Source organism: Ochotona curzoniae, unplaced genomic scaffold (assembly GCF_017591425.1).
Source record: "Ochotona curzoniae isolate NIBS_2020 unplaced genomic scaffold, NIBS_Ocur_1.0 scaffold_3835, whole genome shotgun sequence".
Lineage (NCBI taxonomy): Eukaryota > Metazoa > Chordata > Mammalia > Lagomorpha > Ochotonidae > Ochotona > Ochotona curzoniae.
Genome location: NW_024467114.1, coordinates 14330031 through 14401724, shown reverse-complemented (window position 1 = coordinate 14401724; position 71694 = coordinate 14330031). Strand labels below are relative to the sequence as shown.

At 39.8% G+C, this 71694-nt stretch overlaps 1 protein-coding gene across 1 annotated transcript; it reads left to right on the top strand.

The window, feature by feature from the left end:
- Nucleotides 1–11354: 11354 nt before the first annotated feature.
- NDUFA4 (NDUFA4 mitochondrial complex associated) lies at nt 11355–16543 on the top strand. The gene is made up of 4 exons (XM_040964946.1): nt 11355–11528; nt 12389–12477; nt 13120–13180; nt 16327–16543. The coding sequence occupies exons 1-4, from the start codon at nt 11487–11489 to the stop codon at nt 16381–16383; spliced, it is 249 nt and encodes an 82-aa protein (XP_040820880.1). The 5' UTR covers nt 11355–11486; the 3' UTR covers nt 16384–16543.
- The last annotated feature ends 55151 nt before the right edge of the window (nt 16544–71694 follow it).

The following is a 71694-nucleotide window of genomic DNA, read 5'->3' as shown; positions in this document are numbered from 1 at the left end:
CCTCCAAAATGACAAGCAGCGTGGTGGGTGTGTACAACGGCCAGACCTTCAGCCAGGTGGAGGTCAACCCCAAGATGATCCGTCACTACCCTGGCGCGCTCTTCCATCACCCACAGCCCACCCGGCATCGGCGCCGCCCACCCGTTCTTGCCACTTCATCCCCCTCTAGTAGCTGCCAGCAGTAAAGGAACACTGCTGCTGCCACCATCACAAGCATACATTGTAATTAGGCCACTTGATAGGAGGAACCTTTTTTATTCCAGAGAACGGTGGATATGGGTATTATAACATCATAGGTAATCCATACAAAGTTACCAACTTAAAAATTAGACTGGTAGTACCGGGCCCGGCACAATAACATAGTGGTTAAAGTCCTCACCGTGCACACACCGGGCGCCAGTTCTAATCCCAGTTGCCTTCTTCCCATCCAGCTCCCTGCTTGTGGCCTGGGGAAGCAGTAGAGGATGGCCCAAAGCCTTGGGATCCTGCACCTGTTTGGGAGACCCAGATGTCTCCTGGCTTTGGATTGGCTCAGCTCCAATCATTACGGTCACTTGGGGAGTGACTCATCTGACGGAAGATCTTCCTCTCTGTCTCTCCTCCTTTTTGTATATCCACCTTTCCAGTAAAAATAAAAATAAAAATCTAAAAAAAAAAAAAAATAGACTGGTAGCACTGGGTAAATCAGGAATCTCATGTCAGTGTTGGTTCATATCCTGGCTGCTCTACTTGCCTTTTGCTCCCTGATGATAGCCTGGAAAAAGCAGCAGAAGATAGTCCAAGTGTTTGGGTCCCTGCCCGCAAGGGAGATCTGGAAGAGCCTCCTGGCTCCTGGCTTTGGCCGCCACCCCCCCCAGCCTGGTTCTTGTGCCCCCCACTCCCCGAGGGCGTGAATCAGCAATGGAAGATCTCTCTCCACCCTCTTTCCTGTGACTCTCTCCCATATAATTAAGCCTTACAAATAGATAGGCAAAAATGTTTAAGATTAGTCTGCTGTAGATTTGTTGAATATTGACTTATTGAGTCCCACCAATGGATGCTGAGTCAGGGCCAGACCAAATGATTTCACCAGTGTTCCCCCACCCCTGGAAGAGAGAGCAGGTACTCTGGGAAGGCACCGTGGGAAAGCTGTATTTAGGTCCCAACATAAAGTTTCTGGATCAGGAATAGCCAGAAAGGAGCAGAACTGCTTAGATTTTTTAAAGAACAAATTGGCCCTGGTGTGAGAACACAGCAAGTTAAGTCACCAGTTAACAAGGCTGCCATCCTGTATCGAGATGGTGCTTTGAGTACCTGCCTCTCTCTTTCTAATCCAGCATTTCCGTTCTTGTGCCTGCAATAGGCAGCAGAGGGGCTTCCAAGTACTTAGGCCCCTGTCCTGTGGGCCATTAGATCTGCCTGAGGTTATTTGGAGAATAAAGCAGCAGAGAGAAGAGCTATCTCCACCTCTCTTTTCAAATAAGTAAATAGGTATGTTTTTTCAAGTACTTATAAATAAAGACATAGATTGTGCCACAAAATTCAAAAATTCAAGATAAAAATATAATAAAAACAAAACAAAGAATCTTCCTTTTCAATAGAATCTTTATTTAAAAAAGAAGAAGATATATACAAAGGGCCAGGGCTCAGAGATCATGACTAGACTGAGACTCTGATTGAAGATGTTCAAAATATAAAGAAATAAAAGCTTAAAACTGGGAATTTGAAATTCATTATAAGACTTGATTTGAATCTAAAGGAGACATAACCTCATGACTTCATTATCAGTAGAGTGAACTACAGAATTTTGTTTAAGTAGATGTCTACTTTGACATTATAGTTTTAAAACCTTCCATTAAATGACAGCTGAATAATATTGACTACATTTCTTAAATTGATCACAATTAACTCCATAGTACCTCTACATGATACAAAGTCTTATCAGTACCAAAAGAATTCAATTTTCATCCTAAGTGTGTGCCACAGCCAAGAAATCCTCTCTGTAGATACAAGAAGATTAAGGCTTTTTGTTTGTTTTTTTAAGAATTTTAACTAAGGGCTGAGTGTTCATAGCAGCTTTATTGAAAATTCACCTAACACAAAAGTTAACATTTAATGGTACATAATTCAATGAATTTTAGGATATTCAAAGAGCCATACAGCTTTCATGGTGAGCATCAAATTACAAATTATTTACATCAACCCCAAGAGAAACTCTTTCCCGTTAAGTGGTTACTTCTCATTTCGCTTATACCTACAGCCTGCTCGTCACTAATCTGCGTTCTGTCTCCATGGATTTGCCAAGTCTACATGTGGCATATAAATGGTAAAAGAAAAAAATTGGTTTGTCATATCTGGTTTTTCACACATAGCACAATTTTCCATGATTCACCCATACTATAGCTTGATTTTAAGCTAAAACGATATTATAAAATGTCATCAGTATTGTTCTCCATGCAGAAAAGAAAAAAACAAAAAGTGAGTACTCCAGTATTTCCTATAATAGCTGTTTATTAGGCAGATTCCTTCGACAAGCTGAGGTATTTCATCATGTTTCAGTGCGTTTGAAAGGCAGGCTTGAGAGCTGCTTTTCACAAGGGGCAAGTCCCAAGAAACTTAAACAGATGGGCAAGACAGCATCGATAGAAACACATCATAAAGTGTACGATGTGAATGCCAAGCAGATACATGAGGTTAAGACAAGAGATTTCATGTCACTAATTCAACACATGGAAAACTGCTCAAACCAACAAAAATGTATAAACAATACCTTCTGTCCTTTTTAATCTATCTTATCTCCAGGTGCTGAGTCATGAGCAGAATATCTAACAGAGTAAGTGTATATAGCAACTTTCAAAATGTAATTGGGAAATATAACAAGATAAAGTGAAAAACAAATACATGTGTAGATCAAAGGATTATAATGAAGCAAGTACCATGATAAACAGCACGCATGTCCACACCAAAGAAGGTTGTCTTGAGACCCTTCAGTTAATCTCCAGCCTGCCAACTTAAATCTAGACTTACTGAATGGTTCAATGTGCATTCACATTGCTGCGTCTAGCTGTCAGTTAAGTTGCAACACTGGAGCACGTGTTCTGACACACTCCATAATTTACTTATTCATTTAACACTTTATAAATAGTTTTACCTTTTATGATTTGGGGTATTATAGGTCATGATTCACATTTTTTTATTAGTGTCTCCATGAAGATATGCACACAATTCTGCTGGGTTACTTCAAAGTAAAATCAATGCATCATAGGATATTCAAATATTCAACCTTAGTAGAAAAATCCAGTTTGTTTTAATAAGATTTATTTATTTTTTTATTGGAAAGAAAGATTTGCAGAGAGAAGGTGAGACAAAGAAACATCAGAAAGTTGTTTTCTGTTGGCTAAAACACACCTTAGCATTTTTCCTTCAGGTCTTGTCCAGCCCTGCTGCAGGGCCCTTAATCAATGTATTCATCCCGCAAGAGAGCATGCATGATAGCTCATTGGTAGCATTAACTGGACCTACACACTCCACTAAAAAAAATATGTAGGATGTAGTTTAAATAATAAATGTAATTTAAAAACTCAAGTTTCTGCCAGCTCATTGGAGTTTGTGGCTCTGCAATAATTGCACATGTTAAGATATTCCTCTCATGGTGAAGGAAAAAATACTGCTGGGCCCGACACCATGGCTCAATGTCTAAATCCTTACCTTACAAGCTCCAGGATTTCGTATAGGCATTGGTTTGTGTCCTGGCTGCTTCACTTCCCATCCAGCTTCCTGCTTGTGGCCTGGGAAAGCAGCAAAGGATGGCTCAAAGCTTTGGGACCCTGCACCCGCTTGGGAGACTCAGAGAAAGTTCCTGGTTCCTGGTTGCAGTTCAGCTCAGCTCTAGCTGTTGCTATCTCTCCTCTCTGTAAATCTGATCTGCGTTTCCAAGAAAAATAAATAAATCCTTTAAAAATTAAAAAGAAAAGCTGCTAGTTTTGAGTGCAATCCAGAACAAATACGTTCTGCAGGAAGTTTGGGCAGCCCTTCAAATCACTCTTCAACCAACTTACATAATCCAGCATATTTGTTGGTGCTCCAGGCAGGTTACTGTGTTATCTGAGTCATCCAGTATGAACTGAGTCTTCTCTGCCAAAAATGTTGTGAGATTGTATGTGGACAGCAGCATTCCACAACCAAGTGGAAACAGCCAAAAAAGAAAAAAAAAAAAAAAAAAAGGTGAGGGAGGTCTGTGCAAGTCCTGAAGCTGTAATTTGCATGCCCAAGGATGGAAGTTCACAGATGGAAGTTCAGTCCTATAATACCTTCTTTCCTTTCAGCCAGAACATGCGGCTCCATACAGTGCCCTATTGCCAATTAATTGAGGAAAATATGAAATGTATATATTTAATGAATGAGTAAATGCCTGAATAGTTTCATGGATCACAGAAAAGATAAAATTCAGAGAGAGTAACGATAGGAGGACCAGAACATAGGTTATCTAAAATGGCTATAATTTAAAGACAAAGCCTTTGGTATAGTAGTCTGAAAATGACTAAGGCACAAGCATCCTACTTCGTTGTTTAACCAGGATATTTCAGTGAAAACAACTGTCACCACTTAAAAGTAGCCGGGCTTTCTCTGCTTTTTAGTATTCATTGAATTTTGTTCATAAAGCATTCCAGGTAGTTAAATTAAATTGATAACAGTATCGGAAGTTTTGAGATTTATAACAGTTTAAATAAACTTTTACAAACCAGAAAATGTTTTTAATATAATTTCATAATTAAATATAGTTTATGCTAATCAGTAGTGAAAGAACGTATTTGTTTTTAGATTAAGGATAGCTGCAGAATCTTTATTAACACATAAAGGACTAATTGTATTACTGTTATCAGAAAGACATCTTTAGTTGTCAGTTTATCTACTAGAAAATTAATTAAATGCTTAAATGGAAACAACCAAAAAAAAAAAAAAGGTTGTGCTTTCAATTTGCATTAATGGAATTGTGTTCCATGGCTCACTTACCAAATTATTTCTCTCTAGAAAAGTCATTTCTTTACTGGCATGCAATAATAACAACACATAACCACTATATCTTTCAGAAATTTCTAGACTTGCATCTTCAAAAAAAACTATGCAAAGGAAATACTTCACCCTGAATACCAATGAGACACAGCATGGATTTTTAAAGAGTCGTTTGTTGTACAACTTATTATATTAAGTTTCTTACGAGGGCAAAGAGGATGAGAGAGAAATATCTTCTCTCCACCAATAAACTCCCCCTATGCCAGCAGGACCAGGAGCCAGCACTCCACCTGGGCCTCACACAAGTGTGGCAAGGGGCCTAAGCTCTTGAGTCATCATGTGCTGCCTCCATGGTGCTCACTAGCAGGAAGCTGACTGCAGCAGCTTGGTGGAACTGCCTCTTGGGCACACTGCTATGGGATGCAGGCATCCCCATCAGAGGATCAGCTTAACTTACTACAACACTCACCTCGCAACTTGCATTTAATTTGGGCAACTCATATTGTATTTCAAATTATTATTCGAAATAATGATTTGTAGTTGTTTTATTCCTCATTGAAACAGAAGTAATTTTATGTCTTTATTGTTTAAAAAAGAAAGTCCCAAATGTAAAATTCTTAAAAATGTGGAGGCTGGCATTGTGGCATCCCACGTAAACACTGTTTTCAGTCCCAGCTGCTCTAATTCTGGATCCGTTTCTCTGCTTGTTCACCTGGGAAAGCAGCCGAAGATGGCTGCCTGGACCTGTGCGGGAGACTGGGATGCAGTGTCCAGCTCTCGCTCAGGCCGAGCTGTTGCAGGCAGCTGAGGGCTAAATCAGCAGATGGAAGATAGAACTCACACTCTTGTTCTCTCTCTCTGTTCTTCTCCCTCTCTCAGTCTGCTCTTCAAGTAAACAAATAAATGCTTTTACAAATTCTAAAAAACAATCTGGGTTAATATCTTCATTTTTGCTTTTTACTTCACCACCACAACATAATTAAGCCTGCACTACACCAAAAGTTACACCTGGGCTGTCCATTTCCTCTTCCTTGTTCACACAGTTTCATCCATCTGGAGTGCAAGTCTCTTTTTAGACAGAAAATTCTTATCAGATCAACACACTGTTAGTAATCCTAAATTCTTCGGCGTCCCCACAGTCTTAGTTCTTTGTGTCATATCAGCATTTTTACTTTTTTGTATCTTTCAAGTCCCAGATCAAATCACCTAAGTTTGTTATTAACAAGCAGCCAAAGCATCAGCTTTATGCAATAAAGGCATCCAATATTTCTGCACAAAAAAGACAATCCATCACAGTCTACCCTTTGGATTACACGCATTCACATCTCTCTCATCCTCTTTGAAAATATACTCACCCCGGAAAGTGACCTAATAATTATACGGACCATTATTTCCGACTCAAAATCTTTGAATGATGCTGTCCCCTCTAAGTTCTGGGTTGAGATCAAGGAAGTAACAAAGGTAAGTTACTTGTACACCAGGAGCAGGGATTGGAGAATAACAATGAATGATGCTATTGCAAAAAAGAAAAAAAGAGGGCCCAGTGGCATAGCCTAGTGGCTAAAGTCCTCCCCTTGTACGCGCTGGGATCCCATATGGGTGCCGGTTCTAATCCCAGCAGCTCCACTTCCCATCCAGCTCCCTGCTTGAGGCCTGGGAAAGCAGTCGAGGACCCTTGGGACCCTGCCTTGGGACCCTGCACTCATGTGGGAGACCCGGAAGAAGTTCCTGGATCCTGGCTTCGGATCGGCATAGCATCAGCAGTTGCGCTCACTTGGGGAGTGAATCATTGGATGGAAGATCTTCCTCTCTGTCTCTCCTCCTCTCTGTATATCTGACTTTGCAACAAAAATAAATATATTTTTTTTTAAAAGAAAGAATAGGATGCATACACTGGTCCTGAATTCTGCTGGAGAGAAGTCATTGCTGGCTGCAGACAGAGGACAGTCCTCAGTTCTGCTCTGTTTTTTTCACCTTGGGTTTAGCCACGTTCTCTGTGTCTCACCCTCTGGAAGGCTTTGCCTTAACATCATCGATTAAACGGGCACTTTAAGAGAAGATGGCTGTCCTGGTAAGATAGGCAAATGTCTCTACCTTTATTTTATCATCAGCAACCTGGGATGCCCAAATATCACTTGAGCCACCTAAACCAATCTTTTTAATACAAGGTGATAGTTCTTTTAACAGTTCTTTCAGCAGTATGAAATCCATTGATCTTCTATTTGATTCTATTCAGTTCCATACACCAATGGTCATATCCACAACCCTTTTTTTGGAAACACCTCACTCTAGCGTGGATGGCAGTCACACGGAGAAGCACAGGCTTCTGTGGGAGGATTATCCTGCTAACCACACTATCCACAAAGGGTCTTTAGGGCATTCATAGAAAAAGTGCATTACAGGGCCTGGTGTGGTGGCCTCGTGGCTAAAGTCCTCGCATTGAATGTGCTGGGATCCCATATGGACACCAGTTCTAATCCCGGCAGCTCCACTTCCCATCCAGCTCCCTGCCTGTGACCTGGGAAAGCAGTCCAGGACAGCCCAAAGCCTTGGGACCCTGCACCCATGTGAGAGACCTGGAGGAAGTTCCTGGCTCCTGGCTTCTGATTGGCAGAGCACCGGCTGTTGCGGTCACTTGGGGAGTGAATCATTGGATGAAGATCTTTCTGTCTCTCCTCCTCTCTGTATATTTGACTTTGCAATAAAAATAAAATAAATCTTAAAAAAAAGAAAAAACAAATCATGCAAGAATTTCAAAACTGCAGAATAAATCTATCTCTGAATTCCATTTCCATGAAATTTTTGAACTCCCCTTGTAAGCAGCAACTCAAACAGTGGCCCTGAAGACTGATAGCCCCCTGCCACCTTAAACACCTGCTTTCCCTAGATCTGATCTTAAGGCCCGACATGTGCAAGCTGCGCGCCCTTTAGATTTACATTGCATTCTCCGCCAATCCGTTGTATTTCATGACGCTGTACCAGGGCTGTATTCATCACCCCAGCACGGCTCTTATCCTGGGTCCAGTTACAGCCGCATCTGCCAACCCTGCCGTTCATCCCAGTACCCACCTCCATACTGTAAAGTTACCTTCCCTTCGTCTGTCTGCACGCGCTCTCTGTTCTCCCATCTCCCTTGTCCTTTCTCTCTCTTCCCCTTTCGTGCACTCTGTGCCTCGGCTTTCTCTCTGCTCATGGCTGCTCCTCTCACCAGAAGAAAGACTTATCCTGTGGCTCGCTCCTTGTGCCTAGCATCTTGGTTTTGTGGCCAAAATAGCTAATACCCATCAATTAGTACAGGAGTGCAATCCACTCGGTTGAAAGGATTTACTGAAGTTACATGATTTTTTGGTGATTGTTTCTTTTTCATTTATTCACATTTCAGTAAACCTGGGGCCCGTGTGATGGTTCTGTTAGTTAATCCTTCCTTTGCAAGTGTCAGGATCCCATATGCATGCTGCTTCGGGTTCGCTGCTCCACTTCTAACCCAGCTCCCTACTTGTGGTCTGCGAAAGCAGCACAAGATGGCTCAGAGCCTTGAGCCTGTGCACCCATGTTAAAGACTCAGAGGAGGCACCTGGTGTTATTCCCAGATTTTGAGATCCCCAGAAATCATCAGGAGTCTGAAGTCAATGCAATGTACAAAGACGGTTTATTCAAACTCGGCATGTCCGAGCTTGGGTTCTTGGTTGAGCGCAGGCAGCTGGCAGACCGGCCAGACTGGACCAACACCGATTACCAGAGTGCAGCCCCGAATAGCACATTCACAGGGTTTTTATAGGGGCAGACCACAAGCTTGATAAGAGGCAATTCACAATAGCCTGCAAGGAGAGGGGGAAATACCACACATACCCTACCTATCTCAGCTGGATAGCCCATGCTTGACTCTTCTCAGGTCCAGCAATTAAGGTAAAGACCCACTTAATGACTTAGAGCCACCTGTGAGATAACCAGACAGAGGCTCCTTGATTCATGAGCATTGGAGCCCACTGTTGCTAAAGGTCACGTAGGCCATTGGCCTGCAAGCTCACACAGTTTCTTAGCAGCAATGAGCCATGAACAAACGGATGGGATTTTGATCCTAAGGTTCCCCACTGGCTGCTGGTTTCAGATTGGCTCAGCTCTGGCCATTGTGGCCAGTGAGGGAGTGAACCAGCAAATGGGAGGTCACACCTTCTCCCTGCAAACCTGCCTGTTCAATAAAAACAAATAAACAAACAAATAAGTAAATAAAAATTTTTCCATACTCAGAGACTAGAATATACCTCATTCTGTTGAAATGGCTATAACTAAGGTGTGATGGTCACATTCATGATTGAGTCACTACCATATTTTAATTGACCATTGGTGGTGATAATGGGTCATTACAGGTCCCTCAATGTTGGAGTAGTTTCTTTCCTGTAATTACCACGTCATGTCTTTATTGTACAATGGTGTCAACTGTAGATAATTATTGACATGTTGTAATTTTCTTTACTGTTACTTCATTCAGAACTCTGATTTCATCAGGGACATTGTCTTCCACTAAGATACATGACCAAATATTCTAGCACTGCATTATATACATTGAAACATGTGGGATCTCAAGCAATGGTTATCTTGTGACTTACTGAATGGACCTGAATCTGCACATGTTTTAGGATTGTTCTTACATGTCACTACATGTTCAGTGCCAGATTTATTAGAGAAGGCTGGGCTATGTTGTATAATTACAAATGACTGCTCTAAAACTTACTTTCTGGCAACCACGAGGGTGTATTTCTCACTGCCAGTACTAGCCCATGCACTGCAAGTCAGCGCTGGTTTTGCACTGAGTTCTCAACCTGTCTCCGAAGATAATACACAGCCCCTATCTAGAACATTACAGCCTTTGAGGCTGAAGGAAATGTGTTGGCTCTCAACGCTCGCGCTTACACGTGACCCATGTTGTGGCTCACATGTCATTTGCTAATAAACCAAACTTTCTTATCAAGCTTCACCTTTTTTAAAAAAAAGATTTATTTATTTATTTTGGAAAGACAGATACACAGAGAAGAGGAGAAACAGAGAGAAAGATCTTCCATTCGATGGTTCACTCCCCCAAGCGACCACAATGGCTGGAGCTGAGCCAATCAGAAGCCAGGAGCCAGGAGCTCTTCCAGGTCTCACACATGGGTGCAGGGTCCCAAAGCTTTGGGCCATCCTGGACTGCTTTCCCAGGTCACAAGCAGGGAGCTGGATGGGAAGTAGGTCTGCGGGGATTAGAAGCGGTGTCCATATGGGATCGTGGTGTGTTCAAGGCGAGGGCTTTAGCTGCTAGGTTTTGATCCTCCATGCTCACTCTCCCAGTAGTCATAATATCCAGAGCTGGGAGCCAGGCATAGCAATGTGAATGTGGGATGCGGTCCTATTAAGTACTAAGTGAAATGTTCGCTCCCAACTTAAGTCTTTCTTTCTAGATGGGGATGTAGTTTTATTGGAAAGGCCAATCAGATTTTACAGAGATCATCCATCTGCAGGTTTACTCCCATTCTAAGCTGGAAGCTTCCTCGGGGTTTCCCACAGGGATGCGGGGGTCCCAAGGACCTGGGCCAACTTCTGCTGCTTTCCCAGACTATAAGTAGGGAGCGGGATCATATGTGGGACTTAATGACATAGATAGGCGTCGACCTCTTTTTCCAGGGAGAGGCGGTAATACAACATAATCTAACGCCAAGTACCAATCCTACTTAGCAAAGTCTTCACTAGGGCAGCGGAAAATACTACGGGCAGGAACAGGATCATCTAAAATTTACTCTAACAGCGAAATTAGGGGACTGCGGAGAGGGCGCAGAACCTGCCACCAGGCGACAAGACCTGCGGGGTTTGCAGGACATTGTGACAGGATTGCTGTCGTCCCCAAGTCTCAGTGACTAGCTTTTAACTTGTGATCCTGTGAGCGACCGTCTCGGACAGGAAGCAGCTGCAGTCTTCCCAAACCGCAGCCGCTGACCTTGGTGTCCAGAGACCCGACCTGCCCTCCCGGCGCGCGGCGCCCTGCAGCGGCCGGCCAGGCGCCTGGGCTCCCTGAGCGGCCGCCCGGGCCAGGCGACGCGCGCCCCCAGCGCCTCCGCGCGCGCCCTCGGCCCTCAGGCGCCGGGCGTGGGGTCCGCCCTGCCGTCCGCGCCCCCACACTTGGCCTCTCGCGAAAGTGCCTGTCTGGTCGGCGCAAGGGTCCTAGGGCCAACGCCTAAAATGATGCGTGCACTCTCTACGGAGAGCAGACCTAAAGGGTATTTCGCTGTGGAGGGGAAGGATGTTGGTCTGGCCAGGTTAGAAGGGACCTGCGGGTTGCTGTGTGCAAGCAGGCACTGGCGCGGACAGCCGCATCCGGGGCCTTGCCGCCGCAGGCTGCCCCTCAGCGCCAGGGGTCCTTCAGGTAGGAGGTGCTGAGTGACTTTGGACGTCCGTGTTATCTCCCCGTGGAGACTACGAAGTCCCGGGCCTTTCCGCTCTGACCCGAGGCTCCTGCTGTCAAGATGCTGCGCCAGATTCTCGGCCAGGCCAAGAAGCACCCCAGCGTAAGTTCGCGACCTTTCCCCAGCGTGTTGGGTGTGTGACGCGGGGTGGGCGCCTCAGTGCCCTGGGAGGGTCGTCGGTCCTGCGGTCCACCTCAGGGCCGGACCCTGCCTCACTTGAGGTGCCGTCCTGGCCTGTGGGCTGTGACCTACGTCCTGCCTTGTGGGTGCGGGCGTCCGGGCCGACGGTGAAGGACCCCGGTCAGGAAGTGCAGCGTGTGGCTCAGTGTGGGAACAGTCTGGAAGCCTCTGTCTTTGAAGGGGTCGGCGTGCGCTGTGTGGACTAGCTAAGGTCAAGTTCCCTGTCAGGTCGCCTTTTGAAGAGGTTGTCCTCGCTGCGTTGCACCTGCGGGGCTGTGGCAGCTAGGAGGAAGCCACGATGTGGGCATCTCCCCCGTGTCTGGATACCTTGACGTTTTGGGGACTGGGTGGCACGGCATTTAATGCTACCTTTCCCAGCAGCCCCCTGAGAATCTGTAGTTAAATCATGCAGCCTTTAATGTTAGGCCCAGTTCCCTACATACTCAGAATTGGTAGCAGTACAGTTTCATAGATTATGTTTAGGGCTGAGATTAGTTGTAGACCCACCTGTGTTTATGCAGACTCCTTATTTCACAGAGATGCTGCTTTCCCTCCATGTGTTCTGAGGCACGCTGTAAGATTTGCATTAGAAAGACCTGCTTTTGCAAGCCTCAAAATCAAGGGCACACGGAATTGAACGAGAATGACTTGTGCATAATGCAGAGGTGGTGAAAATTTGACCGACCTTTGGAGGCGTGAAGACCACAGGCCCCTCTTGGCAGTCAGTGCCCAGGCTTGTGAAGCTGGCTGTTCATTGTTGTGTGTGCTGTGCTTGGTTTCAGTTGATCCCGCTCTTCGTATTTATTGGAGCAGGAGGGACTGGAGCTGCGCTGTATGTCATGCGTCTGGCTTTGTTCAATCCAGATGTCAGGTAAGTAAAAATGGTCAAGACTGATGGCTTATCACGCTGGTGTGGGAGCCACAGTCTCTCTAGGCAGGCAGTAATAGAGTCCAAGTTCTGTATCCATGTAAGTTCATATCCCTGTTCTGTTGTCATTTACATTTCCTGGTTTATGCCCTTACTTAATTCTAGCTTCATGTTCCTGTTGGTAAAGTAGAATTATAAATAGTACATCTAAAAATGTCTTGAGGATCGATATAATGGTATATTATATAATGTGTTTTTGTTGGGTAGTGCTTCTTTTGGTAATTGGAAGTAGATGAAGGTTGGTTCAACTTTTCAATGTACTACTTCAATGATGAAATATATATCTTTAAGTTGTAGAGTTTGCTTTGCTAAGAATGTGGACAAGGACACCTGTCCGCATGAGACTGTTTTACCATTTTTTAGTTGACTGCATGGGGTTGCCTATTACAGAACTCTGGTGATTGTGATGAAAATAGCAATACACTCTTTTTAGTAGAAAATAAGAATGATCTGTTAGTAGAAAATTAGAATGGTCTATTAGAAAGCTAATATTCAAAGCTAATAAGAATATTAGCTTTCTAAGCACAAAACTGTATTTTAAATAGAATCATCACTGTAACAATTATAATGTTTCATTGCTTCCAGTTGGGACAGAAAGAACAACCCAGAACCCTGGAACAAACTGGGTCCCAATGATCAGTACAAGGTAAGCTGTTGTTGCAGGATTGCTGGAAATACCTTGTAAAATTCTGTTCATGGGTATTTTCTCTTGAATTGAATATATAAGTAAAATTCCATTGTAATTAACTTTGAAGATTTGCTAGATTGTTGTGTGAAATTAAAATGTTTTCTTGTTTTTATAAAAAAGTTTTTCCTAGGGATTTCATTTCCAGTCCTTAGAATTTGGATATGAAAGTAGGGTAATGTGTCAAACTATTTTGGCTAAGATTGAAATGAAAAATATAGTAGATATGATTTAGCATTTCCTTAGTTTCCAAATGGGCCAGTGCGGATTTTATTGTTTACAAAGCTATTTGTGCTTGATCTTAGCCAGAAGACCAAGAAATGATTCTATAAAGCTTTTCGAAAGGCAGATTGTTTAGTTCTTTCTTCTCAGTCAGTTGATCTCTTGTGGAACCTGCAGATTGGCAGTTCTAACGAGGTGCCACAATAGGCTGGTACTCTGTGAACTTCAGTTACAAGTAGATGCATTGATTTGGTATGATTGACTTATTTTAGGTGAAGATTAGTAAGGAAAAATGAAAATTAGTTGAAACTTAAATTGTACCATGAGTCCCTAAATAGCCTATAACCATCTCTACCCGAGTGTTCTATGGAAGTATTCATTAAGTTTGTTTACTGAGTCCCCAAACAAATTTTTCCTTATGTGTTAACATTTGCATGCAAATCCTCACAGTCACAGTTTTCACTCTATTTAAGTTTAATTCTTATATCATTTCCCCTGTCTAAAGTGTGTAATTTGCTACTTCCTGGTACATTTGCAACCACATCCAACTCTTCCATTAAAGCAGAGTAACTGGCAGTTTACTTTAGCACTCTTGATAAATGTCCTGACGAGTTTGTGTCCCCAACCCCTTAACAGATACATGAAGTGAATGATCTCGTTTCTGTTCACAGTGCATTTTTAGATCACCTTTTAAGTCCAAGATTTCTACTTGAGCAGATTATAATGGTAATCCCTAAACACAACACCCTGTAAGAAGCAAATACAATGGCACTGGTGAAGCTTAAATAAGCCATTCGATCCCTCTTGACGTTTTACCTCCAAAAGTGATAAACAGGCACCTTGATCTATTTTATGGAGATGTTTAAATTAAACCTGTTCCAGAAAACGTAATTGATTCTACATCCAAGAAAACATTGAAACTGAAAAAGAAAACTTTTGTCTTGCTGGATATGTGCAGGTCAGAACGTTTATGAAGCAGTTCAGGTAATGAAGCAGTAGATAGTATCCAGAAATATGCTGCACAAGTCAGTGTTAGGTCATGCCAATTGGAGATGTTTTGTTATTGCTCTAATTAAAACCTCATGTGTGTGCTAGCTGTGAGACTTAGGGTGACAGTCCTGCCATCTAGTATCAGGCAAGGAATCCAGCCTATGGAGGACTCAGCTAATTCTGTTGCAGGGATCCTCTCCTGGTCAGTCTTCACAGGTGGAGAGGGGATGGAAGCTGTCTCAGGCTTCCTGTCATAAAGACACTGATCCAATCATGTGCATTCCACCTCATTTCTGACCTCATTTCTTCTCAGGGCCCACTTTCCAAATACCTTCATCACATTTGGAATTAGGATTTCAACATAAAATTTCAGGAAGACGTAATCATTCAATCCATAGCAGGGGTTATTTGCTGGTATGCTTTATTTTTACAAAGGCTAGCTACAGACGTAAAGAGAGCTAAACTTGCCTTTTAACATTTAAGCCCAGCAACAATTTACTGAATTATGTGCTGTAAAGCCAAGATCAGAATGTGTTACAGTTTTTCTTCTTGTTCTCATTCCCAAGATCCTCACAGTTAAATTGAGAAAAAGAATAGTGATACAAGTTAAAAATAAAAGCAGATTTGGAAATTATTTCATGAGGGAATTTTGGATCTGGAAAAGTGGCAAACAAATACACTATATAACCTAGAATATGTATTTATTAAAATCCAAATCATGTTTATTTTCTTAATTTATTTTTGTAGATTGTGTAGTAAAACTCTGATGTTTTATTAGCAGGTTAGAGAGTAGCACAATTGGTTTCTTTTTTAGTTTTTAGTCTCATTTGTTTAGGTTAATTGCTTCCTCAGAAAACACCATCAGAAACAACAGAGTAGTACTTTATGGTTTATTAATAATTTTTTGTCCTTAAAATATGTGTATGCACACCTCAAGGTTTACCTGCTGTTGACAGCCTGGAAATTTTTCTCTTCAATGAAATAAGTTACTTTTTTTTTTTCAACTAAAAATAAGTTAGTTTATGTTTAAGGAAATAGAAAGAAGAAAGAGTGGATTAGTGGATATTTTTTGCTTAAAACTGCCACAAATGTTCATGTAGGTTATATTGGAGAGAACATTTTGGAATGTTGCAGCAGAGCTTTGGCCTGAGCATGAATAACTCAAGATTATAACCTTTTTTGGGTTTGTGTATAAAGCATCATCTTCTCAGTAGAAACTCTGGATCTGGACCAGTTTCAAATTATTTTTAAAATAAGTTTTTTGAGTTAGAGGCAGAGTTGTTTTTTTTTTTTTTTTTCCTGACCTCTCACAGTAATATTTGTTTCTAAAATTAATTGACAGAGGAAATTTGATGGAATTTTAAAACTTCAGAAGTGCAGAAAAATAGAAAAGCCATTGCATTAAGCCAGTTGGTGTCTGTAGTTATGTAATACAAACCAAAACATTACCCATGTAGTAGTGTTGCTGGAGTCTCTTTAAGATCTCTCCCTCAGAATTACAGCACTTTACTAACCAAGGAAGAGTGGTCTTTCTCCATATTCTATTCTGTTGGAGATTCTGCAAGGTACTTAGTGGAGATGAAGTAAAAACTTACTGAAATTGCATATTCAGTAGAAAATCTTAGTTCACTTTCAATTGGAAGAATTTTAAATAGGTTTTAACTAATGAAGTATGCTAATAATATTCTTCTGTGCTGGGTTGAATATTTTTATGTTATCAAAACTGTCATCAAAAGACTAGCATTGTGGGTTTATCTGCCTGTAAATGATTTTTACATTGTTAAATATTTTCATATTGTCTGTAACTGTTTCTATAGGTAACTGAATAAAAAGAATTTAAAAACTTCTTGTCTGTACTTGTTAGAGTACCTAAAATATCTTATTCCTTTTCCAAGTTCTTCTCAGTGAATACGGATTACAGCAAACTGAAGAAAGAAGGTCCAGACTTCTAAGTGAAATGTGTCACTGTAAAGCTGCTTAGAGTGAAGGTCTTCCAGAAGCCAATCCGCACAATTTTCCACTTAACCAGGAAATATTACTCCTCTAAATGCATGCAATCATGTTGATTTATTGGAGCTTATTACACTGAATAATAAATATGTGAAACTTGAAGTGTGTCTTTATTTAATGCTGAAAATATGCTTCCCACTCTACCTGGAGGATAGGAAACAGAATTTTTAAAATTTCTATGTTTTTGTTTAATTTGAAAATATACAACTGCAAGCTGCCTAAAGAAAGCTTTAATTCTGTTTATAGGCCACTGGTAATTGAGCTACAACATACTATGCAAGTGGAAGTAAAAACTATACAAAGGTTGAGTAGAATGTTCAAGCCTCACACTGACAAAATGGAAACCATTAGATTTCTGTTACTGGTAGATGCCAAAGTGTGCAGTTGTTGGAAATATTTTTCACTTAAACATTCTCTTTTCTAAAGTTTCATGGTATACTAATTGCTTTAGTACTTGGATTATGATTGGAATCTAAGTCCATCACTGATGAATGTAGTACTAGAGGTCAAAAAAATTGAGATTTTCTGCCTCTTGAGTCTCGGCAGATTTTTAGAGATAGGAAGTACATTGGGTGCTGTTTTAAGATAGAGAAAATGTGGGGCAGTAAACTTAGTGGGTAATGGAATTGAAATTAGACTAGATATTGCCTATTTGAATCCGGCACAATAGCCTAGTGGCTAAATGTTCTTGCAACTGCCAGTGTCTTGCCTGGAAATCCAGCTCTGCTTGTGGCCTGGAAAGCAGTTGAGGACAGCCTAAAGCCATGGGACCCTGCACCTTCTTGGGAGACCTGGAAGAAGCTCTTGGCTTCTGATCAGCTCAGCTCTGACCACTATGGCCACTTGAGGAGTGAACCAATGGACAGAAAATCTTTGTCTCCATTTCTGTAAATCTGCTTTTCCAGTAAATAAATCTTTGATACTGCTTGTGCCGTAACTCATACCTTTTGGCCAAGTCACGTGACTCAACAGAGCATTTCTGTTGTGGCCATGCAAGATTTATATACTAAGTCATCGAAATTTGGGAACCTGGGTGGGACAGTTGTAGGTTATACTGTTGAGGAAATCAACTTGGATTGAATTACTTAAAATCATCTACCAGTCAAATGATAGTTCTTGGACTCAAAACTCTTGAATGTAGATCCAGTTACTTGATTATACTGGTAGATGTTTTTAGTTTCACAGGACACTAACATATCCTATATAGCTTCATTTGGGAGCAGGACTTCTCCACTGAGTATGTTGTAATAGGCATTTTTATCACCACATCCTGAACATTGCAATTTTGAACATCCCCATTTTTCTTAGAATCTCTAATCATAACTGTTAGTGAAAATATTTTTTCTAGTAGTGGTTCAGGCCAAAAACCTCAATCTTCATTAACTTTTTTTCCTCACCCCACACGCAGTATTTCAGTGTTACCTACTTTGTCCTTGGTCTGTTTTGTGATGTTGTAAGGATTCTGTTGACTGGGTCATTGACAGTGAACAGAGGTACATTTATTTTAAGATTTTTTTTTTAATTGGATAGGCAGATTTACAGAAGGATCTTCCATCCACTGGTTCATTCCCCAAATGGCTGCAGGGCCAGAGTTGAGCTAATTGAAGCCAGGAGCTTCTGGGTCCACCATACAGGTGCAGGGTCTCGAGGCCTTGGGCCATCCTCCACTGCCATTCCAGGCCATAAGCATGAAGCCAAATGGGATGTGAAACAACTGGGACACAGTCATATCCATCTGAATGCCAGTGCTTGTAGGTGGAGGATTAGCCATTTGAGCTATCATGCCAGCCCTGAACAAAGATTTACTAGCTCTTGATTCTGAAAGCTGAGAAGTCCAAGAGCAAGAGGTTAGCATGTGATGTGGGATCCACATCTTGGTCATCCTGTAGTAGAAGGGCATTCTCAAGAGAATGATCTTATTCGTAAGAGAAGAGCTTTCATGAGCTGACCACCTCTTACAGGTCCTTCCTCAATACAGTTCTGTATGAACTTGTGGGACCTGAAACCATAGCCTTTGAATATTCCTAAAGCAGTATTTTTGAAAACAATTCCTGCACTGTCACCTTTCTTTTAAGCCTCCAAACCACCATCATTGCACCTGGCATAAAAAGCTCATCTCCCTGTGCACACTCTCTTTACATTATGACAGCCAAAGTGATTTTCAGTGAACTTGTAAATCACAAAATGACTTTTCGATCCCTACCAATCAATGTTTCCTCATTTACTGAAAGCTAAGTACTTTTTAAAAAGATCCTATCATGCCTTGCTTCAAATGACGTTGAGACTGGACTCTGCTACTCTTTTACTCATATATTTCCACTGTGTGGGCTGTGATTTATACAGAAGCATATTCCTGCATTAAATTATGCCAGCTGTCCATCCTTCAGCTTGGGATTCTCTTCCCTGACGATAGTGTAGTTTCATGTCACACTTATGTAAGATTGTTGCCCATTCAGCTTAACTTTTTAAAATATTTATTTATTTTCATTGGAGAGTCAGATGTACAAAGAGGAGAGACAGAGGAGGATCTTCCATCTGCTGATTCACTCTCCAAGTGGCCACAACGGCTGGAGCTGAGCCAATCTGAAGCCAGAAGCCAGATCTCCCACACAGGTGCAGGGTGTGGAATCCGAAGGCTTTGGGCTGTCCTTGACTGCCTTTCCAGGCCACTAGCAGGGAGCTGGATGGGAAGTGGGACTGCCAGGATTAGAACCAGCTCCCACATAAGATCCTGGCATGTGTAAGGCGAGGACTCTAGCCAGTGGGCTACTGTTCCATGCCCTAATTCAACTTATTTTTAACTGTACAGTGCTGGAATCAGTCTAAAAGAATCACACCATACTTAAAGGTAATTTTTTTTTAAAAGACAAGTTTATACAGAAAAAAAAAAATCCCAGAAAACTGCCCCCCTACGGTCCTCGCCGGCATTCGGCAAGGCAGGAACCCTTGAATGGAGGAGCCAGGAAAAACAGCTGCACTCCTCAGAGTTAATTCACTCCAAGATGACATCTGTGTGAGAAAATTCCGTGTTTCTTTTACTCTCCAGTGTATCTTGTACACAATGTTACATCTTTAAAAACCTTTATGGAGTTGGCATGTAGTTGAGGATGACAGCTGGGCTTGACAATTTACTAGGTTCTCCACCTGTCAGGAACCAAGGACAGAGCCATGATTGGCAGTTCATACTGACATCTGTGCTTTTAAAAGTTTGTGTACCTAGTGTTCTGGAGTATACAAGAACTGATGGCATCATTGTTTCATTTATGTAGACTGGACGAGCAGTTGACACACACCCAGCTCGTTTCTTGCTCTGTAAAGAGATTAGGAGGTAAAAGAAACCCCGTCAAGTGAATAGCAGCAATCCTTGGCCTGCTCCTTGTGGTCTTTCTGACTTCCGGTGGTGGTGAAGAAAAGGGAAAGCAAAGGGGTTGACAGAACAGATGACACCCTGGCCAGTACTTTTCTTATGGGGTTTAATTAGCTTGGAGCCAAGCTAAGCCTGGTGTTTTACTGTGCACCATTCCGTGACTTCCCATAGCATCCACAGTTCTGTTTTCTTCTCAGACTAAGGATTTTCTGAACAGGATTGTTGGAGTAGAGGGGAGAAAAGGGACTTGGATGATTATTCTCACGCTAAGCGCATGCTCCCTGGAGTTTTTTTTTTTTCTCTCTTTCAGTCTTTACTCAGTGTCACCGTATCTTACTGTGCTCTCTTCAAGATGGAAGTTTCAGAGCTCAGTCCCACTACTTTTTATCTGCTTCCTCATCTTTAGCTTCAGCTCTGAACTCATTAGATTTAATATTATATCATTAACTTACTTGTTTAAAAGACCATCCCTTTGCCCCCCAAAATGTAAGCCCCCATTTGATGAATATTTTTGTCTGTTCTGTTTATTGGTATGTCCTCGGCCTGTGTCATGCTCCTAACACCTGATTGCTGCTCAGTAAATGACCACAGGACAAAATTAAGGGGCAGTTCACCTGTCTCCCGGGAAGCCACTCGCTTAAGGCGGCTATGAGTGATTGTTGCTCGGGAGCAGAGAATCAGGATTTCAGATGGCAGGGACTATTTTGCAGAAGGACTCTGAGCTGCACCCTCTCCCTACTACCTCAAAGTGATGGTTTTTAAAAATAGGTCCCATGGAGAGCAGCATGCTTACACTGGAACATTGCTATCCTGTATTTTGAAGATTGTTATTTTCTTTTTTCACAATAGCATTCTAATCAAGAAGAATGTGAATTTTAAAAAGCACCTAAAAAGCAAGGCTTGAGCATTAAGAAATTTTCTGCATAGTTCACAATATTGTTATCACTGCCCCAAACTGCCCATTTTGCTTTTCTGACCTTTTGTTTTCTTTCTAATTATAAAAGCAACGTGTACTCAACAGTAAAAATAATTTGTAGAAAGCATTTTTTATGTGTATTGAACTTTCTGTTTTGGAGAGTATGTTATAATTTCTTTCATTATTGTCTTCTCAAAACTACACAAACATTCAGCAATTTTATTATTTAATTTTTTAAAAAGATTAATTTTTATTGGAGAGGTATATCTACAAAGAGGAGATACAGAAACATCTTCCACCCATGGGTTCATTCCCCAAGTGGCCACAGCAGCCAGAGCTGGGCCGATCTGAAGCCAGGAGCTAGTAGGCTCTGCTCTGGCTCTCCCACATGGGTCCAGGGTCCCAGTGCTTTGTGCTGTCTTTGCTGCTTCCCAGCCTACAAGCTGGGAGCTAGATGGGAATTGGGGTAGTCAGGACATGAGCTGGTGCCCATATAGGAACCTAGGGCTTAAAGGGGGGATAAGCCGTTGTGCTGGTCCCAAGAATTTCATTATTTTAACAAATAACTAATGTGGAGCAATTTGAAATTAAGTTTAAATGCTAATTTAATATTTTAAATTATAGGAAACCAAATTTACAATGCAAATTAATTAAAGTACAAAATATTAAATACAATTAAAATACTAATTTGAAATTTAAAATCTGAATTATATGTATGATGCATTTACCTTTTTTTTTTTAAAGATTTATTTTATTTTTATTACAAAGTCAGATATACAGAGAGGAGGAGAGATAGAGAGGAAGATCTTCAGTCTGATGATTCACTCCCCAAGTGACTGCAACAACCGGTGCTGTGGCGATCTGAAGCCAGGAGCCAGGAACTTCCTCCAGGTCTCCCACATGGGTGCAGGATCCCAAAGCTTTGGGCCATCCTGGACTGCTTTCCCAGGCCACAAGCAGGGAGCTGGATGGGAAGTGGAGCTGCTGGGATTAGAACTGGCATCCATATGGGATGCTGGTGCATTCAAGGTGAGGACTTTAGCCAGTAGGCCACGCTGCCAGGCCTGTGATACATTTACCTTTAACATGAAGTTTAGCAGCCTTTTTTTGTTTAAGATTTATTTTCACTTGAAAGGCAGACTTACAGAAGCAAAGAGATATCTTCCATCTGCTGGTTTGTTCCCCAAGTGGTCACAACAGCCAGGGCTGAACTAATCTGAAGTCAGGAGCTAGGAGCTTCTTCTGTGTCTCCCCCATGAGCACAAGGTTCAAGGCTTTGGGCTGCTCACCATTCTTTTCCCAGGCCACAACGGGGAGCTGGATGGGAAGTGGAACAGCTGGAATATAAACTGGTGCCCATATGGGAGGCCAGCGTTTGGAAGAGGATTAGCTAGTTGAGCTATTGCGCTGTCCTCAGCACATGTATTAATATTTGCCAGTCTATCAGTTTGTCTTTTTCCTGTGAGGTGTTGGTAGAATGTGTGTTTTGTTTTGTTTTGTTTTGTTTTGTTTTGTTTCGGTGGGAACTATTACTTTCTTTAGTTACATAGAAAAAGAAGAAAGAAAAAGGTTTATGAGAGAACCACTCTGATCAAGAAATTAATAATGTTAATAGATATTTTGTGGCCCAGACTCCAATAACGTATGTATTATTTTGCTGAGTACTGATTACAACCCTAACACAGACACTTTTGTGCCTTCCTTTAAAAAAGTTATTAAAAAAAAAAGCTTTTTTTATTGGAAAGTTAGATTCACACAGAGAGGAGGCAAGACAGAGAGAAAGATCTTCCATCTACTGATTCACTCCCCAAGTGGCCGCAATGGTTGGAGCTGAGCTAATTTGAAGCCAGGAGCCAGAAACTTCTGGGTCTCCCACACGGGTGCAGGGTCCCAAGGCTCTGGGCTGCCCTCCACTGCTTTCCCAGGCCACATGGATGGGAAGTGGGGCTGCTGGTATTAGAACCAGTGGCCATATGGGATCCCTGCATGAGTAAGGCGAGGATCTTAGCCTTTAGGTTACTGTGCCTGGCCCTTCTTTTTAAAAGCTATTAAGAAATGTGAGGCATAATAGTATGTTAAAACTCAAACCTAACTAGGAAACGTGGAACCAGGAATGGAATTGAATGGATTGGACTTGAGGGTTCCTGCCCTGAACCCTGTGGACTTGCCTCACAGATTTCTGTTTGTGATGAAAGGAGATGATGGAAGGAAGGGAACCTTAGAGGGTCTGGGTGACTGAGAGGCAAGAGGAGGCAGAGAATCTGAAACAGTTTATCACCTTGCACTGCTTTTCAGAGGATGTTTCAGGAAAGTCTACCTTGCAACATTCTACTCAGAGGGGACAAGACCAACTAGGATGAGAAAACTTGCAGATCTGTTTGAGCCGGATTTTTGAATGAGGATACATGTTGATTGAGTAGTCGGAGCCCTCCATGCCTCCTTGTGCCTCTGTTATAAACAACCTAGATAGTCCCCTGACCCCGGAATGACCTGGGGGGGCTGCTTCTGGAAGCCTCTTCCCTTAGGAATTCCACCTTCTCTCAACTTGTCAAAAATAAGCAGCTGCTACTTGGGGCTGATTATTTGGTGACTCCCAGGAAAGCAAACCCTCTGGTCTACTTAGGACATTTGCAAGAACAAGCCCCAATAAAATGTTAATACTATGAAAATAAACTCTGGAATGCATTTTTTCTACTCCTTTCTTAAGAAACATCAAGAGAATCTTCTAAAAGTCCTATTATAAAACATACAAGAAAGAAAATTGCTATTTGGTAAAAGCTTATCCAAGTATCAACAATCTGATTAAATGATCTTTCACTGCAAATATCATTGGTTTCAGCAAATGGACAAGGTGCCCGCCTTTTACACCAGAGCCGTGAGTCTATGAAGTGGTGTGATTTACACGTCTCCTTAGGTTTGCGAAAGCAATGCCTGCCCAGGTAGCGTGTCATCATAATGTTCCACCCTCTCTGATTTGCATTATGATTCAGTAAATTAACATCTTGATGTGCAGGTCATCTCTCCTAGGCTAAAATGATACTGAGTTAATTCATGCCTGATATTAAAAGAATTCTTTGATAACATGTGAATGATAAGTAGCATCTGGGAAAATTCATTTCAGGTCTCTTAGTGATTTGAAAAAAAATTTTTTTTAGTCTTAAAAGGGTAGCTTGTGGGCTCCGCGTGACAGTGTAGTGGTTAAAGTGCTTGCCTTGCACACACAGGGATGCCATATGGGTACCGATTGTATTCCCGGCAGCCCCACTTCCCATCCAGCTCCCTGCTTGTGGCCTGGGAAAGCAATTGTGGACAGCCCAAAGCCTTGGGACCCTGCACCCATGTAGGAGATCCACAAGAGAATTCGGGCTCCTGGCTTTGAATTGGCTCAGCACTGGCCATTGCAGTCAACTTGGGAAGTAAATCATCAGATGGAAGATCTTCCTCTCTGTCTCTCCTCCTCTTAGTATATCTGAGTTTGCAATAAAAATAAATAAATCTTAAAAAAAAGCTAGTGGTTTTCATTAACTTGTTGGTTGCGGTCTTACTTGTCTCTGTCGCATTGTATTATGGAGCTCCTTTTCTTTCTTGAAAGTTATTGGTACCTTTTCCTTAATTTACTGTAGTTCTGGGTTTATATTCTTTCTCAATCTATTTTGCATTACTTTGACTTATTACCATGTCATAATAAATAGATGATGAAAGCATATGAATATGAGTATTTGGTAAAGGATGGTTTCCATTAATTACATTGTCCTACATTTTTAGTCTAGATAAGTATGTATGTGTGTATGTTTTGCCCAAATATTAGAATATATATGTTTTTATGCTTAGGCATAATAGTGTCAAATTAGTCTGTGTTAACTCAGTACAATTGTATTTTTGTGGTAAGAACAGATTGATACTAAGATTTCTCTTTTATTAAAGCATTGTTACATGCCACTGATCCTTTCCTTTTTAAAAAGATTTATTTAGTTTTATTCAAAAGACAGATTTATAGAGTCTGCTGGTTCACTCTACAGTGGCTGGAGCTGAGCTGCTATGAAGCCAGGATGCAAGTCTTGTCGCAGGTCTCCCACGTGGGTGTAGGGTCACAAGGCTTTGGGGCCATCCTCTGCCACTTTCCCAGGTCACAAGCAGGGAACTGAATTGGAAGTGGAACAGCCAGGACACAAACCATTGCCCAGATGGAATGCTGGCACTTGAATGGGGAGGAGTAGCCAAATGAGTCATCGTACCATCCCCTGTTTACTGAGATTTAAACCCTGGGAGTTTTTTCTTGTATTTTACTATAACATTTAAATTTATTCAAAATGTTTTTGGATATGTTATATATGCTCTTATGATATTAAAAATTGCCATTTTTAAAAGATCATGGCCCAATGTTTGCTATTTACTTGACAAAAATATTTTCATCAGAACTAATGGTACATCTGAATAAGCCTAATGAAGCTATGATTCAGCTGCTGCCTTAGGTCAAAGGGGTTAGAAGCCGAACTCTGGTAGGAAGGCACCCATCTTGGGATGTCTGGTCAGGGGAGAGAGAGAAGTGGCAGCCACTTCTAACTCACTTTTACTTGAGAAATGATATAAGGTAGGGAAGTGAGTAGCTGGGAGTGTATGTGCCTGGTAATAGTCTATTAACTTTTATTCAGGGGCACAGGCAATGGTACTTACCTTTTTTTGTTTTCAAATTGAGAGCGTACTTTACAGCCAGTCTGAAAATTGCCTTTCCTTTTACATCTTCCACCACACATGGCTTTGGAGTTAATATTTTTGATGGCTACATAATTGTATAAAACTCCTGCTTTCTATGATGTGTATCTTCAGTGCAACACTTAGGTTTTCCGTATATCCATGGAACAGGCTGCATGTCTGCTTTGCTCGTCATTGTGACCCCAGGCTATGACAATTTCTGGTGTATAATAGACCTGCAAGTAGTCATTGCCTGAATATATCGAACATAATGTGATTGCAGAGGTGTTTGAGGTATGAACACTTCCTCCATGATAGTATAATGTAATTTGTAGATGGTAGCTGAATTTTGAATGAATGTTTAGCAGTGGAAACTCAGATACTTCTAGGTTATTAAGATGGAAATAAAATGAAGTGAATGTTTATAAGCACCTAAAGGATCATATATAGAACAACAATAAAATAGCAGTTGAAGAAACCATAGTTACAGTTTGCTTACCATGTAGCTCCCTTATATGATGCTTCTAAATGGAAACCATTACCTTGAAGTGCTCTAGAAAAATTATATATATATAATGTGAGGATAAAACTCCCATTAAAAAAAACAGAATTTCACTGTGTTCATCATAAATAAATTTATGAATTTGTTTTTCAAATTGAAGCACAGTGATTATGAGCACAAAATATCCTCCTGTTGGACTTTGTAAAAGATTTTAAAATTTATTTGGAAGGCAGATTTATTGAGACACAGAGAAAGAGATTTTCCATCTTCTGATTTCACTCCCCAAATGGCTTCAGTAGCTGCAGCTGGGCAGTCTGAAGCCAGGAACCTGGGGCTTCTTCCAGTTCTGCCCCATTGGTACAGGACCCAAAGAGTTGGGCCGCCATTTGCTGCTTTTCCAGGAGCTAGATCAGAAGTGGAACAGCCAGAACTCAAACTGGTGTCCATATAGGATGCTGGAACCAAAGGCAGAGACTTAACCTATTATACTATGTTTCTGGCCCTTGGGCTTTGTTTATCACGGATAAATAAAGCAAAGGGCTTGACGGACAAGTGAGATAAGTTATACCACAGAAGATGATTACTAAATATCTATAATTAATGTTCAGGCTCAACACCAAACAAATAAAAATATTATTGGATGGTGATGGTACAAAAACAGTTTTGATTTTAGTTTCAAACTTAAGTTTCAAATAAGTAAAACTTTTATTACAAATAAATGTTGCCAGGAGAAAAAATGATAATAGTATTTGCTGCTATATCAGAATGTGGATGTAATCATAGATCATGAGCAAGTAAAACAAATAAGACATAATTTATTTCTTAGATTGTGGTGAGTACTAGTTCATGGCAAAGGAAACAGGCCTGTTTAGCTAATTTAGCATGTTTTATAAAAGCCCAAACCTAATTAAATATTCTACTAAAAAAGACATGCTTAAAAGGCCAAGAACAAAGGTTGGTGTTATAGCTTAACAAACTAATCCTCTGCCTGTTGTGCTGGCATCCCATATTGGTGCCAGTTAGCGTCCTGGCTGCTCCACTTCATTTCAGCACCCTGCTTATGACCTGGGAAAGCAGTGGCTGGTGGCTCAAGTAATGGGGGATGTGCCCACGTGGAACACAGCCCTGGCTTCTGGCTCTGGATTGGTTCAGCTCCAGCTGTTTTGGCCGTTTGGGGAATGAACCAATGGATGGAACATCTGTGTCTCTCCTTCTCTCTGCAAATCCATCTTTTGAATAAAAATAAGTAAAAAATTTTTTTAAAGCAAAGAACTTAGGAAGATGAATAGTCAGACTGTTAGGGATAAAAATGAAGCTTAAAAACTTAGAAGGATTAAATTTGTTCATGCTTCTGTAATGGGTATTGGGAGAGGGAGAGACTTGTTTTTATGTGTGAAATGCTGGGAACACGTTTTTACATTAGCAGGTAAAACACACATTGGTGTGTCGGAGTGCCTGGGTTAGCATCCCAGCTTTGCCTACTGACACCAGGTTCCCATTAATGCAACAGTGATGGCGCAAGTAACTGGGTCCCTGTCACCTACAAGGAAGACATGAAGTGTGTTCCCAGCTTCTGGCTCTGGCCCTGGCCTCACCATTAAGTACTTGATGAGTGAATCAGTGGCCAAGAGTCCTTGCTGTCTGTCTCTCAATCTTTAAAATAAAATGTAAAAATAATGTGAAAGACTATTTACTTATCTCATTTTCTATCTTTACACATGTCTTCTTATATTAGTTATTTTTCTCATTTTCATCTGGGAAAATCAAGATTCAGGGAGGTTGGCTCTGAATCTGGTGAAGCCATTTGGAGAATAAACCAGCAGATAAAGGCTCTCTCTCTCTCTCTTTCTTTTTCTGTCTCTTCTTCTCCCTCTGTAAATCTGCATCTGAAAAAAGAAAACAAAAGGGAATAAATCTTAAAAAAAATGACTCTTTGGAGAATGGGTGGAATAGGACAAAAGTAAAGGTAAGGAATCTAACTAGAAGCCACTTTTTACATTCTCGATGACTGTGTCTCTGGCAGTGGAGATGGAGATCAGAGGATAGGTTCTGATAAAATGTGGAACTTTAAAGATGGACATGGACAAGAATGCACAGGGTCAAGGTTGACTCAGCTGTAGCTTGAGCACATGAGGGTATACATGGATGTACCTGTGGATGATATTAAAAAAAAAAAGCTTGGAAATAAATAAAAATGGGAAAATTCATAACTTTACTTGCATGGGTAATTTGAATTGCTTATTAGCCACCCAATTAGGTAGAAAATGTAAACACTTGATGTGTGGGTCTGACACTTTGAAAGAAATATTGGTGATGGCATTTAAAGGTAGAGAGGTGGTTAGGGTCACTTCGGGAGAAGAGTATGTACTTGGAAGACAGGGTCCTTGGCAGCTCTGCAGCTCTCGAGCCTGGGACATTTTGTGGGGAAGGAAGAACAGGAAAGGGGACCAAGAAGGTGCCACTAGCGAGGCACAGTGTGTGACAGAAGGTAAGGAAGGAGAGCTTTTCGCGAAGGTACAGTGGTGTGGGGTGGGTAATTGTGCCTTCACAGCTGAAAAGCTCAATGAGAAAAGCACAGGAAATTATGACCAAGTATTGTAATGCACAGATCATGATGAGAATTTTGGTGGAGTGGATTGACGCATGAGAGGGAAATGAAGAAATGGAGACAGTGAATATAGATAAGGGTCTCCAGGCATAAATGAATCATATTAAACAGTAAACATCTGTGTCATAATTAAATTGCAACTTAATATATGAGCATAAATGGAAATTTACCAGTTCATTATTACATTACTTATCTCCAGATGGGAATTAATTAACAGAGGGTGATAGCATAGAACCTAGAAAATGGAGGCTAAATCTAGTATTGCTAATCCAGCAGGCTTAAAGAGGAAGGACAGTGCATCCAGAGGAAAGAATTTTTCTCAATGGGCCCAGCGGCGTGGCCTAGTGGCTAAAGTCCTCACCTTGAACATGCTGGAATCCCATATGGACGTCGGTTCTAATCCTGGCAGCTGCCCTTCTCATCTAGCTCCCTGCTCGTGGTCTGGGAAAGCAGTGGAGGAAGGCCCAAAGCCTTGGGACCCTGCACCCATATGGGAGACCTGGAGGAAGTTCCTGTCTCCCTGGCTTTGGATATGCGCAGCACTGACCTTCACAGTTACTTGGCTTTTTCATATTGCATGTATAACATGTCTAAGAAATAGACTGTTGGTTCTGGCGTGATAGCCTAGTAGCTAAATCCTTGTCTTGTAACTTCTGGGATCCCATGTAGGTGCTGATTCATGTCCCAGCTGTTCTACTTCCCACCCAGCTCCCTGCTTGTGGTCTGAGAAAGCAGTAGAGGATGGCCCAAAGATTTGGGACCCTGCACCCATGTGGGAGACCTCGAGGAGGTTCCTGGCTCCTGACTCCAAATCAGCTCAGCTCCAGCAGTTGCAGCTGCATGGGGAGTAAGCCAGTGGATGGAAGATCTTTGTCTCCTTCTCTCTGTAAATCTTACTTTCCAATAAGAATAGAATAAATCTTTTTTTGTTTTGTTTTGTTTTTTAAAAAGAGATAGTCTCTATTGTTACAAAATATGGGCTATTTGATGGTTTTCAACTTTGTTACCAAAGTACAATCAGGTCTATCTTATAGAAAACTGGAAGAAGTAGATGCTTTTTGAATTTGATATGGGCAAACAGATTATTCCAGCTGGTGGTGTGTGGTGCCAGGAAGCCAAAGGGTCATGGTGATTATTTTGGGAAGTGAAATTAAGAGCTAATAAAATCAGTTTTTACTTGAAGTAAGTATACCCTCACAGTTCTAGCCTGCAGGTCTCAGAATTGCAAAGGAGCAGTATCTTCTCCTTTGTCACTCTTCACTTTTTGAGTATGATTCTTTATTTTGGATATATTGTCTAGTTTTACTGCCCTAGGTTGTGCTTGTGGGATAATAAAATGTGTTTTTCATTCCTAGTCCTCGAGATCAATAGAAGTGGCACCCAGAGCTTTATCAGCCCTTAATGTAAAGTGCTTTGCACCAGCGCAAGATCCCGAGCTCCCAGTTTGATGATGTCACTTTTGGATCATCTCTACGGGGAGGTGGTAAGTGCATTTTGCCTCTGGAAAACAATGACTAGGCCGTCTGGTGAGATGCAGAGGCCATTACGGCAGGATTTATTACTACTGGCCAGATCTCAGTTCATTCCTTTTTTTTGGATACATGGTAGGATTGAGTCAATTTTACTTTTGGAGATCGAAGGCTCTGGGTGCCTTAGGTTGTGCAATGAAAGGTGCGTGGTGACACATTGTTGCATATCATTCCTGACAGTAGCGAGTTACTGTGTAGTGAGAGTTGTTATTTCTGGGCAATATAGCTTGATACTATCTTTGGTTTGGCAGCCCTTGATAGATTTTGAATGTCTGAATACATAAATTAAACTTATCTTTATTACAAGCTTAATTGCTTTGCCAAAAAAAGTCTAGCCTCTAGTAGACAATTAAAGCACTTCTAAAACAATCTTTCATTAATTCTGTGGGTTAGAGTGTTTGAGGTGTTAGCCAATCATTCTTGCTTATCCCTGTACGTTTTCCTACCACTGCCGGGTTTGGTGTGAGCCAAAAAAAAAAAAAAAAAAAATTCAAATAGAATTTCCATAAAAAGTTATGGAAAAGCAAATCTGATTATTTTTCTTATTATAAAAAACGTATTTTTTTTTGGTTAAAAAACAGATGGTAGCAGCAAATTCACTTCATGTATGCAGGGAATTACACACACTCCACAGCTTGTCTTGTCTGTGTATACTGTTAGTGTACATTGGTGCAAATTTTGTAGGAGACTGACTCTATAAATGCATGCAAGAAACCAAAAATGGGTTAATGACACTTGATATCATAATTTGCAATATGTAATATCAACATTGTTAATGAAGAGAAATCAACTTGATTTTTCAGGCTGGTTACAGAAAGTCATATTTTAGTCTAAAAGTTCACATGGTTCAGGTGAATTACTCAATCCTGAGCACGCTCAATGTAATAACTGTTGAAAATTTTCCAAAGTTTACTTTGCCTAAGGGGTTGGTCTTCTAAACTGAGAGGATTCAGTTAACACTCCAATTTGCTTTGCTGTGTTAACTTGTGATCTGATGCAAGTCAATGCATTTAATGCCCATGGCTGTAAGATGCCACTATCTTCACCATGCTGGCATGCGTGGGATACAGTAGTTGTGTTAGAGATCTTACTCTCTTGTTCTTAAATGCGATCATGAATCAGTCACAGTTTTACCTACAGATATAGCTTTTAAAATAATCATAATATTTTACTCCTATAAAATGTAACAATGCATTTGAATAATATAAAAATCATTAACATTAACATTCCAGTTTATTTCTTCTTTTTCTTTCTCTAGTATCAGAGTCTGTGCAATTGTTTCAAACAATGTTTAACCAGTACTAAATGTAATGGTTTGTCAAGAATTTCCCCATGCTTTTGGAACTTTTTGAAATATGATTTTAATAGTCACAATATTTACCACTAATTGCAGGACCTATTAAGATTTAAGGAACCCATGGTTGTTGGATGATTATGTTGCTTTGTGACTTTTCCATTTGAAATGTCCCTGCATCAGGACTTTAAATGGGCAGAGCTTGAGTCTTATTTTGAGTTGAATCATGAAAGTACCAGAGTTGGGAAGTAATCTATTGAATACCTGGTTATTGTTACTGGAAACATAGCTCTAACAGCACGCTCTGACTCAGGCCTGAGGCTGGGGAAGTGAAGGACAGCAGCACTGATTATGCTTTTGTTGCTTTAACTTAGTTTTCTGAATTTGTATTGCACAGAGGCAAAACAATCTTGAGTAGTTTTAATTCAGTAAAAATATGACCATATTGTTTAGAGTCCTGCCATGCTGCCAATGGCTGCTAGAGGGCAGCAGAAGCCAGGAACAGGCTGGAGAAGCACTAACCTGAGTAGACTAAAAGAGGCTCTGCCCAGGTCTGGGGAACCATCTGTTCAGGGCAGACACAAAAGCTTGGATTCCAGAAGTCTGCAATAAATTCTCTGCGGTAATTGGGCAGGTCACCAAAATAAAGGAGTAATGAGTGTGTCTCAAAGCCTTACATGCTTAGCAGCTTCTTACATCAAATATTGTGAAAGCCACAAGCCATGGGCTAGCGGGTTACCCGCTTGGAAGCGTGCATGGAGAGACAGCCAGGGCAAAGTTGAAGGAGCACGTTCCAAGGAGGCAGGAGCTCAGTACCTAGGAACCAGACATTGCAGAGGGTCATGATATCAACTGGGCAGAACCTCACGCCAGGGTCACAAGTGAGAACCACATGGATAGGGCATGAGAATCTGAGCAGTTGGAAAGCTACAAGAGATAGGGACATTTTGGTGGAACCATTTTAACTTCTGGTAGGAGAAGTAGAATTGGTCAACAGTCCCTAAGTGGGATTCTAGGTCGATCAGCCTGTTAGTTTTTTTAGTTGTAAAGGAATCACTTGTCTTTTGTGGGCTTTGGGTTTCTCATGAACAAGTTAGAAGGCGATTAGAGACTGCATGGATTCTAAGATAGCTAATGTATCTGAAATCCTTGGATTAGAAATGTGAAGTGTTTAGTTTTATCAGAGCCATCATCCAGTAACTGTGTAGGTAAATAGTCCAGTGTCACTCTTTTGCAATCACAGTCGGTTGTGGCAGTGTGGTTAGGCCGGGAGCGTTAGAGCTGCAGCAGCAGTGGAGCAGCCGGGCTGTAACCTGCGCCCCATGGCATGCAGAGGATGAGGCTGTTGAGCTACGGAATGTGCATATTCAGAACATCTAACAACTGTAAAACTACCTGAAAATAAAATCTGACCTGGTTTTTCACCCAATTTTCTTACCAAAACTTTTGAAAAATCTGAATAATTGTGAAGTGTATTCAAATTCCTTTTCCTAGAGCGGAAAGATATCATAGATATTGTCTGATATCAGTTTTTCTTCACCTTTTCACTGGCTAGGACTTTTTAAATTATTTTCTTCTGTAATAATTCAGCATTTGGAAATATTTTCTGTGTTTTCACCACAAAAGGCACTTGATTAATAATAAATAGAATTAAGAAAATTAATCTGAAGAAGTGCTACTGCCGTCCTGCGTAGCATTGTTTCAGCATGATGGGATCTTGACATGATTAATCTCAACCAAATTAGAAGGAAATTCTGTTGTGGAATGTAAACTCTCTGTGAACAATGCTAGTTCTCTCATAGTTTTGAAACATTGAAAGTAACTCTGGGATTCCTTTGGATCCTGAGGAATTATGTCCTTTGCTTGACCTTGATTAACTCAATGAACTTGCCTAAAAGTCATACTGATCTAAGTTTATCGCTCCACCTATAGTGCTGATATTCCTAATTAATTGTTAGTGTTTCTGATAATGAGTTAGTGAAATTCATACTTCTTACACAAGGTGGCCCACGGAATTGGGGTTAACTGGTGTGTTGATATTTTGTTTGCTTTTTTGTTAGATGACACTTAGCCCCTGGACAAAGCTAAGTTTAAAAGTCTTTTCAGATATTAGATGCATGGAACTAAATCTTGGATACTTTTCCATGTGGGCCATCCCCCGTTGTTTTCCCACATCATAAGCAACGAGCTGGATCAAAAGTGGAGCATCCGAGACTATAACTGGTGCCCTCATGGAATGCTAGCTCTGTAAGGCAGAAGATTAGCTTGTGAGGGCCCGGCGTGATAGCCTAGTGGTTAAAGTCCTCACCTTAAATGCACCAGGATCCCATATGGGCGCCAGTTCTAATCCCAGCGGCTCTACCTCCCATCCAGCTCCCTGCTTGTGGCCTGGGAAAGCAGAGGAGGATGGCCCAAAGCCTTGGGACCCTGCACCCATTTGGGAGACCCAGAAAGAAGCTCCTGACTCCTGGCTTCGGATTGGCGCAGCACCGGCTGTTGTGACCACTTGGGGAGTGAATCATCGGATGGAAGATGTTCCTCTCTGTCTCTCCTCTCTGTACATCTGCCTTTCCAATAACGTAAATACATCTTAAAACAAAACAAAACAAAACAAAACAAAACAAAACAAAATGATTAGCTTGTGAGCCACTGTGCTCGCCCCCCAAAGTTGTTGTTTTAAATTAAAATATGTTAATGTGCCACCACGGGTGGGTTAACACAATGACCTATTGTCAGCAAACTCAAATGCACATGGAACTATTTTGTTAACTAGTTAGCTAGCAGAGAATATGGGTAAGAAGTAAAAATTTGGAGGAGTGATGAGATGGAGGGTACTGGAATTCAGTATGCCCAAGGACAAGCCGTGACACCAAAGGGAACGCAGAGGCAGCAGCCTGGGGGTTGGAGTCAGGGACTACACAGGCTGGTGGAACAGTGACAGACTGACACAGGAAGCAATTTTTATTCACAGTTTTGATTAGGCTCAAACTGTAAGTATTATTTCTATTCCAAGGGAAGCCAGGCCTTTGGAGACGTTATTTAAAAGCCTGCTCTCAGCGTTGTTAAGCAACCCTAGACTTTGCTATTAGTACTGTTAGTATCACTTAAAAAGATCAAATTTTATGGTTTTAAAGGAATAAATGATTTAAAAATATTTTGCTCCTGTATGAAAATGTTTACTGTGCTTTATGTTTGCATCCACAGAATGTTTAGAGAAAGACATCTTTAAAAACAGAATCAATAATTTTGACCAAAAAAAAAAAAAAAAAAGTCGGATATTTCAGGAAGCAGAACATTGTACGGTTTTGTAGAGTTGTGTAGCTGAACATTTCAGGATTGTCTGGTGGCAAAATCCGGTCCTGAAGCCATTTTTTCCCTCCTCTTGAAGTGTTCAGTTCTCAAGGCAGGGTTACCTGAGCTAATGAAAATAAGCCTAAATTGAAAACACTTTAATTCTGTGGTTAATCATAATGAAGACTACTTTTGTTTTCATCAATGTTTAATCGTGATCCTAAAATGCCCATGCGCCATCTGCATACCTGCCAAGAATCACACTGAGTGGCACAGCTAACAGATAGCACTGGTTTGGGATTGCCTCGGATACTGCCTGGATTCTGTCTGTTCAAATCCCATACTGGCCACTTAGTGGCTCAGTAGGCTTGGTTCCTTTATTTTTAAGATATGCATATTGGAGAGATGTTGGCTGAAGGATATAAAACTTCAATGAAGTAGGAGGATGAAGGCAGAAAGATTAATGTACTACGCTTTTGAAATTAGAGTAGAATTACAGTAAACTGAATATTCTCATCATAAAATGTGTGGTAATGCATAGGTTAGTTAGCTTGAGTTAGCCATTTAATAATGTATATGTATTTGGAATATCATGTTGTATGCAATGAATATACGTTACTTTAGTTGGCTGAGTACTCCAGATACAATGCCTATTAAAGGAGTTGTCAGTGAGGAAGGAAAGCCGTGCCTGGCCTGGCCCTATCAGTAATTCCTTGGTCTTGGTGGTCCCTCTAGGGGGGACCAGGACTCAAGGTGTGACGACCTCTCCGAGAAGAATCAGGACACAGGGGATGCAAAGGCGAGATGAACCAGTGCACACTTTATTGAGTTTTACTGCGCAACTTTATACTAAGATTTTTGCAGGGCAAACAGGTAGGTAAAACTTACTGGTTAACTAGACAATATCATACAAACCACTCTAAAGATAGATGACAAGGAATTTGGGAAACAATCGCCAGGCTTCAGGCAGCAGTATAAGCAAACATGAGTTGCAGGAACCAATACCAGTAAACAAACAATCTAACTAGAAAAGGAACATAATGAAACTTTGTACTCAGATACGTTTAGGCCACAACACTAAAAGAAGAGGGAGAGACAGTGGGATGCCACACGTCTCCCTAGTCACGCAATCCCAGCAAGAAGTCTGCCCTCTGCAGCATTCTCAGTGTGCCAAGAGTGTGAGACTCGCTTCCTCCAGCATCTGGTGGTCTGCCTTGGGGGCAAACCCCAAGGCTGTGGTGTTGCTGGAAGAGGGCCTGACACCAGTAGACAAGTGTGAGATTCTGCTCCTGACCATAGCTAAGTTCACAGAGCATTAACATCAGAAAAGGACACCCTGTGTTTGTCATAATCAAGGGCTGAAACATATACAGTGCTTATCATGCACTTGACCTTGTTCTAAGCACTGTGTATACATTGATGTACTGTCTTAACAGTTTCGCTGTTGCTAAGGGATCTGAGGAATAGATGACCTGTTCATGCGATGCAGCTAATAAACTGGCATATAATATCCCTTTAACCATTAGTATGTTGAGAAATGAATTGGGAAATGCTCTTTTGTTCTAAGTAACAGAGATAAAAGAATTATTATTCAAGCATTTTGCCAGCATTTTTTGAGGAACTACTATAAAAAATGCTACTCAAAATATTAGAAATGCAACATTAAGTAAGAGACAAGGTTCCAACTCTTACATATTGAAGTGGGTATGGATCATAAATATTAACTACCTACCACCTCCAGATACCGGTAGTAATAAACACTGTATGACCATACAGAGTGGTTTGAAAGGGTGTGAAAGTAGTTTGAAAGCAGCTGAACTCTTAGTTTTTGCCACCTTCTTCTTTTTTAACATTCATTAATGTGAAAGGCAGAGTTAAGATATAGAGAGAAAGAGCGAGAGAGACAAATAGTCTTTTATCCCAAATGGCTGCTATGGCTGGAGCTAGGCCTGTCTGAAGCCAGGAGCTGGAAGATTCTTCCTGGTATCCCACTGTTGAATCAGGGGACCAAAGAATGGGCAATCCTCCTCTGCTTTCCCAGGCAATTAATAGGGAGCTGGATTGTAAGCGGAGCAGCCAGGACTCTGTTGCCCATATTGGATACTGGCCCTGGAGAAGGTGATTTTACCCATTTTGCCATTACACTGACCGCTGTAGCTGAATTATTGTTGAAAAATAATTGCAATGTCTTCTCTGGTAACTAAATGTGACTAATTACAATAATCAGTTTAATCTTAGTCTCTTAAGAATAACTTTACCGGGTCATCGATAAAATGTTTTTTCCATTGGAAATGTCATCAGTCTGGCTTTATGTTCCTAGAGAAGTGTTTTCCAAAGTGAGATCAATGAAGTACTAGTTCCTGGAAATTCCAATAACTGTGACATAAAAATGCTTCTGAAATTAAAAAAAAAACAGCCATTTTTTATTGCATTGGATATAATCTTTACTATGCCTATGTTTTAAGTTTTATTTTTTAAAAAACATTTCTTTCTTATAGTGATTTGTGAGATTGATGCAGTAGCCTAGCAGCTGAAGTCCTCACCTTGCACGCATCGGGATCCCATAAGGGTGCCAGTTCTAATCCCGGAGGCCCCACTTCCCATCCAGCTCCCTGCTTGTGGCCTGGGAAAGCAGTTGAGGACAGCCCAAAGCCTTGGGATCCTGCACCCATGTGGGAGACGTGAAAGAAGCTCCTGGCTCCTGCCTTTGGATCAGCGCAGCTCCATACATTGTGGCCACTTGGGGAATCATCAGATGGAAGATTTTTCTCTCTGTCTTTCTTCCTCTCTGTTCTGACTTTGCAATAAAATTAAATATTTTTTTAAAAAGCTATTTGTTCATTTTCATTTTTACTTGAAAGAGGAAGCAAAGAGAAACAAAGAAATATTGAGAAAGATCTTGCATCAGTTCTGCAGCAGGCTCCAGTACTGCAACCATTGCCAGTGCCTCCCAGTGTGCAGTTCATCAGGAAGCTGAATTAGAGTTAGAGCAAGAGACATCTGAACAAGGCACTCTCACACCAAGAGATATCTTAACATGTTGAATGCCTGTCCCGGATTTTAGCTTTTATTTGTTTATGCAGAGAAATAGATTATAGGATATACTAACTTTGTCATGGCTCCTTTTTTATATCATACCTTTTGATGGGAACCATGTGCAGTTGGAATGCATGGCTTTAGGGCTGTCATGTTACTGCAAGGCATGGGATTAGAACTATTGGATGGTACTGTTAGAAGAAATAACGGAAGTTTTGACCTTTTCTTTGATTTGGAATAATTCGTCATTAAATTTTCCTTTGCTGTGAGAATTCTGAAAAGTCAGATGTTATATCTAAGAGAAATCTATTTTATAGGCAGATACTATTCTTTAGTATTCTGAAATCTTGTCAATTCTATTTGCCAACATTTGAAATAGTGAATAGAAGATTATAGCATAAACCAGGTAATCTGACCCCCTCCTCCTTGGTTCTTATTTTATTGTTGCAAACATTTTTTCCTTTTAAGCCCATCAGTGCAACTCTTGGGTCCTAGTGAGCACTGTGTATCAATGTCATTCCTTCTCTTTATATCAATAATCAAAATAAACTACATCCTTCCATCTCTGAAATCATACACGAGGAACGAAAGAGCTGACCACAGCTTTCCCAGCAAGATGGCTTGTCTCCGTTTACTGTGAAGAATATCTCTTGTCCATCTCACAGGCAAAATATTTTTACCATTTTATTGAGTAGTTTTCTGGAGACATATTATATATGTATGTGTAGCCTATGCATATTAATATGTAGCACATTTATAATATTTATGCTCAAATATAAATGTGAAACACCCCCCTTTAATTAAAAATGTAAAAAAAAATTGGAAATGTAAAAAAAAAAATGCCATGTATTGTGGTCTAGCACGTTGGGCCTCAGCTTTGGATGCCTGCATCCTATACAGGAGTGCTAGTCGGTTGATGGCTTCAGTGCTTGGTTCACTGTCACTCATGGGTGGAAGCCAGGGTAGGGTTACTGGCTGCTGGCTGCACCTGGCCAAAGGTGTTACAGACATTTGGGAAGTGAAGCAGTAGTTTGCAGGTATTTTCTGCCTCTCTTCCTTTCTTTGCTAGTCTACTACTCATGTATGCTTACACCTCTACTATCCTGACTTTACACATTCACTTTGACAATGTTTCCGTATCAGTACATAGGGATCTGCATCAATTATAAAAGGAAAGAAGCAGAAATTCTTTAGCAGAATATTTCTGTATACATTGTTAAATTTATTAAACTCTATTCCGCTGTATGGATTACATAGTTTATTTAGCTAGTTTCAATTTTATAGATATTCACTGATTTAAAAATCATTATAAAAATAGTTACTAGTCCTGTCGCTCTGGTGAATTTTACCCCTACATTATTATTTTTATAAGTTTTTGGTTTTTAAGTTGACTTTTTATGACTTTAATAGATTTTTCACTTGCTATTTAGTTTGATTTAAAAAGTTTGCAGGTTTCCAGTGTGCTGAAATGCCTTTGAACTTGTGCTGAAAGCAGTAGGCTTACAAACATCTGATATTTCCTTTATTAAAATTCTTTGTAATTTTTATCCTTGCTGATTTTGTACATTTTTATATTCACAGCAACATGTAGCCTCTTATTCCCAACCTAAAATGATATTTTGAAAGCTTTTAAGTTCTTTATTTTTACATTTTAGACCCATTACCTTTCTGCATGCATTATTGCTCTGATGTATGATACCCATGGATATTTGCTTGACTTTTTATAAAAAACAAGTCACAGCTAATATAAATGAGCTTAGATTAGATCTGTTATGATGCGAGTTGGCGAGTGACGGTTGATGCAAGCAAGAGGGGTGATGAGTATTGTTCTTGCTGCATGATGAATTACATCATATCATACATGAAACAATGGTTTGTCCTTCAGAATATCAGAGACTTTTTAGCAAACAACCACATGGGAAATATAGTCTTTTATCATTCAGCAAAAAGTGAGAGTTACAGTAATAATGTTGAGGATTCTTTCTGAGACTCCAGGAACATTGTGGTGCTTGCACTGATAATACACCACACCTTGTACTGGGGACGTACTTTAGTGTTCTTAGACTCTGAAGTTCGATTCTTTGATGGCCTGGAAGCTACTTTGATCTCTGAGTACTTAGCTGAAAGTGACCCAGGAACTCGTTTCCATTTCTGGGAATAAACAGTTTCTAAGCAGCCTGTGTTGGACTTCATGGTCATCTGTTAAGGAGGACACAAAGCCAATTCTCACTCAAGACACATAAGATCTTAAATGAAAACAAAGCTGTTTTGTTGAACTCAAGAAAAACCTAGTTGGATGACTATATAATTGTTGAGGGATATTAAGCATCTATTAGCATAATAAAACTACACTATATCCAGGCAGACTAAGAGAACTGAGAAAGTAAGTGGAAATTTTGCCCGATTTGTTCTCACGTCTCAAGCTCCACATGATTATTTGTAGGATGTAGCAGCGTTAACAGTCATGTGGTGAACCTTCTAACAGCTCTAGATGCCATGGTGTGCTTTTAGAATTTGTAGTCTTACTGGTAATGACAACGTTGCTTACTTTCTTCTTTAACACTTTTCTTCAAAATAATGTCTTAAAATAAGAAGTGTAAGTGTTACAGCTGGCTAAGCCACTGCTTGCAAGGTCCACATAACCATATCAGAGTACTGGTTGGAGTCCTGGTTGCTTTGCTTCTGATGCAGTGTCCTGCTAATGTGCATAGGAATGCAGAAGAAGGCCCATGGACTTGGACACCTGCCACCCAAGTGGGGCACTAGGGTGACGGCGTGGCTTGCTTGTGGCTTCGGCCTGGCCCATGTGGGCAGTGAATCAGTGACTGGAAGATCTTTATCTTTTTACTTTCTTCTCTTTCTGTTACTTTGCCCTTCAAATAAAAACATAAAACATTAAAAAAAAAAACCTGACAAAATGAAGTTGGTAACTTATTAGAGTTTTTCCAAGTATGAGATTTCAAGAGATTTCCAAGGATGGGATACATTTCAAGCATGTTTAGGGAAGTTCACCAAAACACGATCTGAAGGAAAACTAAGATTTTTGAATTTTAGAACCTGTATGTTCAATATCCAATAATGTCTGAGGATGTTTCTTCATTATGCTTTTCTGTATAAAGATTTTTCTTAGAGTAATGTAATATATTGCTTGACTGATGAAACATTTCATTATACTTGGTTTTGTAGAATCACGCTGAGCAGCAAGGTTTTGTAACTTACCATTTACAAAGCACTTGATCCTTGACAAGTTTCTTAATTTCTCTAAGCCTCAAGTTTCTCAAGTGTATAGCAAGGTTATAAAAAGTCATCTCATGAAATTGTTGTGAGAAGTTAATTAAATAAAACTTTAAAAATTCTTGGTGGATTGGTTTTGTGTTCATTTGGGGCAGTTATAACCATAGTATGGCATATAATACTGGAAAATAATATTATAAATAGAATTGGAATCCTATTTTGGATTGGAATCTAATCCTATTAGAATTGGAATTCCTATTTAGGCTTAATTTTTTTTTTGAAGAAATAGTTGCACTCAATTAGGATTTAAGTCAAGTGTTTTACATTGAGGTTTTATTTTTTATTTATTTATTTAAAAATTTTTATTTTGAATTTTGTGGTACAGTTTCATATACTCTGGGATTGATTCCCTGCCAACTCCCACCCCCTGACAGATTTTCCCCATGTTGCTACAATAGTATAGTCCTTCATAAGGAGTCATAATGACATCTGTGTGTTATTTAAGTATGCCCCGATATTGTTGGTACAGACATACGTTGAGGTTTTTAATGTTTGACCTTTGTGTCTGAAAAACAGATGGTAGTCTATGACAGTTTGGGCTTTCCAGGCAAAACAAAAAAGCAGTAGGTGATACTTATCTATCAATCAGCCAATCAATCTGTCTTCTGTGCATCTATTGCTCTCCATATCTTTATGTAAGTATTTAGGGATATATGTCATAGAAACAGAACCAATAGGAGATGCCCATTGATATCCATCCATCCACCCACCTTTATTCTATGTATGTGTTGATATCTATACATAGCATAAATATTTAGACATTGGCTCACATCTTACGTAATTGTGGAGGCCAAGAAGTTGCAGGATCTGCTAATGTGCTGTGTGCATGTGTAGAACTGGAATAACCCACTGTGGGTCTGCAGAGTCAGAGAGCTAATGGTGGGAGTGCCAGTGTTATCTGAATATCTAAGGATCAGAAACACTAGAGTGGAAGGTGGAAGAAAAATGGATGTCCCAGCTGGAACAGGAAGCAGATACCTTTCCTCTGCCTTTTTGTTCTGTTCAGACATTTGACAGATTGAATAATGGCCATTTGCATTGATGAGAGTTGCCTTTTTTAACTCAGTACACCAAATTTAAACAAATTTCTTCTATAAATACCCACACAGACATATCAAGAAATTAACCTTTTCTTTAGATTCATTTATCTATTTATTTGGAAGTCAGAGTTACAAAGGGACAATGCGAGACAAAGAGATTTATTCCATTCACTGGTTCATTCTCCAGAGGGCCAAAGTGGCCTGGGCTGGCTAAAGCCAGGAGACAGAAGCTTCATCTGCATCCCCCAAGTGGTTGCAAGGGCCTAAACATTGGATCCTCTTCCCCTTTATTAGGGAGCTGCATGACAACAGAGCAGCTGCGAATGAACTGACACCCATACAGAATGCTGGTGTTGCAGTAGTCTTTACCCACTCTGCCACAGTGATGGCCCTGAGAAAAAATTCTTGATCAGATCTGTGGGCACCCTTTGTCTCAGACCAACATGTAGAGTGAGAGACCATTCAGCTGCCACCCTTCCCTCAGCCTTGCATAACAGTTATAAAGGGTCTAATGTTTGTCAGTAAATGAATATTTGTTTTCCCAACAAAATTTATAGTGTCTTCAGTGTAAAGAACATTCAAAACTCCTAAAACCTGTGAGTATGACTTCTCTCACAGATTCGAAGATACTCTTTGGAAGCAGAGCCTAACCTTTTCTTTTGGAGAAGAATTCCTGGGTTTAGTTTTAAGAGTTTACTAGTAGAGTTCTGTTAACATGTTTCACAGTGATGCTTTCATTAATAGCATGAAGTCTTTCAGGAAGAACACTGTGGATATGAAATAAAGGATTCTAAATCTATAATTGAGGAGTGTCACAACTCACCTCCTGGTGACTGACTGGACATGAGTGTTAAGTCTGTGGCCATGGGACACTTATTAACTTGTTCAGTAACATATGCCTACTGGGAGCTGGTCATTATGAAGTTTACTGTGTGCTAGGAAGGTGCTCAGTGTTAGGAATGTGCTGGTGAACAAATGTGAAGTGAAATCTGCCTTTTTTGGAGCTATGGGTTAAATAGTAAAGTGCTAAGTGCCTTGGAAGAAATGAACTGGGCAAAGGGCTGGAAGATGCTGTGGCTAGACTGAGTTGAGTGAGTTGAGAACCCTTGGGATAGATTATAAGCAAGCTCTCAGAGCAAACATCAGCGAGACTGAAACCATTAGAATGCTCTGGACCCCATGGGCCTTGGAGCTGAGCAGAGAGTGTCACCGTGGCTGATGTCGCTGCAAATGACCTTTCTTTGTCTCCACGATTTCTGAGTGTGAATAACTAGTGTGGTTTTCCATTTCCTCTCCCTTTACAGAGGCATTTGGGTTTTATCTTTGTTTTTCTGAGACAGCTGTTTCATTTTACTGATAGATGTTATGCCATCCTGTAGTGAGCCAGAGCTTTTTTCATTGTGTGAGGACTGTTTTTTTAATACACATTTTCATTTTGACTGTGTCTTTATATAAATGATGATCTCTTTAAATATAACCTAAAATTATCTTTGGTGCAGATCAGGGAGGAGCTGCCATCCACAAGTTAGGATGGACTTTTTTTTTTCAGATTTATTTTTTATACGTCTTGATTACTAGGATTAAAATGAGTTTAGAAGCTCATTTATGTAGTATTAACTACTTAGGTTTTACTCTTCCAACGTATAATATATATGCACACACATATATATATACACATATGTGTTTAGAGACAAACTCTAGTTTAACAGCAATAATTTAAGCATCCTTACACTCGAATGGATGAAGTTTTAAATTTAGTTATCTTTCAAAACACCAATGAATTATGGCAGTGGGAGTCTACACAGCTTATTAGGGCAGCAATTATATTTACACATTCATATGATTCAATCTTAATGTGCTTAATTCTATTGTAATATAATCAATGTGTATATCTCTGGAGCATTGAGAATTTTTAAAAGTTCTCATTAATATCCAACAACTACAAGTAATGCATTAGAGGAAAGGAAGGTAGTTGATGGGAAATATAAATGGGAGTATGGTATAACAGCATTTGTAACCCATGTTCAATATACATTAAGTTTAATGCATTACATGTAAACTGTTTTCAAACCTTACCTAAAAGGGATACAAATATGAGCTGATTGTTTACGTGAAATAATTGATGAGATTTTATTTTTTCTCAAGCATTTTTGATGTTTAATTAAGGAACAGCGAAAACTTCAACTCTTTTACGTAAAATTTTCCATTTGTAAAGCTTAAAAATAAGGTAATTGTAAAACAGAAGAACATATTGAAGATTGTTATCTATACAAATTCCTATAAATCCTTTTAAAGCTTGTTTCTCTTTGTCTATTTGTGTATACCTTTGTATGCACACATTGACACAAAAATATATGGGAATGAATGAAAAGAATTTCATTTAATCTATGAAATAGTATTTTGAAGAGTTTAAAAATGCTTGACTTTTTTTCATTGTTAAATTGGCATTTTGACCACAGTTATTAAGGCTTGGACTTATAGCAATAATTTAATTACACTTGAATTAAAGGGCTATATTTATTTTTGACTGACTAATAGAATCAAGAAGTACTGATGTGTTCAACTTGACCTTCTTAGTGATCCAAATCAATTACTCCATCTCTATTTCTTTGGAGTCGTCTCATTAATGGTCTCGCCGAGACCTTCCTGAGAATAGATGCAGCTTTACTTAAGATTGACTATGCATGTAGTTAATAGGTCTATTTATAAAAACAATAAAGCAGAAAATTCAACTTGGTCCTCTTTTAAAATATATTCAATCAGATATTAAGCTACTTCCATTGGTTCAGCTCCCATTCCTTCGCACAGGTACAGCAGTTCTTTTTAAATGTGGTGTATTAAGTGACCCAAAGAAGATCTAGTCTAGGAAACTGCTCTCTTTTCCTCATAGTTGTTCTGGTTCTGAGTTTTGGAATACAGCTCTATAAAATTAGGCTCTAAGTCTAAAGTGGAAGAAACATAAAAAATATTTGTTTTTTCTGCCAATCTCCTGAATTTGAAGCCAATTAAAAATACAGAAATGCTGTATGTTTCTGCTACTTTCTTTTTGAAGTTCAAGGAGTCAAATTAATCAGCTATTGTATTGAATATTTCTTTCTTTGTATTCTAAAAATTGATTTGAAGGAAAGCAGCTACACACACACACACACACACACACACACACGGAATGAGGGAGAGAGAGACAGTCTCTTTTGCTTAGGCCTTTGCTTGCTGCCTTCCAGGGCACACAGCAATAGAAAGCTGGAATCAGAAGTGGAGTTGAGATTCTGACATGGGATGTGGGCACCCCAAATGACTTCACTGCCAACCAGTGTGCCAAATGCCTACCCCAAATATTTATTTGTTAGGGTGTCTTTTATGTCTTCTTTTTTAATCCAATGGAGAAATATCTATGCATATACTTTAAACATAATTTTATGCTTATTTAAATATGCATCCTTCTCACCTCATAGCAGGTGCCAGTCACTACAGTAGCACAGGTCATGGTAAACACACCTGAGAGAGTACCTAAATGATCAACATTTCATTACCTCTCCTACTCTTTTTCCCTTCAGTGGGACCAACAGGGATTACAGGGATCTTTGTGTTGTATTGAAGTTTAGACTCATTGGGAAACAAGACAAAACAAAGGGAAAAAAACCTAAACAAAACAAAACAGAAAAACAAAACTGTTTGCCCAGTTTATACATTAAAAGCAAAGAAGCAAGAAAGAAAACACAAAAAAAATCTTCTTCAGAAATATTGGTGCTGATAATGCAAGAATATGTATGACTAAAAAATTCATGATTCCATAATAGTCAGCATGTTTTTATTTTCCTCCTTCACATTATATTCATTATTATATATTTAAATGTCTTTATTTGATTTATAGAAGAGTATGGTGCTGACATCTGCCATAGTGGTTAAGGTGCAGCTCGGAGTGACCCCATCCTTTATTGGCAAGCCCAGGATCAAGTCCTGGAGCTGCTTCTGATTTGACCTTTCTGCTTCTGTACACCGTGAGCCACAGCAGGTGCTGGTTTCCATCTTTCTGTCCCTGCCAGCAGTGTGGGGAACCAGGATTGTTTCCAGCTGCCTGGTTGAGCCTGGCCCAACCCTAGTTGGGAAATTCACCAACCGAGTGGCATTCTTTTTGTCTGCCTACTTTCGAACAAAGATGAATAGATAAATAAAATTTTAAAAGAAAATTGAGTACATATATTTGAATGACAACTATTTTGAGTCACTGACAGAGTTATTCCTTATGGCTCAAAGAGACAAAGAAACCAAGCTTCATATTTGGTTTTAGGTATAAGTATGTAATTTTAAGGACTTATTGCTTTGCGAACATCTTATCATCCATAAACCTTGACTTTTCTCTTCAAGAAGATTATATTACAATTCTGAAAATGACATTTACATGCTTTAGAAAGCTAACACATGGCAATATATGCTAACTTCAGATGTGCACAGAAGGCATGGTATCTGTGGAATTAGACTTCTTAGCCATGAGACATTAAAGCATTTCTTTTATAGAGGGCATATTATTATTTTATAATAAAAACTTCAGCAATTAAGAAAATTGTAAAACAAAAGTAGCTAAAGTGATATCTCATATTACTATCCCAAATATTAAGCAAACTTTGTCCCACTGTTTATGCATGTGTACAGTTGGAGACTAGAAACAGAGCTTTGAAGTATATTTTGTGAAATAGGATCATATTCGATGTGATATTTAAATGACTTATTTATTTATTTGATAGAGAGACCAAAAGAATTATTTTCTAAAAAATGCCTTATAAAGCAATTAATTAATCAGAAACACAGTGTGATGGTAAAGATGACGAAGGGAGGGAAAGACGGATGTAGGGAGAAAGAAAAAGACAGTGAGTAGATTGGAGCCAGGAATTCCATGCTTGTCTCCCAAAAGGGCAGCAGGGAGCTAAGTGCTTGGGCCTCCGCCTGCTGCCTCCCAGAGTGTGTGCAGGCAGGAATCCAGACTGGAAGGCGAGATAGGATTCAACCCTGGGAACCCCGAGATGGGATGCAGGTTTCTCAGTAGGTGGCTTGACTTGCTGCACCACAATGCCTTCCCAACTAACATATGTTTTTAAGATTAAGAAAAGAATTAGCAAAAGTGTTAAGAGTTTGGAATTTTTTTTAAATGAATCTTCAACTAAAATTATATTGATGGATGATTTGCTCATAGTTTTTGTTAGTTCTCTTCCTTAATCCTCTATTTTTTTCGGTAATGTTATTGCTTTCATATTGCAATGGTTTGTAGCATTTATGTTCTAGTCTGTAAACACAATTTACACAGGCCTCTTCACTTAAATGGAGACAGAGTGCATTATCTTTCATTTGTACATTGTTATACCACTTTTGAGTTATTTTATTCATTGTATAAAAATTGCTTTACACTTTGATTTATCTCTCTTTAAAAAGATTTACTCACTTGAAAACTGTAGTGAGAGAAGAAAGGAGAGAATGAGGGAGGGAGAAATGCCAAATGTCAAAAAGACAGAAGTTAATTTTATCTGCTTGTTCAGTCCTCAAATGGTTGCCCCAGCCTGGTCTGGGCCAGGCCTGAATCTGCAGTTCGGAACCCATCCTGGTCTTCCACGTGGAGGAAGGGGCCTAACCTTTTGGGTCATTTTTCACTGCCTACCCAGGCACATTGGCAGGAAGCTGGATTGGAAGCAGCGCAACTGGGATTCAATGGACACTTTGATATAGAATACTGGCATTCCAATTGGTGGCTGTAGCTGCTGAACCTCAACACTGACCTCTCACTTGTCTATTAAAAAGCAGTTTTTGAGGAAAGATTCATGGGTTTTGTGGACTACAAACTCTCATCTTACAGAATGACAGGTGCAGGGTCACAAGAACTTAGGCCATCCTGTGCTGCTTTCCCAATTCATAATTAGAATGCTGGATGGCACATGGAGCCTCTGGGACCCATATGTGATGCCATTGCCTACAGGTAGAGGATTATAAGCCTGTTGATCCACCATATTGACCCTCATCAGCATGATTTTTAGATTTTACTCTTAGTAATTAGCTGTATATGTATTTTTCTCATAATATCTATTTCAGCTGTTATCTTTATTAAAAACTTGAAAGGCGGATACAGAAACAGCTAGCAGCCACATCCTTTTCATTTGTTGTTCACTTCCCAAATGCCTGCAATAACCAGGGCTGAGCCATACCAAAACCATGAACCTGGAACTCAACCCAGGTCTAAGTGGGTGGCAGCGACACTTCCTTAGTTGAAGGGCTTCAATTAATCAGTAGAAGACCCTGAGGAAAAACACTGAGTTCTCCAGAAAATGAAGAATGTTTTGTATTCAATTGTTGCAACTTGGATTCCTGCTGCAACTTCCCTTATGAACTGCATAGGTCAAACTTGCAGTGCCCCACAATTGTGAATCCCAGTCTTTAGGATAAATCTCTCTCTTCCATACTTCTTCCCTCTCCTACGCCTCCCCCATTACAGTTTTTTATCATTTTTACAACTTGAATATAGTGCTTATTTACTTTGTTAGTCACTCAACTTTTCTTTTAGTGAACTTATGCCTATTCAGTTGGTTTACAATTATGTATTTTTTCAATTCAAGGTTCTTAGAAGACAATTTTTCACATTGTCTTTTCTAAGATTTCTTCATCTTCTTCCTTTATCCTTCTTTTTTCTTCTTTCCTTCCTTATGTCATAGTATACTTGATCTTAGCCAAAGGCTAAGAAGGGATCCCTCCTTATGTCATAATCATGTGTTTGCATATTTACGTACTGTGGATGCACTTGAGTAGCTTCTTCTTATTCATTTATTTTCATTGAAAAGGTACATTTACAGAAAGGAAGAGACACAGAGGAAAAGCTTACATCTGCTGGTTCACTCCCCAAATGACTGCAAAGGCCAGAAGTGAGCTGATCTGAAGCTACAAGCCAGGAGCTTCTTCTGGGTCTCTTATGCAAGCACAGGGCCCAAGTGTTTTGGGCCATTCTCTGCCTTCCCACACACAAACAGATGGGAAGAGGAGCAGCCAGCACATCAACTGGCTCTCTTTCCCCGTTCTGGCTGTCACCTTTTTTTTAAGATCAGATCAGATTACAAAGAAGAAAAGTTCTTCTGTCTGCTAGTTGACTCTTCAACTGGCCACAAAGGCCAGAACTGAGCCAATCTGAAGCCAGGAGCAAGGAACCTCTTCTGGGTTTCCCACACAGGTGCAGGGTCCCAAGGCCTTGGGCCATCCTCTGTTTTCCCTGGCCATAAGCAGAGAGCTGGATGGGAAGAGGATCAGCTGGGATAGGAGCTGATGCCCACACGGGATTCCAGTGCATGCAAAGCAAGTACTTAAGCTATGGGGCTATCGTGCTGGGCCCTTTGGGTATCATTTGTTGAACTTTATGGCATTGATTGCTGCTGCTGGATTTTGCCTAGTTTCTGCTGTTTTCTGGCTTGATTTAATTATATATTGGGAGAGGATATTCTATGCAGGGATGCTAGTCCACCATCTTGTTTCAGAACTTCCAAAGCTTTTTGTTAGCCAGGAGGTATTTCTACTCATTGTGCGTAAATGAGAATTTGCAAATAGAAGATTAGGTAGAGCCTATTATCATCTGAACAAACACTTAATTACATTTGAGATGCAAATGTTTTTTGAGATTATACTTTTGTAAACAAGATGATCTTGTTATAATGGAGGATTTATGATAACTGCAATGTAAAGGAGACTCAGAGGAAAAATTAAGAAAACTGAGTATGAGTCATTCGTAGCCTGAGGTAGTGGTGTGCATAAAATATAATGGATATCAAAGACTGTGTACAAAATTGCAACATATCAGTGCATTTGTACAACACGGAGTTATCTATTTCTATTAAATGTCTAGATTGCTTTCTTATAACTGAAATGAAGAAATGTGGTCTCAGACTGATTCACTTCTCAATGTTTGCAATCTTTAACAATGAAAAAGACACTTGACAGAGAACTAATTTCACACCTCAGGCATTAAAACCTGGAGTCAGTATTCATTGTTTATTTTACATAATGTAAAACTGCGTGAAGCATAATATATTACATAATGGATGAATGGGTATTTTAGAAAATAGGGAGTCATTTTTTACATTTACACCTGATAGATGACATCTTATACATCGGAAACTGTTCTGATGATGATTCTTTCAATCAACTGAATTTTTTTTTTACCACTGGCATACATTAAAGATAAAGCATTTCAAAAATCATATACAATTATATTTTCTAGAATACAATGTTAAGTTTATGAGTTACAATGATATCAAGGTTGATGCTTAATAATTTATTGCTAGGTGAGAATACAAATTAACAATTTCTATGATGATTTATCAATACTTAGAAAAACTATAAATACATTTGTAATTGTACTTTTAAAAAATCAGTTAGTGGTTTTTCAATATACTTTTAAGGTAAGCAATGCTTAATACAGTGCATAGTACCTGCAAGTTGTTTGTAAGATGTCACTCTTGCAAAGTGGCAGGTGAATGGACACAGACCATGGGGTGTGCACTTTGTCACTGCCCATGGGACCAAATACTTAGGCCTTCTCCCGCCAGCAGTGATGTGGATTCAGAGTTAATCAGCTTTGACTCAAACTGTTGCCCGTATGGAATGCTGGCCTTGTAGGCACCATTTATTGCTTTTTTAAATATAAAGTTGATTTAAAAGGTGAGGAAATCATAGAAAAACATTCAGGGATAGTGTGGACACAGAAGGAAAAGCTGGGAAAGAGATGTTTCTACTTTCCTTGTGTGTCTGCTGGGAGTGACAAGGAACCTCTCCCCATTGCCTGGCTTCTCATGAGCCTGGGAAGGCAGGTTGTTACGTGGCACTTCCCTCTAGTCCCAGGTGAGGGGAATTACAACTTGGGGAAGGCAAGCAGACAGACTGTATTACTCCAGTTTGTGAGTCTAAGCCTTCCACCTGCCTCTTCCATTTCACTCTCTGCTCAGAGTTTTGATCCCTGTTTTTAGGGGTTGCTGAAGGTTATAGTTTCATTTCATTTTCTGTAGCTACTTCCTGCTCTTTAGTGGTGTAGGTTATGTATATCCTGGGTTTGGAAATCTCTCCTTTTTTCATCCAATTCATCTTGGGATCTGTAGACAAGTGTAGTCTGTGTCAAGGGCTGTGTTCCCCACATTATCATTGCCACTCTGAGAAGCTGCTGACCCTTTTCTATCTTTTGACGTGGCATCTGAGGGCCTCAACTGGTTCACAGGAACAGGCTGATGCATCCTTCATGTGTGGCTGGACATGATTCTCTCTCCTGCACAGAATCAGCACAGGAGGCAGCACAATACGCACTGTGTGTTCTGAAGCCAGGAGACTGGAGATCCTGGTGCTTCTGGGCTCTATGAGACATGCAATCCCGGCTTTCTTCACAATGCAAAGGCCATCAGTGGGTTTTTGTTGCCTGCCCTGCTTTTCCCAGACAAGTATGGTGTGACACAGCAGATGCAACCTGCCAAAGGCCATTAGTGTCGGCCTTCCCGACCCCCGACCTCAAGTCCCCGACCAAGCTCAGTGGTACATCATGGGTGCATCGCCTAGGATTTGAGGACTCACCCTCCCCCAAGTAGACAGCATCTAACCTACCGCATCACAACACTGGCCTCTGTTGCCGAATCTTAAATAATTCACTTATATTAGAGCTTTTAGCTGTTCATCTACAAATGTACACTGCAGACATTTCTTAGTTTGTCCATTCTAAAAAATATGTTAATAGTGTAATGTAAGCTCTTATTTTTATGCAGTGAAATTTGTCAGTGTTTTCTGCCTCTGCCTATTGAGTGTGGGGATTTGGATGGGATTCTTGGCTCCTGGATTTTGGCCTTCAACACCAGCTGTTGTATTTGGGATGTGAACTAGCGGTAGCAAGATCTCTCTCTGCCTTTCAGATAAAAAAAAATGAACATTCAATAATTTGTATTTGAACTAAACATGGGATAAATCTTTTCCTTTCTATTATGAACAAATTCCAGTGTTGGTACTAAAATATCATCATAGTTTAAAAAGAAGTAGAGAAATATGATGTTATCTCTTATTATTCCAACCAGTTTATCTCTTTTTCTTCATGTTATGATGGCTATACAACAGCTGCTCTCAGGTAGTGCTTCTGATGTGCCGGAATCTGCTTTTACTGATCGCAAAAGTTTCTAGAAATATTGTAAGCCAGCTGTTAAACACAAATGTTGTTAAAATTGCTATATGAGTTTATAATTAAATGCATTATATTAAAACACACATAGCAAATATTTAAGACATCATAGTTTTTTTATTATTTTACTGCATTTTACTGTTATCTAGGGTCATAGGTTTTTTTTTTTTTTTAATTCCAGCTGTATTACAGTAGACAAACTATGTAGTGTTGTGATATTGTGTATTTTTTCTCCATTCTCTTCAATGACACCTTGTTGATAGTTTGCAAGTGGCCATGGAACATGTATTTTCCCATAAAAAAATTGGAAAGTGTTTTGAATTTGAGGTTTATTTATCCTTTGGTTGATTATCTGGGCCTATAGTAGTGGTGGACAGTATAACAATAATATGTAATGCATTTACAAGTGTACTGTGTTTATTGCTATAGAATAGTGAATAGCACAACAATATGAGGAAATATTTAGGAATTGTTTTCTTAGCATACTAAAGCAATTTTCAAAAAACTCCTTTGCATCATTGAAAAATAAACAAAGTTATGAAATCCTTTTTCATCATTTTCCCCTGTGTGTTAATGTGAAAGGAAATGTTAGCTGACATTGATGTTGTAACTATGCTAGTTTGACAGTTGTAATTCTTGGTCAGCTATGAACACAGAATGCAGCAAAAATCACCAAAAGCATTCTGTGAGAACTGGTTATATGGAATTCATGAAGACAAGTCTTACATACTTTACTATGTGTTATTATATATCTTTTACACCAATGAAGTTAACACTACCCCACCCCCAAGAAAGCATTTAAAAATAGTTTGAGAGAGAGACTGCCCAGAAAAGAAAGCTCCCATTTGCTAGCTGGTTCCTCAAATGTCTCTGGCAGCTGGACCTGGACGAGTGCCAGACTAGGGACACAGCTGGAGCTAGAACTCAGTCCAGGAGACAGGACTATAAACACCCGAGCCATCGGCACTGCCACCCCGAGGTTGAAATGGTAGGAAGCCAGAATCGGTACGCAGAGTCAGGGGACAGGGCCTGAACCCAAGGACTCTGGAATGAGACATGGACGCCTCATCTGATGTCCTAACTGCTTGACCAAATGCCCACTTGAGAACCTTGGTTTTCAAACATTTATCTACAGACCACTGAAGTCAGGGCAATCACAGGATTTTTCAGTCTCCATTTCTTGGTCTGAGAACTCCTCCTATAAGTTAGGTTTCAGCAGAGTAAGACAATACTATTTGTAAGGAAACTTCGATGTCTGTCAACCTCAAGTTGTGGGAGTCTGGCTGCTACTTTTTGAGAGGTTTTGCACTAGGCTCATGGCTCTAGTTAATAATCTGCTTTCTGTTCTGCTCATGGATGACAATCATGCTTAAGTTGATTTTGTAGATTGTTATGCCTTAAGAAATTAAAAAATATGTACTCATATCTGGTTATGAGTGTTAAACAAATAGGAGAGTTCAGAACATGGCTGTCTTGTACATTGTGACTTTGCTTACCTCTTTGAATATTAAGACCTTCAGCATCTCTTCTCGACCTTTTGGCTAAGATCAAGACCCACAGCAACAAACGGAGTAAACGATGGTACAGCGAATGACTCCTCTGTCTGTGTGGTCACACTCACTTCTTAACTTCTGCATCTCCATGTCTGCATGTCTTTACCCTTACTTTTCTCCCTGCCTATACAGAGTTAACTGTTGGTCTTTCTCTTTAATAAATCATTCTTTGATTCCACAGGCATGGTATGACATTGCTAGGCACCGAGTCCATAACGGTGATGTGGAGCTTATGTTGTAGTTTAGGGGAAAATGTTAATTAAGCAATCACACGAGTGTATTATAAACTGTGATAAGAGCTATGCATAAAAAACACAAGAACTTTGATTGCCTCTGTCAAAAATTCCAGCAATGTTTTCACTAAGGTTATGATATTTGAACTAAAATTTCAAGGTTGAGTAGAAATTAATGATAGAAAACAAAGGAGCATACTGGGCAGTGAGGACAGGAATAAAGATTAGTGTGTTTGGGATGCAAACACTAGAGGCATAAAATGGGCACAAATTAAAGTGGGAAGACATGCAGGGGTCAGAGCCTTGAGTTGTCGAGTGATGCTAAGAAGGCAGCCAAAATGTGGGATGCTGTGTGAAAGCTGATGAACCTTTCTCCCATGTATCTCTGTCACCATTCACTTTTCTCCAGCACTGGCACTGCCTGCTGCTCTGTTTCTAAGCTCTCTCCCTAGACTGCACAATTACTAGCTTTCTAATTCTATTTCTCCTTCTTTCTGTAAATTTGCCTTTCCAATAAAAAATCTTTGTAAAAAATTGCATATTTTAATAGATTTGTTTATTATTTTTATTGTAGAGTCAGATAGATATACAGAGAAGCGGGGGGAGAGAGAGAGAGAGAGAGAGAGAGAGAGAGAGAGAGAGAGAGAGAAGGTCTTTTGTCCCCAAGTGGCTACAACAGCTGGAGCTACGCCAATCTGAAGCAAGGAGCCAGGAGCCTCTTCCAGGCCTCTCTTGTGGGTACAGGGTCCCAAAGCTTTGAGCCGTCCTCGACTGCTTTCCCAGGTCACAAGCAGGGAGCTGAATGGGAAGTGGCACTGCCAGGATTAGAGCTGGATTTATTTATTTTTATTGTAGAGTCAGATATACAGAGAAGAGAGACAGAGAGAAATATCTTCCATCCGATGATTCACTCCCCAAGTGGCCACAATGGACAGTGCTGCGCCGATCTGAAGTCAGGAGCCCAGATAATCCTCTTTCAGATCTCCCATGTGGGTGCAGGGTCCCAAGGCATGGGCTGTCCTCAACTGCTTTCCCAGGCATGGAGCTGGATTGGAAGCAGGGCCGCCAAGATTTGAACTGGCACCCATATGGGATCTTGGCACTTTCAAGGTGAGGACTTTTGCCACTAGGCCACAGCGCCGGACCCTCTTTCTTCCTTTTTAATGTTCCAAGTCTTTTAACTTTTGTTTTACTTTCACAAATTTAGGAAGTAATTTGAACAATTCTATGTCATCTTTGTAAACTGTAATAGATGATGAACAAAGATCCTCATTGAATCTTGTAAATGCTGCTGATGGTTAATGTAGGGAAATTTATTATTGAGGGTGATTTTTGTTAGCCCATTTCTCCTCTAGACATGCATATTAGACAAATGTACTGGCTTATTTCCATCTTACCTCTCATATTTTCATCAGAAAGGAAGGCTTTGGTTTTCTTTTTCTATAAATATGGCAATTTTTCTTTGACTCTAGTATCTTGGTTTTTCTTGTTTCTAAGACACGCTGTGTTGTAATGCTAATTTCCAGCTCATTTAACTCAAATGCTTGTGGTAGCTTGTCATGTGTCCTTTATACAGCACCATGTGTGTTAGAACATTCCTCCCTGTGTGCTTTTAGGCCCTGGCCAAAGGAAGGCTCTGGGAAGGACTTGGAAGACCACGTGCAGACGTGGGGCAGTGTTGCTCTGGAACCGGCCCAGCAGGACAGACTGATGCAGGCGTGGGGGCAGGTTCCAGCTGGCCCTGGCTCTGCTTCCACAGCTCTGTCTTCTGGCTGCCATGTGGTGAGCCAGTCACTTCGTGCCCGTCCCAGACTCTGCAGTAGATCTGTAAGGCTGATTACTGCACCTCCCATAGATCTCATATACTTTCCTTTAACCAGATTACTTTTGCGGACTGGGTATGCTTGGCTTTCAGACTTCTTGCCTGATTACTCTTAAGCCTCCTGTTGCCAAGCTTTCACCCTAACTGCATAAGGTCTAACTCCAATAGCATATCTCATGGCCTATAACTCATGGTGGTCAGCTTCCCGGTTCAACCCTGACTGACTGAATTCTTCAGTCTGAAACATTCTGATTCTTTTTCTTTGCCACTTGTTCTTTGTCATGAATTATTGTAATGCATTTTTCCTCCAAATTCTAGAGTTTTCTGTTAGACTATGTAAATCTGATTTCCATTGTTAGCAGTCTGTTACATTTCCTAAAGTTATTCAAGTGCTCTTGTTTTAGTGCATGCTGATTATAACAAAAGCTTTAATAATGCCTTAAGTACTATTTTTAAAGCTGAAGACCCTGTGTAAAGTCATGTGGGGATATAATACCATAGTAGATGTAATCAGATGATCTCATTTAATTTGTGTAAAATCTATATTCATACTATACACTTTTAATTGGAGGTATTGGTACATCAGTTGAGTCCTTAACTAGGATATATAATGTGCTAGTATGTCTAACTATTGGTCACAGGGTCTGCTTTTTTTTTTTAGGATCATGGGTGATGAATTTGAAATGTGACTTTTTCATATTTGCTCTCAATGGAGGGTGACTTTTATATTGTTCACTTTGGAGCCTTGGCATCTGGATAAAACTGTCAAAGATTATATTCATTAGATAAATGGGAAGTTTAAGCTAACAGGTTAAAGGCTAAGTATAGACACTAATTACTCATATAATAAACTGAATTTCATTTTTAATTCTTAAAATAAATCTATGTTCTAATTCTCTTGTTGCCACAGTAATTATTATCAGTTATTTATTATCTATTATTAATTTATACTCTAATATTCTTCTTATCAGATTTTTAGACATTAGGAAACCGAGGGATACAGGATAGCTGATTTCCATGAGGTCATAGAGAGCACATGCTTAGTGGGTTCCGGGCCAGGCTGTGGGAGTCCGATGCTCATGTCCATCAGAATACACAATTACTTCCCTCCTACCTGCCCAGTGCAGTGTGGTGAGAGGAGTGTGGTCCTTAAAGTCAGAAAGATTCAGGACAAAATATTAGCCATGTGCTGAGTCAGAATAAAGCATTTAAACTTATTTGCTTATGCTTATTAAATTTGAGAAACATGATATTATTCACAAGCATTCCCAGTGTAGATGTAACAGTGTTGATAAAATACATATCATATTATAATAAGTAGAAATAAGCTCATTCTTTAATAATATGTGAATTTTGGGCCCAGCAGTGTGGCTGGGCCCAGCGGCGCTGTGGCCTAGCGGCTAAAGTCCTCGCCTTGAAAGCACCAGGATCCCATATGGATGCCAGTTCTAATCCCAGCAGCTCCACTTCCCATCCAGCTCCCTGCTTGTGGCCTGGGAAGGCAGTGGAGGATGGCCCAAAGCCTTGGGACCCTGCACCCATGTGGGAGACCTCGAGGAAGTTCCTGGCTCCTAGCTTTGTATCGTCTCAGCTCCAGTATTGCGGTCACTTGGGGAGTGAATCATCTTCCTCTCTGTTTCTCCTCCTCTCTGTATATCTGACTTTGCAATAAAAATAAATAAATATTTAAAAAATGTGAATTTTCTGTGAAATATACTTAGTAATAAAAGATATGTTTAAAAACAGAGACAACGTGGTAGTACTGTCATATAATTTCTATATGGAAGAAGTGTAGCTTAACTTTGAAATATAAAGCTCAAGTAATAGCAATAAGAATCATACTCAGTATTATGAACTCATGATGTTTAAATAGCAAAAAAAAATTGGACACCTAAGTATCTTAAATGAGCACATTTCAAATAAATGTTACAGATTCTCTTAGATCTATTTATCTGAACTAGCTACACACACACACACACACACACACACACACAAAGAGAGATGGAGAATCTTCTGTCTGCTGGTTCACTCACCAGATAGCTGCAACTGCCAGGGCTGAACCAGGCCAAAGTCAGGTGTCAGGAAGTAGGAACTTCACATGGGTTACTTGGTTCGGTGGCAGGGATCCAAACACGTGGGTCATCCTCTGCAGCTTTTCCCAGGCCTTTATCGCAAACCAGCTCCCTTAGGGGTGTCACAGATGGTGGCTGTGCCAGCTATGCCATGATTCTGACCCCATTACGTATTTTTCTTGGAATGCTCTGTAATCATGGAAACGTGAAGAGTTTATTACATGGAAAATGTTTAATGTCACTGATAAGATACAGAATACTACATATGAAAAGGTCTTATCTTAGGCAGCACCGTGACATAACAGGCTAAGCCTCTGCTTGTGACGCCAGCCTCCCATGTGGGTTCCAGGTTATATCCTGGTTGCTCCACTCCCAATCCAGCTCCTTGCCGATGCATCTGGAAAATCAGTGGAATTCAAGTCCTTTGGCACCGCATTCACGGGCCGTTGACTTCAAGTCAGCTCAGCTTCAGCCCATTGTGGCTATTTGGGGAATGAAGCAGCATCTCTGCCTCTTCTTCTAAATTAAATCTTTAAAAAAACAGGCTTGTAATGAAACAAAAAAAACTTGCACTTTTGATTAACTACTGTTGGTATTTTTAAAGCATTTCAGGTAATGTCTTTTTTTTTTTTTGCATTTTGCTATTTCCATGATATAGTTTCATATATATATAGATAGATATTGTGTTTTTTTTAAAAAAAGATTTATTTAGTTTTATTTGACATGCAGATTCACAGAAAGAGAAGAAAGAGAGACAGAGAGGGGTTTTCCATTCACTGCTGCACTTACTCAACAGATCACAATAACCAGAACTGGGTGTTTCTGATGCCAGGAACTTGGAGCTTCTTCCAAGTCTCTCACATGGGTTCAAAGGGATTAAAAAGTCAGAGCTTGCCAGGCATGCACATTAAGAGCGGGAGCTGGACTGGAAATGGAGCAGCTGGGACATGAAGAGGTGTCTGAATGGCACAATTGCACCACTATGCCTCAGCACTGGGCCCCATTTTCCTGCTTTCTAAATATAGTGTTACCACCATTGTGAATTATTGTGAACTGTTGATTCATGGGTGTGACTCCAACCACAATAATAATAATAATAAAAGCTAGAGAATGGCAAATTATGTCATTGGTAAGAAGAGGTACAAGAACAAACCAAGTGCTTGGCATAGGTTTTGCTTCTTTCTTTTTCTCTGCATTTCTGCCCCCTTACCTTACCGTCTCACCTAATTATTGTAAGGTGTAAAGGTGCTGGTGCTAGCACAGCATTTCATTTTCATCATAGGAGTGCATGTAATATTTATATATTATATATCATTGCTCCGAAATCAGTTTATGATAAAGGGAGCTGAACTCTTCTACAAGGCAGTTTCTTTCTATTTAAAGAGGCATCCTTTCACTGCAGTATAGTAATGGCCGTAGTACTTTAGCAAATAGCCATAAAACATGAAAACGTCCTCCTTTCTTGTATTAATCCATCAGGAAGCTTTCAGGGATTCTTCTTGTCTGAAATATTCATAGGCAGCACAATGTCCTGAATGCCCTACAGAATTTGTGCAGAGCCAGGCAGGTGATTGATGGTGAGCTTCTGTACTGAGTCACTCACAGTATGTAATTCTATTTGTCTTGCCAAATACGGGAGAGCAGGCAACTCATAAAAGGTAACGGTAACACACACCAGATTTTCTTACGTCTGAAAAAGAACTTGGTGCCTCCACTTCACTGTACTCCATTGAATAGAACAAGTTTTTATTAAATAAAAGGCAGATGAGCTGTCCTTTGTAGAGCAGTGTAAAGTTTTATTGAGCAGATGTAATTTATTATATTGCACATTTCTCTTTGGCATATATCTGCCTGCATGGGCACATCTTAAGCAGAGAATGTACAGATGTTTAATTAAAGTAAAAGCAGTCAGAATGTCTAGTTCAAATAAGATCTATATGTATACAGACACACATATAAATGTTTGTAAGCTGTCATCCAGTTTTTCCATGAAATGGATGTAAAAACTGAAATTCTGCTCAGGTTAATCTCATTGACTCAGGAAATGCAATAGATGGACAGCAGGTGATATTGCAACTGCTAGGCATATTTAGTACTGCGAGCCACTCTTATGTCCCGAGGGCAAGGTTCTGTCATTTGTCCTTGCACACAAATCCCCGAGTTATGGTGAGTCAGGATCCTAGAATTCAGTTTGGAGGACCTGATTTTGGTGTACATGTTTCGGGATATAAATTCTCACTGTTTGTGAAAGATATTACACTTTATTTTGAAAAGTGAATGACACTGTGTAGGAAAGACAGAATAAACTAATTATAGTAATTATAGTTTTTATTTTCCATAGGGAAAGGATCCTACAAATGCAGAAATATAGCATCAGCGTGCAGATATTGTTGATACATGAGTTTATGTAGGTTGATCGGGAGCTGCTACATATGAAAAGGAGATATGGGAACCATTAGGTGGCAACAGAAGTGCTTCATTGCTCTACAATCAGTTAAAGAGAAGGGGCCGTATTTCAGCGTTATTCAGTTTTGGAGCTCACGAATCACTTTGCACATAGTGGGAAGTCAATAAATGCCCCATTAAGCAAAAACTCAGATGAGTCTCACACTGCATAGTAACCAGTAGGCAGGATTTACTGACTGGTGACATTTCAGAGATCCTATAGACCTTCAACTGTAAGGCTTCCCATTATGTGCACTACACTGGCTTAATTCCAAACCCCTCGAATTTGAACTTCCCTTGCCAGCATTTCTGCAAATCAGTTTCTCCTCCAAATCCGTAAAACTTTCCCCAGACCTCTTTCCAAGCAGCCAGGTTGGAGCCTCTTGCCTCCTATAGACCAATAGTAAAAACTCTCTCTTCTCAAAGCAAAACAAAACAAAACAAAACAATTCTTCCTATATGACTTCTGTGTGCAGTACAGTGGGCTGCAGAGCTACTTCATTCCATTATTTCATTCTCAAATAGTTTCAAATATTTGAGACAGACAATACATTTTTTCCCTCTCATATATCTGCTGTCTAGGCAAAGAAAGATACATGCTGACACAGGTAACCAAAGATGTATACATATGTTCAAACATATTCTGAAAACACCATCTTGCTGATTGTAATTTTCTGAGACTTTTTATATCCTTTCCCCACAGAAAGTTATTTTTGAAGTAGTTTAAAAACTAAGTGGAAGTTGTGCTTTTCTTGGTCTTGTATTTTACTTTAAAAATGAAAAAAAGAATGCAAATGAGAATGAATAATTAATCCACTTCAAAAAATGTTCACTGTTTTTTCCAACTTTAAATTACTTTGCTGTATTTATTAGGCTAAGTCTGTCTGACTTTTTTTGCTCTGTATTAATAAAATGAAATTATAGCATTGTGTATTATAGAATTTTTAAAGCTTTTTTTGTATGTGTGATTTATGTATAAATTTTCCTTAAATCTGCCCGATCCAAAGCCAGGAGGCAGAAGTTTCCTTTGGGTCTCCCACATGGGTGCAGGGTCCCAAGGACTCGGGACATCCTCCACTGCTTTCCCAACCCACAAGTAGATTATTAGCTGGGAAGTGGAGCAGCCAGGACATCAATCTGTGCTCGTACGAGATCCCAGCTCTTGTAAGGATTAGCCAACTGAGCCATTATATTAGACCCAATATTACTATGAATAATGGTGTTATGAATGATGCTACAACAAGAAACAGAGAGTAGGATGTAGGCTGCCAGAGGCTTTCAAGGTGTGGGAAAACAAAGAAACAATTAGTCAAAAGGTAAAAATTTTGTTACTCGCTGAGTGGCTTCTGGAGATCTAAAATATAGGATGGGAACTGGAATGAATAAGAATGTATGTGAGTAGAGCTTAACTGTTCTCATCGCTTATACAATGGTACCAGGGTCAAGTAATGCATATGTTGATTAGTTTGATGGAAGGTATTGTACATTTTAGCTATGTGTAACCTTTTTTTTTTTTTTGGTCAGTCAAACCACAATAAAACTTAAAAAATAGAAAAAGTAGAGCAAGAAGTTGGAGAATTTAGTCATTGATTCAGAAATATTTATTAAACTTTTCCTATACAGCATATGGAGAAACAACGTTTTAGAGGAGACAGCAGAGAATGACTGCATGTTCTGGTAAATCATTCAGTGGAAGAAGAATGGGTTCTGATAGGTGGAATGATGAAGCAGAGTCCAGGGAAAGCATTGCTGGGGTAGGGCCATATTAGCTGAATCCTAGTTATGAGAGCGAGTCAGCTGTGCATGCAAAGGGCCAGGGGAAGACTATTCCTGGAAAGACTAAATGCAAGGGTCCTGAGGTGAAAACGGATTTATGTTAAAGCTAAGAAAGAACAGTGGAGAGAAGAAAGCTCGAGGAGCCAGGAGGAGAGTGATATGAAGTGAGTCAGAAGAGAGGTAGCCGCTGAATCATGGAGGACTGTAGGCCATACTTACAAGTTGAAATTTAATTCTAAGAACAGTGCAAAGTTTTAAAAGGGATTTAAACATGAGAACGACATGATCTGACTCAAATTTTATGAAAATCATCCTCTTTTTGAGAATTTATTTCAGAAATTTTAGGAGAACGTGAATGGAAAGATGAAAAATTAGCAGTAGTCCAGAAAAGACATGACAGTAATCATAAGGTAAATGATGGCAGTGGAGTTAAAGAATAGTGGAATGATTCAGAATATTATTTATTTATTACTAATACCACTTAAGTGAAGTGAGAAGGGAAGGGAGGGAGCAGAGAAAGAGAGAAAAGAGAGAGGGAGGGGAAGAGAGAAGAGAGGCAAAAAGAGAGAAGAGAGGAGATCCTACCCATTGGTTTACTTCCTAGATGCCTCTAACGGCTTCGGTTGGGCCAGGGCAAAAGTCAGGAACCAAGAACTCATCGCCGTTAGCAGCAGCACCATTCCTCTTTCCATCACTACTGACTTGAGGTCTACCTTCATAAGAAGTTGGAGTCGGGAGCCAGATCAAGGGCTCATATCCAGGTACTGTATTGTGGGATATGAGCATCTCAGCTGCTAATTGCCTGCTCCCTAACAGAATATTTTTGAATTTAGAATTGGTACGTTTCAACTATGGGTTTTGGAGGGAAATTCTGATATAAAAAATGCAGTAAAATATGCAGTATTTAAATATATGCTGACTGTATAGGTTTAATTTGCCTGTATGAAGGAGTTTGCCTCCACGTATTTGACCTTCTTATCCTAAGCAGATCTGACCTTATTTGGCAAGCTCTATTTGATCAGGTAATCTAAATGAAGGCAGTAAATCTAGTGGTTACAAGAGCAGGTTTAGGAACCAGGACACATGGATTGAATCTCAGTTTCATCACTTATAAGCTATGTGACCTTGGGAAAATTTCCTCATTTTGAATATGGAGTAATAAATGTACCTACCTGGAAAGATGCAACTAATAAATGAAACAATTAACCCAAACTTCACATGGCTAGCACTCAGTTTCAGATATTATTTTTAAAAATATAATGCACACTTCAGACCACCAATCTAAAAATTCAAGAACATTAAAATATCTGAAAAACTGTATTTTTGAGATTTACTGCTGGTGAGTTACACCATCAGTAATATTTTCTAATATATGAAGTTTATTAGTTTATTCACATCTTTTGCAGAGGTATCTGTCTTGAAATATATACAATGAAAACTACATAGAACCATTTATGTTACAACTGTTAAATCTGATATTAAAAATTCTGTTTTTCTTAAGCTTTGAATACGAGGTTTTACCTATCAACAGTCTTTCTTATTAATACGCACTGGTCATCTACTACAAGCACCGTCTTAAGTGACACTCGGTTTCTCTCTCTAGTTATTTCATTAACTGCTCTCTGCTTTCTAAACACGGTGTAAGCTGACAACAGTGACTTGAGACAGAAGGAGCAATGCCTCCCTGCTTACTGATGTTGCCACCTGACAGGTTCTGGCAACAGAGTGGGTGGTTTCTGTCCATCTCTCATAGCTGCCCCTCTGAGGGGTGTTTCGGAGCAGGAGTCACATCTGTGGGAGGCCACCTCATCGGCGCCGGAGCCATCATCAATTACAACTTATCCTTGGCAGGCTGAACCCCTCTTCCCTTCTGCTTGCTTGTAGTGCAAGTCTCTGCTTTTAAGATTAACTTGCTTTGGCTCTCTTCGTTGTTGAGAGAGGAACAAAGAAAAATTACATTTACAGCAGTAATGAAAAGTACACACAACACTTAAGAGGACTTGTCTTTTTAAAATCAACACTATTTATTTAATTGCTAAGATTCTTAAAAGAGAGGAGGAATTCCTTATGTCAAGTAAGTAGCAGGCACTTGCTCTCATTTTCTCAGTTGGTTCGACTTACATTTTGCCCAGTTATCTAAGAGCTGAGACAAGGTTCTGAACACCAGCTGGGGAGTTCAAGTTTTGGATTGAGAAAGGAAGGATTTGAAGGAATTGCGAGTGTCTTCAGAAAGAACATGTTGTATGAAGAGAAGGCTATATGAGCAGATGTGGAGTTGCCCAGGAGCAGACACATTGTGTTTATGTAATGGAGCCAAACAATTTGGGGGTGTGCATCTCCACTTAGACTTCCGCTTGAAGGTCTTTAAGGCTGATCATCAAAGCAGAAGCCAGAGCAATAAACAACTTGGGTATGCTCTGTGTTATCAAGAATCCAAAACTCTGATGTTCTTTTTCTAAGTTGAGAGTTTATGGCGGTAGGTGCATTTATCCAAGTAAATGAGGTGGAGAGACTTCATGGACAACAGTTCAGTGGCCAGGGTTCAAATGAGAAGAAATATGAAACAGTTATAGATTTATATTTATCTACAATCTAATGCTATTATTATCGTCTGAGTTTGAGGATTGTAAAAACAACACTGCACGGGATTTAGCTCACCACTGGGGCTTCATTGAATGGAAGCTGCTTGATGTATGTGGGTTTTCTTTTGTGAAGTAGAGTTCAGCAGCTTCAGAAACGTGAATATCTGTGTGAGGATGAGATTAGAAGTATCAGGGCTTGATAGGGCTGAGAACAATTTTTCTCTGTGATATTTCCTTATTGCTTCCCAATGAAAGTTTCTACTCTGAGGTTGAATTGGTCTTTTAATTTGAGCATGCTGTGCCCTGAGAGAGGTCCAAGGAGCAAACAGGTATGAGCTGAGTTGTTGAGTCTGCTCACATACACAGAGTGAACAGCAAGACAAAGGGGGATTTTTAATTCTTTTCTAGCCTAAGCATAAAGCCAGCATGTCACAGCAACAACACTGGTAATGCCGGAAGTTCTCTGGTTCCTTACACCTGCTCTTGTCCTTCCTGCTGATGGGACTTGTGCCACTGCAGGCGTGAGGGAAGATTGGAAGTTTCCTTCATAAAGCACACTCAGTCTCTTCTAACTTTCTGTGTTCTGGATGAAAATGAACAAGTGAAAAGAAGTGAAGATTCTTTTTATTTTATTTTTTTCCATTTCATCTTTTTGGCTGTATTGATGATAAGTAGACTGGAACCTAGTTGATTATTTATCAGGGTTTCTGGTCAATATGAATTGCTGCAGGATTAGTTGAGAAAGTGACTGGCATGAATGGATTACGGGTAGCCAATGTACATCATTCAAGTAACATACATTTATCTCTTGTTTTGAACTAGCAATGAAGCAGATATTCCTAAAGGGCAAAATCATTTTTCTTATTTTCAGAAGAACTGCCACTTTAGTTCTAATTGTCTTTTTATGTCCTAGGCCATATAAATGTTGTTTGAAACTTCATTTCCTGAAATAAGAATAGAATTATCAGGAATGATATAAATCTAAGCGAAATCCAATACGATGTCAGTGGACAATAGCTTTGGAAAACTCTAAGTTTGACAAATAAAAATGATGAAGTTTAAAGTAAGCATAATTTTGCATATAATCTGGCTACCAATGTTAGGAGATCTTTGTATATGTCTTTATGTGTATGCGAGTGTATACACGCATACAACTGTTTAGCACTGCATTTATTTGAAACCAATAATATAACAAAAAATTTTCTCTTTTCAAGTCTTTCATAGAATGAAGTTTGTGCCTTTGAGATTGCAGCAAGCAGAGATGAAACTTATCTATTTATCTTGTATGGATGTTTTCTAGTCCAAGCATAGCTTCTGACAACATTCTATTCCTGATAACCTCTCTTTGATGTGTTTCTTCTTCTACAGTTTGCTACCATTGGATATGACTCATAATAAGAATTTAAAGATACATTTTCACCTTCTTGCCAGGGAGTGCAGCTAGCTTTTAGAGACTCTTTTGTTGGGTACAGCAGACGGGAACCTGCCTCATTTATCTTTTGAGGCAATTTCATTTACAAAGCAGTCTACTAACATTTTGTAGCTGAAAAGGATCAAACAGAAGAAATACATTTATAAAAGATTTCTCTTTCCTCAAGAAAAGAATCCTGTGCTGTGATAGTGTTAAACTCCCTTGGGATCACGGTGCAATTTTATTTGTACAGACATATGCAGGTATTCTGTTATTCTTTTTTGTCATATATACATTTGTAATTTATGGATACATTTATTTCTCTGTTGAAGTAAGGAAGAACTGATACAGGGAACTGGAATAATTCTGAGAGTTGCCAAATTACTAGTATCTGTAGAAAGAACTTGGTAGAAAACAGGTCTGACAGTGTGTTGCAAGGTGATGGATTAACCAAGAGGGTCCTCAAGGAGAACTGATGCCCAAGCCTTAATCCTCAGTCTGGCAGAAGATTTAGTACTAATTAAAACAAAATGAGTAACAAGGCGTGATGAATTAGGTAGTATTTGATATGGGCTTAATGAACAGGTGCAGAAAGGCAGAGTTAAAAGGGAGACACGCTAATGCTGTAGGCTAGCTGAACCAGACTCCCGGCTAACTTCATTGGCATAGGGCCCGCATAGCTAGCTATGGGCTTTCTCCAGAGGCCAGGGTCTTACATGGGAAATTAACTGTCTCAATGACCCTTTAATTATTAGGAATTGTCTCTCTTTATCAGTGTTAATACTCTCTACTCTTATTTTTTTGTTGTTTCTGATAGTAGTTTAAGAAGTCCAGTCTTACGTTTGCCATTTATATGGGATACCTTTTCTTGTATATTCAATTCCAATCTAATATTTAAATGTATATGATACATGTTTTACAGAACTAGTCTTACTTTCTTCTTCATGTTGACAATCTCTACCTTTTAACATTTATTCCATCAATCATCATGATTTTTGATAGCATTAGAATTAGGTCTTCCTTTTTATTATTTACTTTCAATCACATATCCTTGTATTCTTAAAAATTTTTTAAGCATCGTTAACAATTTACAGTCCATTTAATGTTTTACAATACCCACAGTAGATATTATATAATCATTTCTCATAATTTTTTTTGAAAAAACAACAAAAAAGAAAGTCTCTAAGAAGGTGATGTAGTTATACTTGAAGAATACAGCTCAAGTATGTAGACTTTCGTGGTCTAATGTACAATTAGACTGTCTAGAGGGGGCTTCAGAACCCACATTTTCTGCCAGGTAGAATGTTAGCTCCAGTGAGCCCTGCATTCTTGTTTCTTCAACGGTTCTCATATGTGCAAGGCCTACTTGCTCTGTTGCTTGGATTCTCAATCGGATATGACACTGTGAGCTCCTAAGCTAGTCTCTATCTCATACTCTTGGGATACGTTGATGAAAAAGTATTGCAGATTTGAAGTTCAGTGTCTTCTCTATGCGTTTCCATTTCTTCCCCTCATGAACTGGAAACCACTGGGATGGCAAGAGGATTACTACTTGCTCTTCATTTTTAAGTTATTATTGTCCGCGATACAGTTTTGTATGTGTAGGGATTCCTTCTCCCTTCCCTTCTTTCCTTCCCTTCTTTCCTTCCTATTTTCCCCTCCCACCATTTTCTTCCATGTTATCATGGCAATATAGTCCTTTAGAAACAGTGACAAGTTTAAAATTTTGCTATTCAGGTGTATAAAGGTATTTAGGTATACAAAGGCCATTCACTGTTTATTAAAAAAAAAAAATCTCTTTCCTCTTTTCCCTAAAGCATCATTGCTTTAAAACTCACACGATCAGATTATACTACCCACTTCCTGGGGACACCCATTTGTATCTTGTTTCACTAAGTAGATTACTGTCAGTTTCTTCATATTTATTCATCCACATCTTTTGTTGAGTTCAACATCTCAAATAGAACATCTCTTTAATGCCCTTGTCTTCCTGATGCTTTTCTTCTCTGGTGATCTTTTTCTTTTTGTTCTTTAGGTGCTCATATCCATGATTGCACCCTAGACTTTTTCTCTGCCAAGAGCTACGTTTTTCTTTTTAAAGATAACCGGAACTCCTCCAACTTTGTTACTGTCTCCTCACTTTGTCATTTTTCATGAACTCAGCCTGTCTGGTTGAATATGGTGAGACACATAACCCTTCTCAGTCATCTCATCTAGAAGTCAAGACCCGCCCTCTTTCCTACCTGTTGTTTCAAGATCTTCTGCATTCTCTAACCTTCACCATTTCTTGAGTATTCAGAAGAGAACGTCTATATATCCTTTAACCTGCATCTACAGGTTGACCTGCTGTTTGCATCAATTTTGTTTTTTCCTGGTGTTAGGATAAACACTTATTTAAGGTTGACTCCTGAACTGTCATATCCCATTCCCTCTGGCCCACTCCAGAACGTCATTTCAGTGACTATCCTACTTTCGGTAGCCATAACTTTCTATAGGCTTTCTATAGGCTTTCCAGAGGCTTCTGGCTTTGGATAAACTCAGCTTTAGCTGTTGTAGCCTTTTAAGCCACATAATTAGCATTTCCTTTAAAAATTTTATTTGAAAGGCACAGTTACAGATAAAGGGATGGAATGAGGGGGCGAGGGAAATTGGTGGAAGAAAAGAGAGAGGGAAATTTTCTATCTATTACATTATTCTCCAATGGCCATAGCAGCTAGGCCTTGGTGAGGCTAAAGCCAGGAGCTGTCAGCTTCATCCAGGTCCTCACATGGATGCAGTGGTCCAGGCACATGCACCATCTTCCACTGCTTTCTCAGGTACATTAGCAGGCAGCTGGATTGGGAGTGGAACAGCCATTGTGTCAAACCAGTGCTTCTATGGGATGCCAGCATCACAGTAGGAGCTTTATGTGCCATGCCACAATGCTGGCCCTATGATAAGCACTCTTAAAAGTAGAAAACACATAGAGAAATGCTGAGAAGAGGCATAGAAAGACTTGATGCTGTCACAAACGAGGAATATCAGGAACCACCAGAAACTCTAAGAGGAAATTTTTCTCCCTTTGAGTCATTGGAGTACCACCGTCCTGCTGATACCTTGATTTCAGAATCCTGGCCTTCAGAAGAGTTAGAGAATAAATTTCTATGGTTTTAAGACACCTAGTTTCTGGTGATTTGTTACAAAAATTATAAGAAATAGGTACATATGGGGGCCAACATGATGGCTCAATTGGCTAATTTTCCCCCTGCAAGCACTAGCATCCTGTATGTATGTTCTTTTGAATCTCTGTTCCGCTTCCCATCCTGCTCCCAGTTTAAGGCCTGGGAAGGCAGTAGAGGATGGCCCAGGCTTTGGGGCCCTGCACCCATGGGGAGACCGAGAAGAAGCTCCTGACTCTTGGCTTCGGATTGTCTCAGTTTTGGCCGTTGTGGCCATTTGGGGAGTGAACCAGCAGAAGGAAGATCTTTCTCTCCCTTTCTGTGTAAGTTTGACTTTCCAATAAAAATATATATTTTTTAAAAGTAGGTATATTGCCAAAGTTTTTTTTCACTCTTACCAGATTATTTTCTGATAATTATTTTTATTTTTGATTTTATATAGTTGATTAAGGTGATAAGGGGTCAAGGAATAAAAGAGATTATTATTATTTTTTAAAGATTTATTTAAGATGGAGGATCTTTCATTCTCCTCATAAATCTGCCTTTCCAATAGAAACAAATAAATCTTTAAAAAACAAAACAAAACAAACAAAAATCTGCAAAACCCACAGGCTGATAATGAGATTAAAAGACATAATTTTAAAAAAAATAATAAATTCATTTTATTCTTGATGATGCTTACATAGTTGAGAGGGATGCATGCCCATGTAGACCACCAGTTAGGATGAGAAGGGTTGAAGGATGAGGGAAAGTGGATGAGACAACTGCCTCCAATATCCTTTTTGCTTTTGTTATGTGGGGAAAGCAAAGGGGAGAGGGCCACTCCTAGCAACCCAGCCACATCAACACCCAGGAGTGGGGGATGGCTATCCAGTGTCGTCCCAGCCTCCCCAATGTGCAGCATGTTCGAGGATATTCTTTAGCAACACACCATCCTCTGGACTGGTCCTTGAACGGAGGTGCTCAGAGTTGGCAAGTTTTACACTATATTGAACCATACTAGGAAAATACATAAATTTCTTACTGTCATTGACATTGTAAAATTATACTGGCTGCCTTTTCATTGATATTGTTTTTCCCTACTCTGAAAGACCATGATCTTTTCTCTTTATCCTCAGTTTTTCTTTATTTATGAAGAGACTGGATCCAAATTCTGTTGAATGAGATTATTTGGTGACTTTGTCTGAGTTCTATATAGCCTAAAGGTTATATCACAAAATTACCACATATTTGGCACAACTTTTCAGGAAAACGTTTTATGCAAAAGGCCAAAATTAGCATTGGGACAAATGAAGAATATAGCATATCCTTCTTCTTTGTACTCAAGGAATGATATTTCTGTGGAGATAGGTTGGCGAAATAATGCTAACAAATAAACTTACTTTAAAAATTAAAGCAAAAGGCTTTGATTTTTGGAATAAAAATACAACTTAAAAATTCTTAAAAAAGGCTTTTTTGTTTTTGAATGTTAGTGAACATTTTACACTTTTTTACAAAATATTTATTTTTATTGGAAAGTCAGATATACAGAGAGGAGAGACAGTGAGGAAGATCTTTTGTTACTGATTCACTCCCCAAGTGGCCCAACGGCTGGAGCTGAGCCAATCTGAAGCCAGGAGCCTGGAGCCTCTTGTAGGTCTCGCATGAGGGTGCAGGGTCCCAAGGCTTTGGGTCATCCTCAAGTGCTTTCCCAGGCACAAGCAGGGAGCTGGATGGAAGCAGGGCCACCAGGATTAGAAGCAGCAACGATGGGATCCTGGGAATGCAAAGCAGGGACTTTAGCTACTAGGCCACTGCACTGGGCCCCCTTTAATCCATTTTGTTGGCTCATTCAGTATGGCTTGGTGCATGCCATACTGAACGATGAAACTTTAAATATACCAATTTTTTTAAAAATTAGATTAATAATTTTTGGAAACAAGATTTCAGTTAACATACCGTGAAGCATGTTTATGTGGGAAGACTATGGACTTGGGCATGAGACAGAAATGGCTTTGAGTACCCCTTTCATTTACCGGAAGTGTGACGCTTTGGATCGCTTCTCTGTGAGATAAAGAAAAGTACTTCCTCATTGTAGGAGAGTGAGCACTAAGTGAGGTCATGAAGTAGGAGCATACGATCCTAGCATGGGTCAGTTCTGGATCAAATGCAGAGGATTACATGTGGATTATGTTTCTTTCACATAATATCTGTAGAAAACTTTCAATAATGTAAGCCAAGTTCATTTGCAACAAAAGATATGCAGTTACAGAGTGAAATATATTTTTCACTCTCAAGATTCACCTCTATACTTTTGAAGGATGTAACTTACAAGATAAGCTTCTAATTCCTTGGAGCGCTTTCACCATTTAATTTGGCTCTATTATGAAACAGCTTTGATTGCATGGGCAAAAGGTAGGAACACAGGTGGTTGCACAGATATTTTCAATGCACCATAAGGGATGGGAAAATACCACAAACT

Excerpts from the sequence above, each read along its gene's own strand:
- NDUFA4 (XM_040964946.1), top strand. The coding sequence starts at position 11,487 with ATGCTGCGCCAGATTCTCGGCCAGGCCAAGAAGCACCCCAGC. Across the intron at positions 12,478-13,119 it reads TTGTTCAATCCAGATGTCAG|TTGGGACAGAAAGAACAACC; the intron begins GTAAGTAAAAAT and ends CATTGCTTCCAG. Across the intron at positions 13,181-16,326 it reads GTCCCAATGATCAGTACAAG|TTCTTCTCAGTGAATACGGA; the intron begins GTAAGCTGTTGT and ends TCCTTTTCCAAG.